The sequence below is a fragment of the Peromyscus eremicus genome, chromosome 15 (assembly GCF_949786415.1).
Source record: "Peromyscus eremicus chromosome 15, PerEre_H2_v1, whole genome shotgun sequence".
Lineage (NCBI taxonomy): Eukaryota > Metazoa > Chordata > Mammalia > Rodentia > Cricetidae > Peromyscus > Peromyscus eremicus.
This window is the reverse complement of record NC_081431.1, coordinates 21,102,921-21,175,009: the sequence shown is the minus strand read 5'-3', so window position 1 is coordinate 21,175,009 and position 72,089 is coordinate 21,102,921. Positions and strand designations below refer to the sequence as shown.

The 72,089-nt window shown below is 38.2% G+C and overlaps 5 protein-coding genes across 5 annotated transcripts; 3 read left to right on the top strand and 2 right to left on the bottom strand.

Annotated features, from left to right (window-relative positions):
• Positions 1–6,158: 6,158 nt before the first annotated feature.
• Positions 6,159–12,212, bottom strand: LOC131925765 (interferon-activable protein 202-like). The gene is made up of 4 exons (XM_059281117.1): positions 12,041–12,212; positions 9,076–9,492; positions 7,597–7,762; positions 6,159–6,414 (listed from the first exon to the last, which is right to left on the bottom strand). The coding sequence occupies exons 2-4, from the start codon at positions 9,481–9,483 to the stop codon at positions 6,407–6,409; spliced, it is 582 nt and encodes a 193-aa protein (XP_059137100.1). The 5' UTR covers positions 9,484–9,492; positions 12,041–12,212; the 3' UTR covers positions 6,159–6,406.
• Positions 12,213–20,294: 8,082 nt separating this feature from the next.
• On the bottom strand, positions 20,295–30,068 carry LOC131925768 (interferon-activable protein 204-like). The gene is made up of 6 exons (XM_059281121.1): positions 29,788–30,068; positions 28,783–28,895; positions 28,126–28,284; positions 24,728–25,135; positions 23,619–23,810; positions 20,295–20,599 (listed from the first exon to the last, which is right to left on the bottom strand). The coding sequence occupies exons 1-6, from the start codon at positions 30,050–30,052 to the stop codon at positions 20,543–20,545; spliced, it is 1,194 nt and encodes a 397-aa protein (XP_059137104.1). The 5' UTR covers positions 30,053–30,068; the 3' UTR covers positions 20,295–20,542.
• Positions 30,069–45,158: 15,090 nt separating this feature from the next.
• LOC131925696 (olfactory receptor 6N2-like) lies at positions 45,159–46,103 on the top strand. The gene has a single exon (XM_059281052.1). The coding sequence runs from the start codon at positions 45,159–45,161 to the stop codon at positions 46,101–46,103; it is 945 nt and encodes a 314-aa protein (XP_059137035.1).
• Positions 46,104–55,094: 8,991 nt separating this feature from the next.
• LOC131924859 (olfactory receptor 6N1-like) lies at positions 55,095–56,033 on the top strand. Its single transcript, XM_059280079.1, has one exon. The coding sequence runs from the start codon at positions 55,095–55,097 to the stop codon at positions 56,031–56,033; it is 939 nt and encodes a 312-aa protein (XP_059136062.1).
• Positions 56,034–63,514: 7,481 nt separating this feature from the next.
• Positions 63,515–64,468, top strand: LOC131925856 (olfactory receptor 6N2). Its single transcript, XM_059281238.1, has one exon. The coding sequence runs from the start codon at positions 63,515–63,517 to the stop codon at positions 64,466–64,468; it is 954 nt and encodes a 317-aa protein (XP_059137221.1).
• Positions 64,469–72,089: the final 7,621 nt, after the last annotated feature.

Here is a 72,089-nt window from a genome sequence, read left to right as displayed (position 1 = left end):
GCTTTGCACCTTTTCTGGAACTCACTCTGTAGACCAGACTGGCCTTGAACTCACAGAGAGCTGCCTGGCTCTGCCTCTCAACTACTGGGATTGAAGGAGTGCACCACCACCACCCAGCGGTTTTTTTTTTTTTTATTCATTTCCTCTTTAAGGACATCTAACATAATCATAAAGGCTATTTTGAAGTCCTTGTCTTGTGTTTCAGCTATATTGCATTTCCTGGGTCTACTAAAATAAGGTTGCTGAGCTTTAAAGAGACACACTGTTGTGGCTGTAATTGATTGTGTTTTTATGCTGGTGACTAGGCATCTGGGTTTAGGAGGATTGTAATTCTACCTGTTGATATGTATTCTTGTCTTTGTTTGGTGGTACTCCATTCTTTGGTTTCTGTTGTCCTCTCTTGTTCTTAGGAGAGTGTGGTAGCTTAGTGTTTCCTGGTAGAGGAAATGTTTCTGAGATCCTGCTAGGTGTGGACACTAGAAATTCCAGTTAGAACGTATTTCTTGGAATTTGGAGCTGACACTTAGTGTTGGAGATGGACTAGCAGTCATCTGAGGGGTTCAATGGGAGGGGAGAAACAAGGTGTTCAGGTGAGAGTTTCACCAGAATCTTAGTCCCCTGACGATGGAGGCAGAACGGGAGGAGAGGACATAGCTAGCAGTCTGTTGTGGAGCTGGGGATGAGACTGAGGGACTGATTCTGGAGGAAAGGAGGGGCAGTGAAGATCTGAAGATTACCTTTCTGCTTTCTTAGTCTATCTGCTTTCTTGGCTGGTGTGGCTAGATGGTTCCCATGGAATGTCTGCAGGACTTTGAAGCTGATGAAGGGATGGTAACATACATAAGGTTACTCTTGCTGAGATAAAATCCCATGAGCAAAGAAACATGGGGAGGAAGGAGTTTATTTGGCTTACATTTTCTTACCATTGTTCTTGACTGAAGGAAGTCAGGACAAGGACTCAGGCAGGATAGGGAGCTGGAGGAAGAAGTTGATGTAAAGGTCATGGAGGGTTGCTAATGACTGGCTTTCTTATCATGAGTTGCTCGGCCTGCTATCTTATTGAAGTTTGGGACCACCAGCCCAGGGATGGTACCACCCATAATGGGTTAAGCCCTCCCCCATTGATGACTAATAAAAAAAATTGCCCTACCTCTGGATCTTATGGAGGTATTTTCTCAATTGAGGTTCTCCTCTTTCAGATGACACTAGTTTGTGTTAAAGTGACATAAAATTAGCCAGGACAGATGGGTTGTGTTAGGAAGGCTGTTATAATTATGGATCTCCTCTTTAAAATATTTATGAATGAATTTTGTCAATGTTGACCTTTTGCCTATGTTCAGAAGACAGTGTTGAATGATTAACTTTTTTCCTTTCTGAATCAAATATAAACTATACAATTCCCATCTCCTCCAGGGCAAAGACTCCCCTTCTTGAGTCCCCCATTTTGAATGTGTGTTTGAATCTGTTTCCTGCTAGTTACCTCAACTTGTTAGATTGTAGGCCAGTTAAGTGGGCCTTAGGGGACTCTTTTGGGACAATTCAGGCATTCGTCATTCTCTACTTTCTCTGTACAACTGGCTCAGTGATCATAAATTTGTTAAATACTTTTATCATGAAAAACATTCATTTTGTCATCAGTTATACCTGATAGATTTGCTGGACATAGTTATCTTGGATGATATTTGTAGCAGGAATCTTAAAGAGTCTTTATTAATAAAATCAAACCTGAGCCAGGTATTGAGGTGAACTGGAAGATCAGAGAACCAGAACAAGCTACAGTTACCTCACCTCACCAGATCCTCAGCTGGTCTTGTTTCCTCAGACTGGAGGCCTCTGAGTCCTCATCCAGAATAGGTCTCAGCTGAACTGCTGCTCAAAAGCCTGAACACTTAACCAGGCCAAATGCTTAACCAGGCCAAATGCTTAACCAAGCCAAATGCTTAACCAGGCCAAATGCTTAACCAGGCCAAATGCTTCTAGATCCTGGTCCTCAGGCCTTATATATCTTTCTGCCTTCTACCATCACTCCCTGGGATTAAAGGCTCACTTTCTGGGATTAAAGGCGTGAGTCACCATGCTTGGCTGTATCCTTGAACACATGGATTTCTGCCTAGCTCTGCCTCCCAAGTGCTGGGATGAAAGGCATGTGCTACCACTGCCTATCCTCTATGTTTAATATTGTGGCTGTTGTGTCTCTGACCCCAGATAAGTTTTTTAGGGTGCACAATATTTCAGGGAACACAATACCACCACATTTCCCCCTTTTTGTCTAAAATTAAAAAAAGATTATAACTAATACAAGAAAAAATATATCCAATAAGTATATACAATATACACAGTCAAGATTATATTAACGAAGTTTAGTCCATTAACATTTGACAGATTCAGACAAAAAATTCCATTAGTATATAACAATGTCCAGTCCAGTAACATTTGACAGATTCAGACAAAAAATTCCATTAGTATATAACAATGTCCAGTCCAGTAACATTTGACAAATTCAGACAAAAAATTTTCATTACTTATCTTATTTAAAACAAGTAGTTACTTTTTAAAAGTATTTTTTCTTTTCATAATAGATTCAGTAATCTACCTTTTGTCATTTTTATACCTTCCCCTTTTTCTTTTTAGTGTAGATTCAGTGATCTACCCATTTATCCTATTATATCTTTATCTTTTTTCTCAGAATAGACTCAATGATCTATGTCATTTCTTTTTTTTTTTAAACAAAAACTCTGAATCTAATCTCCTTGTTCAGCTTTTTTCCTGACCATTAGCAATTAACAACTTGTAACCAACCATCATAAACAATGACAATATCCATAACTCATTAAATGACCGAAAACCTCCCATTCTACCTCTTGGGAATATGGGCATCATTTTCTTAAAATTACTTCCTGCTTTCTGGGAGTGAAGACATCTTTAGGGGATCCTGAAAAGAAAATTTGGGGGTTAATTGTCAAGTCCTGTATCATTTGTCCAGTTGCTGCATAATGAGAAAGTGCAGGGCTTGTTTCAAGACCTTGTTCAAGTAGTCTGTCAGGCTGGATCATCTCAGCTAGCCATCTCAAAATTGTCCTGAGCAGTTTATAGTCCAGAGTCAATCTTTCCATGGTGTTAATCAGCTTAATGGCTTTACCATAGTCCATATGGAATCATCGTTGTGGGATCCTGTCATCTTTTTGAAGATTTCAACGTCACTGTTAGGCGTGTTCATGGTTCACTGCAGACTTTTTTTTTTTTTTTTTTTTTGTGGTTTGGAGCAATCACAGTCTAATAAATGTCTGTCTCTCGGAACCATGAGTATTCTTCCCTAGAAGAGAATATCTTCACAGCAGTTTCTCCCCACCATTTGTCTCGCCAAACTTTTCCAAACTGACCTTTGTTGATGTTTTCTTGCAACACGATGGTCCTGGTAATTTTTCTCTGAACAAGCAGCAGTAAACTCTTCGTCCCAGGTAGCAGCATCACCGCAGTCACCAACATGATGAGAAGGAGCCAGCAATTCGGAGCAGCAGCCACTGCCTCCATGGTCCCACCACTGTTTGTGTTCGGTCTGGGCCGAAGCTTCTCCCAAGCCTCCTAGGCCGGCCTCAAACTCGGGATCCTCCTGCCTCTCCCTCCTTCAGTAAAACCTATCAGCATGTGCCACCACAACTGGCTGAGTTTAGCTCGGGCCTGAGCTGGGGCCCACAAGGCCACAGACAAGCAGCTTTTTCATGAATTCATACCACGAACGTTGGGTGCCAGATGTAGCAGGAATCTTAAAATGTGGTGGTATTGTGTTCCCCAAAATATTGTGCACCCTAATAAACTTATCTGGGGTCAGAGACACAACAGCCACAATATTAAACATAGAGGATAGGCAGTGGTAGCACACGCCTTTTATCCCAGCACTTGGGAGGCAGAGCTAGGCAGAAATCCATGTGTTCAAGGATACAGCCAAGCATGGTGACTCACGCCTTTAATCCCAGAAAGTGAGCCTTTAATCCCAGGGAGTGATGGTAGAAGGCAGAAAGATATATAAGGCCTGAGGACCAGGATCTAGAAGCATTTGGCCTGGTTAAGCATTTGGACTAGTTAAGCGTTCAGGCTTTTGAGCAGCAGTTCAGCTGAGACCTATTCTGGATGAGGACTCAGAGGCCTCCAGTCTGAGGAAACAAGACCAGCTGAGGATCTGGTGAGGTGAGGTAGCTGTGGCTTGTTCTGGTTCTCTGATCTTCCAGTTCACCCCAATACCTGGCCCGGGTTTGATTTTATTAATAAAGACTCTTTAAGATTCCTGCTACAGATATTTGTGAAATTTTGTTCCTTTAGCACATCTGCTCAAGCTCAGTTAGTTTTTCTGATGGGTCTTCCTTTGTATGTGAGCTGACCTTTCTCTCTTGCCTTTTTCTTGTTGGTCTAAACATTTAGTGTTTTGAATATTATGTTGGAAGTTCCTTTTTTTGACCCTACCTATTTGGTGTTTTGCATGCCTCTTGGACCTTAGTAGATATCACTTACCTTAGATTTTGGAAGTCTTCCTCTATGATTTTGTTGGAAGCACTGCTTTACATACAGAGTTTATTTTTTATGCAATGAAAATTTTGCCTAATATTGGAGATGACATTCCTCATACTTGCAGATAGGAGATTACAGTCTTATGGAGTTCTTATTTCAAATGACAAAACTATGTAATGTTCTGAAATATACAAAGGGAAAATAATAGACAGGATTGTATCCTTCAGCTACATTCTAGGCCACATTTCAGTCCCTACCTATCTTTTATTAAGTTTGATTTTTCTGAAGAGGACACAGCCTGTTTCTTCCTACAGAAGGTCTTTCCAGTAAGTATCACACTCAAAATATAAGTTTGAATATTTGTTGACTTGAATCTTACTCCACTCTGATCTGCAGCAGACCACCAAATATTTGTTTTAAAGCAACTTACATATCTAGGAAAGAAATTACTGGAAACACTGATTTACATACAGAGTTTATTTTTCATTTTGTGAGACTTATGCATACAAGCTACGCAAAGGAGAAGATACAGCAATCTATAAAGAATAAGGTAAAGAAAGTATTATTTCTTATAATTAAGAGCTGGCTTCTGTATATATTGTATTTTAACATGTGTATATTTTTTTCTGTACTTGGATCTTATCTCCCATTTTCAGTGGCATCCATGTTCTCAGAAGAAAGACTCTGGAGATGATTGAATTAGGGTTGCCTCACTGTTTCTTATTCTCAGATTTGATGACCTTGATGAGAAAATCATGACGTCAGATCAGTTACTATGCAGCTGGTCCCACAGTTCTCCCTTCCTCACACTATCTTGTCCCTATGAGCCACCTGTCTTTCCTCCTTCTTGCCTGCCTTCTCTGATGGACTTTTCCCCCTATGATTCAGCTTTCCTCCGTTGCTCAAGACCATGACGTGTGCTATTCATGCCTACTAATCATGAACAGCGTAGAAGAGTAGGAGGTACCACGATGTAATGGGAGAAGAGAGCTGGAGCACCTAAAGTAAGATGTGTAGAAAGTCTCTCTGGGTAAAATGGGAAGAGACCACTAAAGACACACCTAGTACATCTGCTGTGGGACAAAGTCTGGAAACTTTGTCAGGATCCTTAGAACAATTGTGATCTGATAACATTTCTATGAGACTGGAGCAGTCAGCCCTTGGATGTTTTCAAGTTGAAGTTTCTATTAGTTTATTTTAGTGTACTGAACATTCTACAGAGATGTGTATGTCAGTTTGACAAAGAAAGTGGATTCTAGTGCCTTTGTGGCCTGATTTTGTTCTGGGTATCCTTTCAAACTTAGGTGTGCTGTGAGTTCTGTTGATGTTCCTCTGTGAGGGACATTATTTTCATGTTGCAGGTAAAAATCCTGAGTTTCTTTGAATATATATAGTTAATGCGGAAAACCAATGAGCCAGAATTTGAAAGAAATTAACCTAAGTTTCTCCTAAATAATATGTCTTTCTAAATAAATATAACTGCTTTATTATTTATCTTGGGGGATTACAGTTTGGGAGTTTTTCCAAATTTCTTCTCTTTACTATGGTCAAAAAAATAAACTTATTTATAAATGGTAAGAAAAAAATTACCCACATTAATGGGACAAAACTGAATTTTCCTGTCACCCATTGAATTTTCTACATAAAGCCAGCAACCAAGTTTTGGTAGAGTATTAAATAAAAGTATTGTTAGGAAGAATACTGTTGCCCTAGAGTACATACCTCCATGTTACTGTACCTCACAGCTCTCAGAAACCAATCACCCACATCTGAGGTCAATTCAAAGCCAACAAGTCTAACTATGTCACCAATCTTGCAGTTGACACTGGTCAGGTGTCCAGATACCACCATTTTCATTTCACCTGTGTTATCCTGAATTACATAGCGTATACAATTATTTCCGTTACCTTTCTGCAAAAGAAAATAACATTCATCTTCTGAGAATGTGTCAAAATTTAACACATCAATAAGAAATAATGGGGGGGGGGGGGAGCGGGAGATCCCAGCTGGATCAACAACAGAGAGGGAGAACAAGAAATAGGAGACCATGGTAAAGGAAGACCACATGAGAATAGGAAGAAGCAAAGTGCTAGAGAGGCCCACAGAAATCCACAAAGATACCCCCACAACAGACTGCTGGCAATGGTCGAGAGACAGCCCGAACTGACCTACTCTGGTGATGGGATGGCCAAACACCCTAATTGTCATGCTAGAAACCTCATCCAACTACTGAGGGATCTGGATGCAGAGATCCATGACTAGGCCCCGGGTGGATCTCTGGGAGTCCAATTAGCGAGAATGAGGAGGGTTTATATGAGCGAGAATTGTTGAGACCAAGGTTGGATAAAGCACAGGGACAAATAGCCAAACGAACAGAAACACATGAAATATGAACCAATGGCTGAGGGGTCACCAACTGGATCAGGCCCTCTGAGTGGGTGAGACAATTGATTGGCCTGATCTGTTTGGGAGGCATCCAGGCAGTGGGACTGGGTCCTGTGCTCATTGCATGAGTCGGCTGTTTGAAACCTGGGGCCTATGCAGGGTCGCTTGGCTCGGCCTGGGAGGAGGGGACTGGACCTACCTGGACTGAGTCTACCAGGTTGATCTCAGTCTGCGAGGAAGGCTTTGCCCTGGAGAAGATGGGAATGGGGGGCGGGCTGGGGGGAAGGTGAGGGGGGCGGGAGGGGGGAGAACAAGGGAATCCGTGGCTGATATGTAGAACTGAATTGTATTGCAAAATAAAATTAAAAAAAAAAAAGAAATAATGTGGGTTAACAGAAGGTTGTCTATGTCAAAGCAAATATGTATATTAGTATTAATATACTAAATTAGAATTGTAGGTACAAAGGACATTGAGGTGTCTTAGTAGGTAAGGCTGCTTATTGTCAAGCCTGAGAACCTGAGTTCAATCCCAGGATTCGTGATTTAGAAAACAACTCATTCTCAGAATTGTTCTCTGATCTCCACAGGAGCACTGTGGCATGAGTGCTTCTCCTCAAACCCAGCAGTCGAAATAAAAAATAAATAAATAGATAAATAAAACTTCTTTCTTAAATACTTGGTAAAATTTATCAGTAAAACTTCCTGTACCTGCCATCTTCTTTAAGATAGTTAATAATTGTTGATTCAGTTCTTTAATAAGATTATTTAGTAAATCTGTTTCTCTTTCTGTGAGTTTTAGTAGTTTCTGTTTTTCAAGGAGTTGGCCCATTTTATCTATGTTATCAAATATGTGGCCAATGATTTGTTTAGTGTTCTTTAAAAAAAGAAAAGAAAAAAGTAAGTACACATTTTAAACAATAGAATGACAAGAACCAAACAGGCTAAGATATTTGTGTTGGCAAATTCTTCCTTTGAAATATTCTCTAGAAAAATTGAGTGGCTTCCTAAGTACTGGTGCTAACTTATCAGAAGAGCCAAGATCTTCATTAGCTAAAAGAGGGCAACAAAAACAAAAGCCACAACAAAAGCATATAAGTAAGCAACAACAGCAACAAACAGAACTGGAAACCTTTGCAGGGTTTCTATGAACATTCAGGAGACTTGAGAAGACTGAGAAGAAAAGCTGTAGTTCATTGTGAGCCTAAGAATGACTATGGCAGTTCTCATTGAAATGGATCATATTTAACTAATTGTGCATTCATTCACTCTACTCTATGTCTCTCAAAGGTTAAAACCACATCTTCTAGTTCTGCTCTTTTGTTTGTATTCAATTTACTTATTAGTTGTATAGACTCATGTATGTTCATAGTCATTTAAACAGACTGTAATCATTTAATCAGTACAGATAAAATTGATTAAAAATCCACTGCTGAACACATGTATAAAAGAATACAAAAGGTTATTATAAACACGTGGTGAGGTCAGCCAAGCATGCTCTATTGTGTGGGGTATTGAGACTTAAAGACACTCACTGAGTCCAGAATTACTCAAAGCTCTGGCTTTCATCATCTTCAGTTATAAACTAAGAAATTAAACTGTATTTCTCCAGTCATTTAAACTTCTCTTTGTCTTGATATTTAAAGCAGAAGTCACTTCCTCAAGAAGATTTTGATGTAAAGTAAAGAACAAGGATGAGAACACTTTAAAGACATGGGAGTCAGAATCCCAGTTTTTTGGACATGGCTGCCTTCTAGGGCAGAATTGTCTATTTGGTTTCTTACTCTCAGTGTCTCAACCTGTACCCAGGCTAGCAGTTAGACTCTTCATTTACAATTTAGTTTCCAATAATATGGGTAAGGAAGCTATCAAAGAAATAAAATCTAAAAGGAAAGTGTGCTATAAACTGAACAGCATCTGGGACTAGGATTACTATAGATGGATTGTCATAGCATGGAAAATGAAAAAGGCTATTGATGAATCGCTTTTTAAAGAATTGTCATGATGTTGCCTTGAGAAAAAAACAAATTAAAAGAGATGGTATCACACACCAGAGTTGGAAACTCAGCCTATCTCTCTCTTATACAGAAGGCCTATGTTTCCTGTGTTCAATTGCTTGACAATGTTGCAGTTGCCAAGTTAAGATTTAACATGAGTTTTCAGAAGAAATTTTTCAAAATTTTGGCTTACCCTACATATTTTAAAATCTCCATACACAAGTACTTCTCTTGTTTGCAAGTGAAGATCATGAATTTTAGGATTTGCTTTGGTGTTTTTCTTCAATGTGTCTGAGATACTCATTTTTGAGGTATCAGTCGCTACAGACACACTGGAGGCTTTGTGTATCATCAGAGTTCCATTGCTGCAGAAATAATCTGTGAGAACAATGGGATTCTTCTTGGCGAACATCTCTTGAAGTGTTACATCGAACACCATCACTCTGAAGAATTCGGTCTCAGTAGCCACTGTGGCATGGAACATCATTTTCTCTTCTGTCTGATCATAAATAAATGATTTTGTTGTGCTCAACACCTTCACTCTTTTGGGACCTTTGTGGAAACCATCTTCCTCAGAAGCTTCTTTTGGTTCCATCTTCATTATTGGGCTCTATATAGAGTATACATAGGACAATCAACTACAGTTAAGACAGATGATAAAAAAAAAAACAAAAACGAAAAAAAACCTTTCATCCAATAGAATGGTGAAAATCTAAACAATGTCTGGTTATCTAGATAATGAAGAAATAGAGATTTAGGCAGTAATTCCAGTTTGTTTGATACTAGTTTTACACGGCAGAAAAGTAGAAAAGGGGATTGTATTGGTGGGTTGTTTTTTTGTTTTGTTTTGTTTTGTTTTTTTGTTTTTTTGTTTTGTTTTGTTTTGTTTTGTTTTTCAGTATTTGGGAATGAACCCAAGGCAGCATTCTGTAATCAGAAACTCTTCCTGTGAGCTACTTCATGAACCCATTGCAGCATTTTAAAGATTGGAATTAAAAAACCTTATCCAAAATATCAGCATTGCTTTGCAAAAGGCCATGGGAAGCACCCCAAGGACTTTGCCAATCTGAATGGTTTGGATTAGAAGCTCTTCACATGCAGAGTAATAGGTATGAAGGAGATTCTTGGAGCTGGAAAAGAGGCACAAAGGGACAGCTGATTGATGAACTGTCTCTACAGTGCCCTTCACTTTTCTTTTCCCTCTATCTCTTCCTTCTTTCCTTCTCTTCCTTCCTTCCTTCCTTCCTTCCTTCCTTCCTTCTTTCCTTCCTCCCTCCTTCCTTCCCTCCCTCCCTCCCTCTCTCTCTCTGTCTCTCTGTCTCTGTCTCTCTCTCTCTCTCTTTGTCTCTCCTTTCTCTCTTTCTTTTTTTTGAACCAGGGTCTCATTATTTGTTTTGCAACTTGCAATGTAGACTAGACTTTTCTAGAACCTGCAGAGATCCACCTATCTTTGCCTCCTTAGTGAAAGGATTATAGTATGTGCCTCCACAGCTGACTTTCTTGTACTATTTCTGAATTTCAAGAGAGCAATTTTATGTTATTTTATTTTTAAATTTTTATTATTAAGAAATTTTCTATTCATTTTATATACCAACCACAGATCCCTTCATTCTCCCTCTTCCTGCCCCCCAGCATTTCCCCCGAACCCATTCCCCATTCCCATCTCCTCCAAGGCAAGGTCTTCCATGGGGAGTCAGCAGAGCCTGGTACATTCAGTTGAGGCAGGTCCAAGCTCCTCCCCGCTGCACCAAGGTTGTGCAAGGTGTCATGCCTTAGGCACTGGGCTCCAAAAAGCCAGCTCATGCACCAGGGACAGATCCTGATTCTCCCTGTCTGTGGATCCCCCAAACAGTTCAAGCTAAACAACTGTTTTGAATGTCCAGAGGGCCTAGTCCAGTGCCCTGGGGGATCCACAGCTATTGGTCCACAGTTCATGGATTTCCACTAGTTTGGCTGGTTGTCTCTGTAGGTTTTCCCATCATGATCTCAGTGTCCCTTGCTTATAGAATCCCTCCTCTCTCTCACTGATTGGACTCTTGGAGCTCAGCCTGGCACCCAGCTGTGAATCTCTGTATCTGCTTCCATCAGTCACTGGATGAAGGCTCTATGATGACAGTAGGGTATTCACTAATCTGGTAACCAGAGTAGACCAGTTCAGGCACCCTCTCAACTATTGCTAGTAGTCTAAGGTGGAGTCATCTTTGTGGATTTCTGGGAACTTCTCTAGCATCCTGTTTCTCCCTATTCCCATAATGTCATTTATCACGGTATCTCTTTCCTTGCTCTTCCATTCTGTCTATTTTAAATAGGGGAGGCCTCACAGAGCTGAAAAAGAAATTACAACAGCAATCACAAAAAACCAAGGTATTAGTCAGTATTGGGAGGTACCTGTGAACTTGTATCTTGCTGGGCTATCATGCACAAAACCCAGTTCAGTATCTATTTAGGTTAAAAAATTTTTATAGGGATCATAACTCAGCTTAAATAAATAAAATTTCTTCATGTACAAGAAACATTTCTACATTGAGAAATACTTATTTCTATTGTCTTCAACATACTTTTTATAAATTTATAAGAAGCATGAAACTTTAAATATTCTAAATTTTATCTTAAAAATAAAGGTAAGTTCCCATGGAATCATTTCAATATAACTGTGATATTTACTACTGCTAGTTGCTTTTTGTGTTTATGATCAATCAGGGTACCAGTCTTCTAAATTCAAAGCCTCTTAGAAAATTGCTTTACAAAGCTGGTGTCACTCAAAGCAAAATAATTATTAAATCAAATTGTGTTTTCTCCAGACTTACGCATGTTTCTAATTACATTTAACATTATTATCTATGAGAACAAATAGTGAGATGTGCCAAAGGACATCATGCCCCAAATTATATGTGACTGCTCTGAAATGTCACATATAACACAATGCAATAGAAAGAGTAGACTTATGTAAATTGCAGTCAATGTCTCAAAATACGCACCCAGTGAATGAATGAACACATTAAATAAATTAGTGGGAGGTTTAAGAAGTTCTTTAAAGGTTATGACCATTGTAATTATGTTACAAAGATATCATAAAGGAAACAGTAAATCATAAAATTTGATGAGGAATGGCTGGGAGAGTTTGGTGAATTCCCATAAAGGATCTGAAGTTGACTCACAGCAAGGCCAGGAGCAGTAGCAGGTTGACTCTCAGCCAGGCCTGAGGAATGGCTGGGAGGGGTCTGATGTTGAGCCTCAGCAAGATCTATCCTGATAGGTGAAGTTATGCTAAGTTGGAATTTCGTCTGGGACTGTGTGTCACTTTGTGTAGAAACAGATTTTTTGCTTGAGTTCTTCTGTTTACAAAAGGGGGAAAAAAAAGATTGTTCAACTTTATACCTGAGTAGTTATTTTCTAAATCACAGAGAACACAGGAACATTTTCACTTTCGTTCTTTTCATGGGAGATCTTTGCTCTCGAATTTTTCCTGAAATGACAGCACCTCCACAGAATCCTTTACCATCTATCTTCCAGCTACCCTAACAAAGATTATGAACCCCAGTCAGGAAATGTGTTTTCCATACATTGTTCTCATCATTCTCCACTCTGAAGTTTTCTTTGTGCCCTCCCACCCATTCTTGCCTGTTTCTTCTTATCTCTAGAAGACTGTCCCCAGATCTGCTTTCTTATCACATGGATTCCCCCACCATTACCATTTCTCCCCTCTCTTAAGACTTACTCCTTCCTGCTCATGTTCTCTTTTCTAGCTTTGTTACAATATTCTGGTACATATCTTAAATAATATTTGACAGTTATCTCTTGACTGGCTGGATCATTCATGAACAAGCTGACGGTGGACATTTTTCTTGATTCGGTTGTTCTCACTTCACTTTATACTGTATCTATCTTACATTTTAAAACAAAAAAATTACTCATCTTTATGTCCTCTTTCATTTTTCCCTCAACTATGTTGCAGTATTTTCTTTTTCTTCTCTCTGTGATCAGGGCTTTAACTTTTTTGGTAAATAAATATTTTAATTAATTCATTAAAAATTTAATACAATATATTTTATAGTTTTTGACAATTTTATCCATTATTTCTGTCCCCTAACTGTTCTTGTGTTTTCCACACTCCCTCTCAAATTTATGACTTCTTTAATTATTAATGTTTTATATATAATAGTATATACTTATGTATATGAATGCATATGTGTGTTGTTTATATGTGTTATGACTAGGGCTGACTTGGATCTGATAACCTGTTAGAGGGCTTGTCTCTCAACTCTAGAGAAGACTGATTCTACTTTTCTTTTTTTGTTTTGTTTGCTTCATTTATTTTGTTTTTGAGACAGGGTTTCTCTGTGTAACAATCCTGATTGTTCTGAAACTCGCTGTCTAGAGCAGATTGGCCTCAAACTCACAAAGATTTGCTTATCTCTGCCTCCCAAGTATGGAATTAAAGGTGTGCCTCATCACTGTCCAGGTTGATTCTGTCTTTATTAATAACATTTAATGCCTGTAGCTCTTCATCTGGGGGTAAGGTATGTGAGGTTTCCTCCAGCGAGATTGGAGTGTGAACTGGTATTGCCATTAAGAATGTCTTATTTCAGCAGTCATGTTATTAAATTTTTATGATATGTAGCTGTGCAATATATAGAAGACATTATCTTGCAGTAAACAAATGTAATCATCTGGCTCTTACATTCTTTCTTCTACTGTGTTCCCTGAGCCTGGGTGCACAGTTTGTATTAGAGATGCATCAATTAGGGATGAACACTCCATAGTGTTGGCCTCTTGATTTTTATCAGTTATGGATATAAGTAATACTCTCATATGCTACAAAAGTAGCTTCTTTGAAGAAGGATGAAAGCTATGCTTGCCTGTAGGTGTAAGGATGGTTATTTAGAATGGAGTGCAGTTGGCAATCATACTGGTCTAGGAAAAAACAGTGATTGTTTCCCTTCATCTAGGGACCATGACCTCATCAGCCAGGAGCTTGCTAGGTTTTCAGTACTAGGTGTGATTTCCTTCCTTTTGAGAGGGCCATAAGTCCAATTGGCAATTGTTGGTTACCTCCAAACAAAAAGTGCCATGTTGTCCCATTGGGGATATCTTTCTGTGCCAGTCATTGTTGTTGTCCATAGGCTTTATAGCTGGGAAGGAGTATTAATTACTTTTCTCCTTTGGCAGATTGCATACTACCCTCATAGAGTTAGAGAGCTAGTCCACAAACTCTTCAAATGTTGTAACTCCAGATATCTAGATTCCATCACAAATACACAAATATGAACAACCAGGAGAGTATGACTCTTCCTGAACACAGCAATCCCATTCTAACAGGCCCTGAGAAAAGCCATTTAGATGATGTATGAGGCAACGACTTTAAAATAGCAATTTTAAATGTTTGAAGATATGAAAATTATCCTTTATAAAGACTGTGAAAATAGAAACAGTTGAATGAAATAATGAAAACAATTTAAGACCTGAAAGTAGAATTTAACAAAGATATAAAATCACTAAGAAAACCCTAACCTAAATAAAAATGGGAATAAAAGAAACTCAGGAAGTCAAACAAAATCTCAGATATAAGTCTCACCAATAGATTAAAAGATGTGGAAGAGAGGATTTCAGATCTTGAAGACAGGGAAGAAAAAAGTGGATAGCTTATCTAGTCAAAGAAAATGTTAAATAAAAAACCAAAGACAATTAAGAGCTGTACTTGATGAAGTCATCTGAAGTCAGTGTTCAATACACCTAGAACCTATGCCCCATCCCCAGATGGGTATGTGTCCTCTGAACCTATGCTGGTTACAGAGCAGTGTGGTGTGTGTGTGTGTGTGTGTGTGTGTGTGTGTGTGTGTGTGTAGATTTAATTAACTTAAGATTAAAAACTACTCTTAAATAACACAAAGTAATATGTTTTCCCTTCTTAGAGAGCCATAGCAGCTTTAATAATGAATTTATCCAATAATAATGCTGCATCATATTTTCTTATACCTCTTATTCCTCAAGACTCTATAGTTAGTATCATGGAATAAGTTTTGCTCCATATGCACATGCATTTATGTACAAACAGCATACATTCTGTGTGTGTGAGAGTACACATATCTGTGAATTTAAAAAAAGAGAGCAACCCCACCCTAATTTTATGGTAGATTTAGCAGTATTTTGCACTTACTACATGAGCAATGTGAAAGCATCCAAAAATATTTAGAAATTTTGTCAACTGGTAAACTTAGAAGATTGGTCTAATATAAGTATAGTTCTCAAATCAACATTTAAAATATTAAGTTCAAGTATAGTGAAGTCCTACACCATGGTTTACTAAGTCTTTAAAATACTTTAAAAATAGTTAACAGAAATGAATTTCTATTTAAATCTCCCATTTGTCTCCTACATTTTAACACTAGGAAAAAAATGAACAAAAGCAAGCAGAGAAACCAAAATAATAAATTTTTTCAAGATGAAGGAAAATCTAATAGTACGGGAAACACAGCTTTTTCAACTGGTGTAGAAGCGAGTAAAGGATGATAGTAAATGTGGGCTAGATAAGAAATGTGTTTGTGAATCTGAGAAATTTTCTACTGCATATGTTCATCAGCTCTCACGTGTAGCATGAATCTTAAAAGTTCTTATTAATAAAATCAAACCTGAGCCAGGTATTGGGGTGAACGCCGGAAGATCAGAGAGACAGAACAAGCCACAGCTGCCTTACCTCAACAGTTCCTCAGCTGACCCTGTTTCCTCAGACTGGAAGCCTCCGAGTCCTCATCCAGAATGAATCTCAGCTGAACTGCTGCTTGAATGCCTAAATGCTTAACCAGCCAAATGCTGCTAGTATCTGGTCTTCACGCCTTATATATCTTTCTGCCTTCTGCCATCACTCCCTGGGATTAAAGGCTCACTTCTTGGGATTAAAGGTGTATGTCACCATGCCTGGCTGTTTCCAATGTGGCCTTGAACTCACAGAGATCCAGAAGGATTTCTACCTCTGGAACACTAGGATTAAAGGTATGAGTGCCACCATTTTCTAGCCTTTGTATCTAGTGGCTGTTCTGTCTCTGACCCCAGATAAGTTTATTAGGGTGCACAATATTTTGGGAACACAATACCACCACACTCACAGGGTTAAACATGGTAATAATACTAGACAACGCCATTTAAAATCCACCATGCTTGTTCACTTAATGTCATTCCCTGGATGTTTGTTCATGTCACTTTTTTTTTCTTTCAGCCAGTCACTGTCATGTCCTTTTCTTTCAGCCAGTCACTCACCACAACCACCAGGTGTCCTATACACTCTTCAAACAGAATAATCAGGCTTCTTTCTACTTTTCTACATGTTTAGACTTATACAAATTTTATTTTACAATCTGCAAGAGTCAAACTGAATTTTCCTTTGCTCAGGTATCAACGATAAACTAATGAAAATGCCCATCATCTTCTTGAGTGAAGACTTTACTGCTCCCTCTACCCTAAATGGAAAAACCAACACTGAACCTTGAGTTCTTGTGGGTTTCATAGAGCTCCCTGCTCTCTACAGAACAAGGAAAGAACTCACCATGCTGGGATTTCTTCAGAGATGTCCAGCTCCTAGATCCTCAGCAAGGCAGAAACAGGGCTTGTCTGTTTTGAGGAGAAAGATGAGTAAATCTCCCAGAAACTAGATTGAAGGATGGTGTTAATGTCAGATGCCCAGAAGATTAAGAATTGATAAAAAAAAAATAGGAAAAATGAGCCTGGTTAAATACTCCTCTCTGTATGAGCTGTTCTGGGTGTCTCTGAGTGATCCCTGAGTTAGCAGTGACTAATCAGTGAGGACTATCCTATTCACAGATTTTGACTTGTTAAGTAGGAAATTCCTGCAGTCACAGGGAAATTCAGCTACACTCGTAGTTGTCCTGAGGAATCTTAACAAGTACAAGTTCAGACATGGACATTTTCCTATCTAGAAGACTTATAGGTAGATTACTAAGAGTCTACATTCAATTAAAGTTTCACAACATCTCATTGAAGAAAGATCACCCATCCATGCCTCCCTTTCCTGTTGAGTCCTAAGAGATGGTAGAAACAGAACTCATCAGCTGCCTATTACCACCAGTACTCGAATGTATTTACTGAAAAGAGGATAATCTTAATTGGAATCACTTTTCTTCGAAGTATTTTCTGATGTATTTATTCACTGATTCATTGTTGCAAGCTGTGGATTTTCAGAGAATGATGTCACTATAATATGCAAACCGAATTAAATAAACATACAACAGTCAGTCAGTGGCTGTCTTCTGGACTACAGAAGTAAAAATATTACCTTAGCATTTCCTCATTATTTGTGGACAGAATTTCTTCATTATTTGTGGACAGGTAGATAGGTCATAGACCAGAGGGGAGATCTGACTGTTAATACTCTGCCCAAGTGACATAATATTTAAGTGACTACTGATGACTTAACATTATTATGGTAATTAACACAAAGATCCACAACTGGTCAAGGTATAGAGACTAAGAGACTGTGCAGTGCTCAGCCCTAAATGGAACATTGATAGAGGAAACCCTCCTCCCAGGTGTCAGAGATCATTTCAGAAGAGTAGGCTGGTATGGGCGATCTCTGCAAACAACATGGCCAGCTGAGTATTGATCAAGGAGAGGCAAGAAGGAGATTTGGTTCAACAAAACTCAGTGGCCTGGCTTGTTTCAACTTAGTCTGACATCAAGTAGTTTATTTCAGGTATTTTAAGCACACCACAATTTGGAAAAAAAAAATTTCTGGTGATAGTTAACTTAATGCCATATGTACAACAAAGCTTAAGACATGATTATATTGAATCTCTGGTAAAGTACAAGTGACATATTCCATAACAATAAGTACTATAGATTAACTAAGGAAGCAGACTCAAGATAAACAATGCTCATCATAAAGGTTTCAGGGAAGGTTGTGCTATAGATTGACTGAGATAATTGTTGGAGTCTGGGTGAGCCTATGTCATCTGACCATATAGACAGTGCAGAGGTCACCAGGCTAGTAACCACATCCATTCCTAGCCTTCTGGGCAGAAAACAGTTTATACATCTCTTCCTTTACAGAGACTATCATGTGTCTTTAACATCCCTGATTTCCCTAGTGCTTGTCTGTGAGCACAAGTACTTCCATGCTTCCTTCAGGCTCAAAGAGCGTATGAGTGAAAGTGGATAGATGAGTATAGGAAAGAGAATTTTACAGATATAACAGGGAAGTTGCACAAATGAACATTCAGTGGTTGTGAGAGCATTCACCAGACCTGTGTAACATAATTCAGAGAAAAGCTCAGTATGAAGAAAAGAGATTGACATAAAATATTACCCCTTGCTGAGAGAGAGTTATTTTGATTAGGGTGTGACTACTGGTACATTGAATATGCTCCAGAGTATGACAATAACCAAGAGTATATAGACACACTAATTAGACAGAAATTACTCCTTAAAGTAGGCTGGGTATGGGATAGGTATGCATCTCAGAGGAACTGAGGAAGTAGGAAGAGGTAAAATTGATCAAAATTTAAAACTCTATTGCTAGATATGTGGTAATTCATTGTACCTGATAATGTTGGAAAATAATTTTTGAAAACTGCATGTTTGAAAGGTAAGGGAATGTCAGTTTTTTATATGTTTATTTCTATATCTTAAAATGTTGAAAATTATACTATTTTGCCTATTATTTTGGGTTCTTTGTAAAGACAAATAATTTTTTGTTTAATTTTGCATTTAAAATGCAGATGAACTGCTGATTAAATACAGTAAAGAATCCAGGAAGCTGCTTTTGGACAACAGCAAATAAGTGTAGAAAGGAGAGTTTATTCAATTCTAGCATATTTATCAAGAAAAATTGCTTTAATGGGACAAATTCCATATTCATATTAAAGTAAATCTCATTTCATATCTAAAAATAAGAAAAACCAGATAATAGACTAAAGGAAAAACACTAAACTACAAACTTTCTAGAGAGAGCAAAAGATACAATCTTATGGTTTTGAGCTTGAAAAATCTTCTGAAAAAAAAAATTTGAATTACATTGAAAGTCTTCAAATGAGACTGGAAAAAGCTGTACAAGTTTGCATTCCACCAGCAATGGATGACTATTCCTCTTACTCCACATCCTTACCAGCATGGGCTGTCACTTGTTCTAGTGATCTTTGCCATTCAGAGGGGTGTAGCAGAAATTGCTAAATGGTCTTATTAATCAAAAAATTCAGAATCAGATATTGGGGTGAAAGCTGGAAGAACAGAGGATTAGAATACGCCACAGCCACAAGTTCATACTGCGAGCAAATCCTCAGCTCAAGAGAGAGCTACTTCCTGTATACTCATGCCTATATACATTTGTGTGCCCTGCCATCTTTCTTCCTCATTCCACCCAGCTACATCACTTTCCTCTTTCCACCTAACTCGATTACTTCCTGTCTGTATGAACAGACCTCCAGACCTCTATGGTTAAGTAGTGCTGGGATTAAAATTGTGTGCCACCACATCTGGCTCTGTTCCCAGTGTGGCCTTGAACTCACAGAGATTCAGATGAAACTCTGCCTCCCGAATGCTAGGATTAAAGGCCTGTGCTACCACTGCCTGACCTCTAAGTTTAATACAATGGCTGGCTTTTCCCTTTGATCCCCAGGCAAGCTTTATTTGTTAGAACACAAATAAAATATCACCACAGAGGGGTTTAAGATGAAATTTCAAAATAGATTTGATTTGCAATTCCCTGATAGCTAACGATGTTGAACACTTCTTTAAGTGTTTCTCAGCCATTTGATTTTCCTCTTTTGAGAATTCTCTGTTTAGATATCTCTTTGTAGACCAGGATGGCCTCGAACCCACAGAGATCTTCCCGGCTTTGGCTCTTGAGTGCTAGGATTAAAGGTCCGTCCCAACATGCCAGTTTGTACCTCATTTTTATTTGAGTTGTTTGTTTTATTGTTTATCTAGTTTTTTGAGTACCTTAATATTTTGGATATTATGCTTCTATCATATGTGCAACTGGTAAAAATATTTTCCCATTCTGTACACTGCTTCCTTGTCTCAAGGATGGAATCCTTTGCCATGTAGAAGCTTTCCAGTTTCATAAGTTCTCATTTATTAATTGTTGATCTTAGGGCCTGTACTAACAATGTTCTGTTCAGAAGGACTTTCTTACTTGGACTTCATACATTCAGGAATTAAGATCAACAATTGACTAATGGGACCTCATGAAGCTTCAAGTTTGTGTACAAAAAAGAAAAATCAGTAGAAAGAAGGCACAGCCCACAGAGTGGGAGAGAATCTTGATAGGTCCTAAACTCAGGAACTCAACAATGATGAAATTCTGTGTACTCCATCCTATGTGTTCCACAGAGCACAAATATACCATTGTCAAACAGTTCACCCATGAGTTAAATAAATTACATACAGCATTTTATAATGATGTTCTTTTAAAAAGAAATTTTATTATTTTTACACTAGAGAAATTAAATTCAAGTGTTATTTTCACAGAAAAAGAGAACAATAAGAAATTTTGAAAATGAAAATACATAATCACAAATCAGAAAATAAAACTTTTAATGCTTGGATGTACTACTAAAGCCGTTGTTTATTCCCAAATGCTTGGTGTCTCTACTTTAAAAGCTCCACTGTTAAAAGCAGTGGATTGACCTTGTGGGTCGCCATCTTTTTCTTCATCTTTTGGCCTTGAATGCACAATGGGTGTTCTTTATTTTCCCAACTCTGGTGACCTTGAAAGAGACAGTGAGAAGTACTATAAGACTGTAGCAATTAGAAATCTCATCCAATGACTGAGGGAAGCAGGTGCAGAAATCCATGGCCAGGCCCCAGGTAGAGCTCCAGGAGTCCAATTGGCGAGAAAGAGGAGGGATTATGTGAGCGAGAATTGTTGAGACTAAGACTGGAAAAAGCACAGGGACAAATAGACAAACTAGTGGAAACACATGAACTATGAACCAATAGCTGAGGAGCCCCCAACTGGATCAGGCTCTCTGGATAAGTGAGACAGTTGATTAGCTTGAACTGTTTGGGAGGCATCCAGGCAGTGGGACCAGGACCTGTCCTCAGTGCATGAGCTGGCTGTTTGGAACCTGGGGCTTATGCAGGGATACTTTGCTCAGCCCGGGAGGAGAGGACTGGACCTGCCTGGACTGAATCTACCAGGTTGAGCTGAATCCCCAGGGGAGTCTTTGCCCTGGAGGAGATGTGAATGGGGGGTGAGTAGGAGGGAAAGCGGGGGGGGGGGGGGCAGGGGAATCCGTGGCTGATATGTAAAATTAAATTAAATTATAAAATAAAAAAAAAGTAATCCAAACCTCTGGGGGAAAAAAAAGACTCTAGCAATTGAGTGAAAACACTGTTTATATTTCTCCAGTCACCCATCTTTGCCTATTGCCCTCAAGGGCCTTATATGACCTTCTGCCCTCTCAAAGACTGTTGATCTTCTCTGCTTCATCATCTTCATTGTATTGCCTTATTTTGAGCTACCCCTTTCTAACTATGTGTTCTGTGAAGAAATGGCTTTTCACACTCAACATGACTTTATTTTGGGGCAGAGAATTATAACAAAAAAGAAAAAGTAAAAAATATTGATTTATCCGATCTAAAGCTTGGTTTGGAGTAGAAAAACAAAATTACGTGAAATTCTGATTTTCCTCAGTACTACTGCTCTGGGTTTTAGATATAGTTGAAACTCATGGATTCTTTAAATAGAACAACTAATGTGTATATCCCTGTTTGAAAATGTAGCAGCAATTACGTTTTGACTGTTGTATCTGGAGCATACCTTCTGTTTAAACCATCTCTAAGGTTTTAATAGAGTTATTACAAGAGAGTCCCATGATCGTTTGTGTCTGGCATAAACTATGTTGATCCTTTCCTCTTTAAATTTTCTATATCTATGTTTCATCTATCTTTCATTTTATCTTGACTTCTCCATTTGTTTGTCTTAATTTTTTAGTACTGTTTACCACTGGCTGTCCATTCATTGTCCTGTGATCCATTACTGCCATCACTGATCTGCATACTCATCTTGCCTAAGAATCTGCATTCAGTGCCAGGTAGCATAGGTAGAATTCAGTTCCACCACTTACTATCTTTGTCAGTGACTATTTCTGATCATCTACAAAATGTAAATTATTATTAACTCTCTTTTGCTGTTTAAAGTCCCAGCTCATAGTAAGTATTTGGCAGGTGTTCTCTATTAGTATAAATGTGAATTTACTAAAGGGAGTTCAACATCAACATCAATCTGAACATCCGTCCACCCCTTAGGTGGTGTTCTTTGTTCTCAGTGTTAGTAGCAGCACCATTTATCCTGTTTCTTCATGATAATCACTGAATCACATTTGGATGTGCTTTGAACCCATTTTCTCTCTTACCACCATTACCATGCTGGTTGTAAAATAATGAGGGTCTTTCTTCTTAAACATTACTCATCTCCACTACTCAAAACCCCATTTACCTTTTCCCTGCTTAGTACAATTATGAAATAGCTTCTGTTTTGTCTTGATAAAATAGCTGCCTAGTTTTTAAAAATAATGCTCCATAGCCTTTGCATGTTTTAGTGGCACAAGTCTATGGTGATATTCAAACTGCCAAAGATTTCATAAGCAACTTACAAAGTTCCTCAATATTTAATGCAAATACTTAATATGAAAGTATATAGTAGCACATAGTTGTGTCTAACTAATATTTCTGCCTCCAAGTCAAGTTTCTGTCCAACACAAATTTTCAAGACAAAACACTTTTTACTACTGTGTCAAAGTGATCAAGCATTCATCCTCATAAACCTTTCAGTATTTAGCTTATCCACCATGAATGGTCCTTATTTCCTTATTTCTGACAATGCTATATTTATCTGACCATTTAAACAGCCATTTAGTCTCCTGTTCTCAGAGTTGTCATCTTGCATATATAGTAGAATTAATACTGTTGATCCCCACTTCGGTGTGTTTTCATGTCATTTCTATTTCTTAGATCTCTCTCTCTCTCTCTCTCTCTCTCTCTCTCTCTCTCTCTCTCTCTCTCTCTCTCTCTCTCGTGTCTTCACCCAGGTAAGAAAATAATACCAATTCATTTTTATGATGTGCTAAACACTGTGATAACTCATAAATATATAGGCATTTCTTCCTTAAAATCCAGATTAAGAGTTCAACCTTCTCCAGAATTAGCCAACTCTTAATGGTTGAGGCTGGCATTCAAATCATATCTGACTTATTAACAACCCTTGCTCTTGATAAATATTAAATGTATATCCATGTCATTCTGACTTCTGCATCCATCTTGTTATTTAGCATATGTACAATATTCTTTGGATTATTTCTTCAATATCCATCTTTATTTTCATTTATTTATTTATTTTTATTTATTTATTTATTTATTTATTTATTTATTTATTTATTTATTTATTTATTTATTTATTTTTTGTTTTTTCGAGACAGGGTTTCTCTGTGTAGCTTTGCGCCTTTCCTGGATCTCGCTCTGTAGATCAGATTGGCCTTGAACTCACAAAGATCTGCCTGCCTCTGCCTCCCGAGTACTGGGATTAAAGACGTGTGCCACCACCGCCCGGCCTTCAATATCCATCTTTAAAAGTCTTCCCTATAGTAATGAGTATAAGGGCACCATCTCCATTCTCTCCTCCAGAGATAGAATTATCTATGCAATACACTGAAAAGTTCAAGTTCAGAATCCTAAAGAAAGCATCAATTTCCACTTTGACAATTCCATTCCCAGTCTACTTCCTACCTTAATGAAACTGTGATCACCACACACCAACTTCAGTTGCTTGCCAATTGTTTTCAGTTGGAAGCAGAAGAGTCGAAATTTATCTCCTTCCTTACAGATGATGTTGTACCATTTTCCATGCCCTACAACTTCTATGCTATTTGCATAATCATCCTGTATTTCATAGATTGTGGTCTTTGGGTTCACTTTTTTCTGCAAAAGTAAAATTAACATTCATTTTCATTTCAATTCATACTGTATTGAGTTTCTCTCAAGCTATTGCTCTTCAACTTTTCAGTTGTGTTCATAAGCATAGTCTCTAAGGAGTGTACTATAAAGTATGGGTTTAAACTAAAGGGTCTTTTTAAAAGAGGATGGACTAAACACACTTAAAGTTGCCAACTTTGTAAAACATTTGTTGAGTTTCCCAAGGTTGTCTGTTTAAAATACTGAATCCTAATACTCTGATTTGGGCCATTGATGCATAAATGAGATGTTTGTGTATATTTTCTTCTGTAAATGAGAAAACTAAGTTCACTTGCCTCCCAAATATCACTTGATACAATAGTTCTCAATTTCTATGGTCTTCAGAAATAGTTAATTAAGATACAAGAGTCAACATTGAATGATAAAACCTACTATCTATAAAGATAGAAGATTTATTTTATTGAATAGAAGGATGCCAGCCAATCATGTATGACTCCAAATACCTGTCCCAATCAATAATCACCCTGATTCAGTCAATCTGTAGAAACAAAGTATATAGAAAGAAAAGAATGAATATTGTATAGTTGAAGTGGAGCTTAAAATAACTGAGACTGTTGGCATGGCACTGAAGTATGTCCTTCACCATTCCTGCTCACTGTGGCTGAGGGTAGGTATTTTGTAACTAGTAAAATAAAGATCCTTGGTAATTCATTTTCAGGGAACTCTTTAAGAGATATCTTAGGAAGTAGGTTGTTAATAGGTCAACCACTCTTATTCCTTGTATGTGAAGTGATTTCACATGCTATCCTCAACCATGGTAAAGACGTCTGTTACAATATTGTTATTATAGTGACTGGAAAGTTATCGTATTTGAGTTCAGGTATTGGTGGAGAAAAAGACAAAAACAAATTTTCAGGCATTACCTTATGTAATGTAAACAACCCATAAACCACTGCTCCAGGGCCATACTTGTGAAAATCAGAAAACCTGGGAGGTTTATTTGCTTCTCTGATAAGACTGTTGGAGACTTCAATCTTCTGGTCAGGACCAGCTTCAAACACAGAGGAAGCCTCATTTATCTCTAGGATTCCTTTGAACTTGAAGTAATCGGAGATTATGATGACATTCTCCTTTTTGAACTTCTCTTTCAGGTTGATGTTGAAAACTTTCACATGGAAATACTCATTCACAGTGGCCACTGTGGCATGAAACATTTTTTTTACTTCTTGTTCTGATGACTCATATTCAAATGGGTCTATTGCATTGAGTACCATCACTGTCATGGCATCCTTTTGGAGAAGAGCACCTCTGGTAATGCTCTGAGTTTGGGTCTGTGTTTTTTTGGTTGAACAAGCACAAGGATATAAATATATAAGTTTATCATTAAATACAAATTAAACTTTGCATAAGATAAATCACAATCTCTCCATTAGTCTTAACAATTTTTATGTATTTGTAGAAGTGTGGATAAACAAAAGAATAATTCTTTCATTGGCCAAAAGGCTAATTAATGAAAGCAATGGGCTTCAGCCACAGAAATCTGAACACTCACTGAAATTCAGAGAAATATTTCTAACATGAAGCAAGAAGTTCAGCATGAACACAGTACAAGATTTGAGAGCAATTTTATGAAGTACTTAAGTGAAATTATAATTAATTCTAATATATCCTTTAGTCTTATGGCTGAATATTATAAAATGGGAAAGTTAAATATTGTTGAAAATACAGAATGGTAAATATAAATCATAAAGATGACATAGGACTTTAGTTACCATAGAACTATCTGGGGTTATTCTGAAAGTACACATTGCAGTATATCTCCTAAGGAGAAACCACTCTTCTATGATTAAATGATCAAAACCAACATGAGCTGGCCCACAGCCACCTCTTTTTAATAGGCTAACGTAGTGGTACTTTGGTTGGACCTATGTCCTTAAACATGGATAGTTTTCCTCAAGAGCAAGGATTTGTAAATCCAGAGAAATATTATCAGGCATCTAATCTGTTTACTGCATAGTGTTCTGAGTTTAGTGGCTTTTAACAAAGTATCTCACTGAAGAAAAAATTGTCTTCACTGAAGAAAAAATTGTCTTACTATAAGACAGAGTATGCAAAACAATGAAAATCTATAAACTTCATAGGAGAATAGGAGATAGTTTTATTGTTTCACAAGCCCAAGGGAATGAAAATAATCCAAGCTATCATGTCATGAGCAATCATTACCTATGACTGATTAGATTTCACTTGGATCTGTTTTTTTTTCACCAGTATAACCAATTTTCATTCATAACATGAAAATGCAAAAGGAAATAAATAGTGGTAGTGATGGGTATATAAGTAAACAAGTAGCAATGACTAGATTTAAATTATCAATAAAGTTATAGGATGTGAATAAAATAAATTAGTGGGTTTTAGAAAGCCACCAAATGATCCTTAATGCACACATTTCAAGGATAATCACTGAAAGTGATACTGAGCTTGTAGTAGTAGATAAGCAATCTAAAGTGAATTATTTAAAAAAGGAACAGAAACACTGATGTAACCATTGAATATTATATGAATTTTAACTTAGAGATTTGGAAAGATAGCCCTGATATGTTAAATTTGAAAAGCAAATAATAAATAACTATTTTGAGATGTTACACTAGAAAAATTTTCCACATAATTATAAAAGTATCTGAGAAGTACAAAGAAAACCCTTTAAATTATCTGAATGGGAAGATTTGAGGTGAATAAACTTTCTTCTGTTATTACTTAACTGTCTGATTATATTTCCTCGAGTGAGAAAAAGAAGGGGGGAGAGGTAAAAAAGGAGGGATAAAGAGAGGAAAGGGAGAGTCCAGAGAATGAATGCTGATAATGTTTTAGACTTCTCTCCATGACAAATCATTTGTTTCCTTCACTGAGAACTCAGAAAAACTTAGAGGCATCAATCATCCCATTTTTCATGTGTTATTACATTAGTATTGATACTTGATACTGAAGGAATATTTGACAAGACCAAATAAAAGTATCCTGACCTGAAAAACTTAAACATGGCATAATAGATTGTAGCTCACTTCTTTTCACTCCCAGTTTCTGGTGAATGTCATATTTTCCTATATTTCCAAAAATTCTTTAATTTCCTTCATTACATTTTTCTTCTCTCCAAGAATTGGTATTTTTCTATTACTTTTATTTAATTTTTATACATTATATATTGATTATGATTCTTCTCCCCCAACTCTCTCAGACCTTCTCCTCTCCATGTAACTTCATATTCTTCCTCTCACTCTCAAAAAATAAAATAAAAACATAAAAAGTAAAATCAGAAAAAAAATTCCCAAGTAAAACAAAATACCTCCCTCACAAAAAAACTCATGGAGCTCTTTTTATATTGGCTGACTACTCCTAGCCATAGGGCCTGCTCTAGAATGTGGTTGATAGTCTCCATTGGAGAAGCCCTTTGTTAGTGAGTATCAACTGAAAATAGCTTCTTGGTTAGGGGTAGGATTTTATGTTACTTCCTCCTCTCAGTTTTGGGACCCCAGGTGGTGAACCTGTGCTTTTTAAATGTGTGCCACCGGTCTCTGTCTTCAAATGTGCATCCGTCCTATTTGAAAGACACTGTTTCCTTGGAGTCATGTACCATCTCGGGCTCTTACAATCTTTCATCCTCTTCTTCCACATAAATCCCTGAGCCGTGAGAAGAGGGAGTTGATGAAGAAAACTCATTGAGGAATGGATACTGTAAGTCTCTCACTGTCTGCATGTCAGCCAGTTGTGGGTCTCTGTGTTAATTACCAACTATGACAAGAAGAAGCTTCTGTGATGAGAGGTGAATGAGGCACTGCTCTATAGATATAACAGTATGTTATGTGCTATTGCTATGTTCCTTTAGCAGAATAATAGTAGTAGGTTTCTCCCAGGCCCATGACCTCCCTAGTCTCAGGCTCTTAGCTGCTTTAGCAGTGACTGATATGGATTCCAACTTATGGATACAGCACTCGTTGCTAATGACACTTGTATATGCTGGACTTGTCACCTCTCCCTTCCTGCCTGGGATCAATATAAGCCAGTAAACTCCTCATTGTCAAAGGAAATGCCAAGTTCATTAAGTGTCTTCATAGCAACAAAAGCTTATGGTGCAGCAAATTCTATATTTGTATCACCTATCTTTATTGTTTCTGCCTCTATTTGTGATCTACTTCTAACATATCCAGCCTCTGTGTTTGTCTAATTAATTAAATCTCAGTGGCAAGTGTGTGACATGGTCAGAACGTCAAGATCTGATTCTGATGTTTTGAATTGAAGAAATGAAAGCAAGACAGAAAATCTGTACCTTAGCCAAAGAAGTGTTAGATGGAGCCAAAGATGAGGTCTGCAGCTCTGGGGACTGGCATCTGGCTGTGGCTTCCTCAGGACAGGGAGGGTGATCTGGTTCCACAGACTGCTTGGTCTTTTTCACTCCAGTTTTTTCTCTATTAATACTTTTTCTTTTCTGAAAGTATATCCATTGGCCTGTTAATGAGTCTCAGTATCAAGCGAACAGAATGCATCTTCATTATTAGGTAGTAGATTTATTATGCCTGAATATGTTGGGAATTTAAGGAAATAACACTCACCTTCTGCCCAGGCCCAAAATATGATCATAAATAGTCATAAACTGTGTGTGCATAAGTTGTTTCATTAAATAAAGAAGTAGGAAAGAGTTACACACACAGTTTTTCTAATACTACCTCTATGGTAGGACATAATTGAATTTGAATTTTCAAACTTGGTGTGTAAACATGGACTCCATTGTTCTACCTGATTTTCAAGGACACAACTCTCAAGTAGGAATGTACACTTATTAATACTGCATGATCACTTATCATGAGTTTCAATAAAACTTGACGATAAACTAATAAAGCAATGAGTCCTTGGTGGACAGAGTAGGGGAAGAGCCACTGCTGACCCCTCTGTGGACTGCCAGCCCGCTGCTGTTCCTCAGGCTCACCTGAGCTGTGGAAGTCTCCCCTCCATCAGATGCTAAGGTGTTGCTGGTAGTCGATGTGGGTGTATCAGAGCCTGCTTCTTGCTTCCTTTTTCTCAGTGGAGATTTTCCTTTTACTAGAATGGGTATAATTTTTATCACAACAAATGCATGAAGAAAAAGCCCAATAAACCAAAACAGAGGACTAGGAACCATCTAGTTTTCCTGCCATTTTCTCTCCATTGCATTCATATCTATGTTTATTCTATTAGTTTACTGTGGGGGCACACCACTAAAGGCACAGCCTTGGACACAGTCTCCACTACTTGATGTTTTCATTATTTGTCCCCTCTAAAATGAGAAAATCTTTCCTGTCCCTGAACCCATGTACATCAGCCAAGCTTTTCTTATTCCCATTTTCCTATCATTCTCTTAAAAATAAAAATTTTCATTATACTTACTGATTGGTTGTGTTTTGTCAATAATATACTCAAATCATAGAAATCATTGAAAGGAAATCTGATATAAATTTGTGGAAAAAGATAGGAAATTTTTGGATTTTAATTTTCTGAAATCTTTTTACTTAACTGAATAATTCTATAAAAGGCAGGAATGATTTGTGCCTTCTTAATGACATAGTTAATTAAACTACTGCCTTATTTCTGTCAATAGAGGGGATAATTATGTTACTACTTTTAATGGAATAGGTAAGACAATTGGCTAATGGATTTACTTAAAATTTGAACCATAATTTTTTATAATTCTAACATCTATGTTGTACCTGAAACTTCAGTCTTCGGCTAACTTTTATTTTCACTATAGTCTACACATCAAATAGACTCTTTAAGTTACAAGCATCCTCCACTGGAAAGGGAACATCTTTAGTGGTGAACCCAAAGCACCAATATGGCTATGGCCACTGAGGTATAAATTGGGCATATGAAAACTATGTGAGGACTTCAGGGTTATGAAGGGAGCAGAGATAGTCACATCTCTGTCAGGGACAGGGGGTTCTTTGTTCCACATTACCTTTTGATTTCTCTTCTTTAAGGGTTTCAGCAAGTCTTTTAAGAGTGTGTACCTCTTCACAAAACTCAATCAGTTTGCCCAATCCAGCATCAGTTGGGAATTCATATTCCATCATGTCAGCAATCTTAACCCTGTTATATTTCCCTCTCATGTTTTTCTCCAGTCTTAAATCACTGGCCATTACTGACTTAAATAAGTCAAAATAATGATCACTGATGTGCTCTAATCCTTTCAGCAAAACAATTCGCTTGTATTCATGTGCCATCTTTCAAGTTGTTAGTGAGCCTGTAAGAGAAAATTGGCATACACTGCTATACATGTGTTCAGAAATTTCCTAAGAAAGACATGCCTATGAGAATGAATGCACTACGTGGAAATACTACATACAGGTGTGTTCATGACAAAGAGCAGCACAACAGCCATTATGTCACATGGAATATTGGGTAAGAATTGCTGTATTAGGAAAAACTTCAAACCAATCTTCCCTATTGATTATAGTTTAGTTGGGTCAAGGGTAGTTATGATGAAAAGATGTCTAGAGACATGCCACTGTGGCAAAACTTAGGAGTATTGGTTTATGGCTTCTGTTCTCTTCCTTTTAGGTACCTGAACCTTTCCCTTGTTGTCTGCTGTCAGATCCTGACTCCTCAGACATACTATGACTATATTGGTTACTTTTCTAGTAACTGTGACAAGAATACCCAACAGAAACAACACATGGGAAGAGTGTTTATTTTGCTTTACGGTCTCACAGTGAGGAAATCTTGGTGCCTGGGACCCAGTCTGCAACCACATAGCCTGTTAAATTTCTACAAATCAGGTTGACTAGGAGTCTTTAAGCTAGAATCCATGTGTCTATAACCTTCTAGCCCTGGGCCTATGTTCCTACATTTTCCTGCTAGGCTTTATGCATTAAAGGCTGCACAGCCTTCCAAAATAGTACAGGCAGATGGTGCCCAAGTATGGAAGCACATGTGCCATGAAGAGTATCTCACATTCAAACCATAATAATGACTAATGTGACAAGTGAGTGGAATGTACTGCAGTCTCTCACACTATACATGAGTAACTTTGGCCACAAAATTACAGCTCTGTGTTGGGTACTCTTCAATAACACCTATAAGTAATATGATACTTTCCCTGGTATAGGTCACAAATTTTCTAGTTCTCAGTGCCCATATTACTATCCCTTTATAGAACTTCTCCCATCTCTCTCCTGAAGAATCAAAATGTTTATTGACTTGGAGCTTTTCAACAATTATTCCATCTTCTTCCTTCAGCACTCCACATCTTTAAACTGGTAAGTTTATAGAGCCATGGATTCGTGGCCAGTCTAGGATACATAATAAGGCCCAGAAGCAGGGGGATCTTTACAGTATGGAAGAAAATATTTGTAAAGGATACATTTAACAATGAATTGACATTGTAAATACACAAAACTCAAAAGAAAAACTAAAAAGACAAAGGTGACTACTCAAAACCCTACACGTAATGCAATTCAAAAATGGACTAAAGAACTAAACAATCAAATGGGAGGAATCTTCAGCAACAGGGTCTTAGTGTGCAGTTATGGCGGGTAACTGAGGGAAAGGGCAATGGCAATAGCCTGCACTATTTTAGAAACTTCTGGGGCCTCTTTGGCCAGTATCTTGTGGGGAGGTAATCCACACCTTGTATTATGGTGTTCATCTTAACTATCCATGACTTACTTCTGGGAGTGCCATTTCCCACCCACACAGAGCAATTCTTTTCAAACTATTTTTATGTTGTATTTTGAAAGTATCTTACTAACTATTGGATTTCCATACTCCTTCTCATATATCCTTAGTTTTGGTTAGCCTATCCATTACCCACTCCTCTCCTCTGTCCCATCCTTATTTAAGCCCTCTTTCACTTCACTTATATTCCTATCATCTCTCTAATTATTTTCTTAGTTGGATTGTGAAACAGTATATTTCCACATAGCTCTGCATGTACCTTTCCATGACAAAGTCAAGTCTTTCATAATCCCAGCACAGACTGAGGTAGAGATCTTCTGGCCCTACCCCTTACTGTGGAGCTATTAACAGATGGTAATTGCTGAGGGAAGGAAAGTCATTATTTCTTAAAGTTGTGTCCACAGGTTAGAATCCCAAGCTCCTGTGGATGGCCCCATACCCATTCACACATGGGCAGCAGTAATTGAATTGAACTTAGTGGATTATTGTACACACACAAAGACAGACAAAAGAAGAAATGAAGTTGGGAGGGGGATGTGTTAGGGGAAAATATAGGAGAGTTGTAGTGAGTCAGGAAGTGGTTTTGATGCTATTTCATTGAAATGCTTAATAATAAATAAAAAAATTAAAAAGTAACTAAAAACACACCCCTGAAAGAAAAAAAAGTTCAATTTTTCTAATCATTGGAGCAAGTTAAATAAAAGCTATAGTGACATATAATTTCACCCCAGTTAGAATGTTTATCATTACACGGATAAGAAATAAGTCCTGGTTAGGATTCAGAGAAACAGGAACTGCAATACTTTGTTTAAAGAGACATAATTTAGTGTAACCATGACACAAAATAATATAGAAATCCCCTAAACACAAAAAGCCCAACCACTGTATTACATTTCTTCCAGTAACTGGATATATAACCAAAGGAGATGAAATTATTATACACAAAAGATAATTGGACTTTTATATTTATTGCATTAATATTTATAACAGCTGAACTATAGAATAAAAATAAATGCTTTTTGGTGGATGAGTGAATTAAGAAAATGAATAGCTGGGCACCATGATATATACGTATAACCCCAGTACTGGAGAAGTGGAGACAGGATCAGAACTTTAAGGCTATATTCAAATATGAGACTGTCTCAAAAATGAAAACAAAAACAAACACAAGAACACATGGTAAATATACATTAATGGGCCGGGGAGATGGCTTAGCTGGTAAAAGTCCCTACTGTGCAAGCCTTGTGGCCTGAGTTTAGATTCCTGGAACCTGTAGAAAGCCAGATGCAGCAGTGTACATCTGCAATCACAGCCCCCATATGGTGAGAGAGAAGATGGAAATAGAAGAATTGCCTGGAAACTTGTGGGCCAGCTATTCTGGAAAACAAAGCATAGCAACAGATCAATAAGAAAGACTGCCTCAAAGCAAGGGAGAAGGCAAGAAGCAACTCCCCGAGGTTGTCTTGTGGTCTCCACATGTGTGCTGTGATATATATATACCTACACTTGCATATATGCCCCCACACACACACATACCAAGTCTTCATTAGCCACTAAAAGCAATGAACTCCTGTCATTTAAGGCAACACGAATAGAACAGGAGATAAACTTGTTAAGTGAAACATGTCAGATACGGAAGGACAAATATCACGTTTCAGTTATTCACAGAAATAAACTTTATAGAAGAATGAAGAGGAATAATGATCGTTAGAGGTGGGAAGAGCAGGGGCAGGAGAAACAGAAAGAAATTTAATAAGGGACACCCAAACAAAGAGTATAAGCCTTACCCCTCTTTCTTATTTAGCACAATAGGGTAACTATGGGACAGAATAGTGGATGACATAGTTCAACACAAATAGAAAATAAAATATGAAATTCCTAACACATGCAATAATTGATTGTTGAAGGCATGGAAATACTTGTTTCCCAGACTACACTACTACATGTTATATATGTTCATTGATTTTTATCATGGGCCATATAAAGTTGCATAAGTTAGAAAAATTAATAAATCATTTTAAAACAAAAAATGTAAAAGATCCAGCACTTAAGAGGCAGGAACAGGTAGAAATCTCTGAGTTTGAAGACAACTTGGTTTACATAGTGAGATCTAGGCCAACCAAGGCCACATAGTGAAACCTTGTCTAAAACCAAAACAAAACAAAAACATAAAATTTTTTAATGTGGCTTAGAAAAATCAATACCTTTGTATTGCTGATAGAACACCATTTTATGGTTTGAAAACTATTGGAAAAATTGGATGCTGAAAGAGTAATTCAAAGAAATCAAAATTCTCTGTTAATAAGGTGATAGACCTGCCAAGAAGTTATCATAAAACTGAAAGCTTACTACTTAACAAAGTAAGATTTCAACTCAACAAAAATGAAACCATTCTAATTATATAATTACCAAACAAAAAATTCATTTTATAACTACATTGTTCCCATGACATTAAATAGTAATATGTAGTAAAGTACAAAGGTAATCATAGACATGTAAGTAGGGCATGGTGGTGAAGGCCTAAGATTCAAGCCCTCCAGAGCACAGGAGAAGGACTATACATTTGAGGTCGGCCTCAGCATTGTGCCATGTTTCAGGCAAACCTGGCTTGGATAGTGACATTATTTTTCAAAAAATAAAAATAAAAACAAATAATATTATAAATTTAAACAACTATGAAATTGGCTAATGATGACTATAGTTTGAAATTTATGTGTATATCAATTACTGAAAAGTAAGTAAAAACAATATAAAAAGTAAAAACATCGTAAAAAAAAACTTTAGGAAAAAAAAGAATGTCAATGAATAAGTTCAAATAAAAATTTTCAAGTAACATTTAAGAAATTTTCAAGCCGACATTAAAATCTCTACATTCCCCTCAACAGAAGAAATATTTCTGTACAGATTCTATAATGAGCTAATGCATCCCAAATGGTAAATACAGATGTGATTCATTTTAACATCTTTTTCCTAAGACTTTGTCCCATTACAGTTCCCCTCCAACATGGAATGAAGACGAGGGAGTATGACAAATATTGTCTCTAATATCTGATATAGAAGAGAGCTAAAAGGAGATCTAAACATATAAAAATGCTAAGATATTCTGTATTTGACTAACTGTATTCACAAAACGGGGACATTTTCTCCTAGAGGCTAGTTAGGGTTCTCAAGTTTTGTAAAAAGTGGATACTATATAGTACAATTTTATGTTGAATTGTTGCTTTCTTTTAATATTACTCCACTTATCTTTTTTTCATGTTGCTATGTCTTTTACCCAGTCATTCCCCACAGTCACCATGTTCTCATGCCTTCTCCAGTGATGACAACAGAGTTCAATTTTAAATAACTCAGGAAAAGTCATATTTAGAAATTTATTTCACCTTCAATAGTCAAAATGTTTTTGTTTAAGCTCATTTCGCTGTGGTGGAGGAATAAAGATGCCATGTAACACAAATTTTAAAAGGCCTCGTTAATGAAAAAAAAGGAGCCAGATAATGGGGTGAAAGCTGAAAGATCAGAGAAATAGAACAAGCCACAGCCAACCTCACCTCGCCGACTCCTCAGCCAATACTATGTCCAAGAATCCTCAGACTGAAAGCCTCTCAGTCCTCACTCCTGAGGGTCTCAGTTGAACTGATGCTTAGTTCCTGTCTCCTCACAACTTACATACCATTCTCCACCCAGCTATGTCACTTCCTGGCATTAAAGGCTCATGTGCTTTCCAAGCAAAGGCATGAGATCTCAAGTGCTGGAACTAAAGGTGTGTGCCACCACTGCCTGGCTCTGTTTCCAGTGTGGCCTTGAACTCGCCAAGATCCAGGATCTCTACCTCCTGGGTGATAAGATTAAGGGTGTGTGCCACCACTGCCTGACCTCTATGTCTAATCTAGTGGCTGGCTCTGTCCTCTGGTCCCCAGATAAGTTTATTAGGGCATGCAATATATCACCACAATGCCATCTTTACTCCATCATCTGTCATGTTCCTGAGTGAAGCATCCCAAACCATCTCTAGCAGGTTCACCTCTGTGAGTGCAGCTGGCACCAGCCAGCCCTGGTCCCTCCACCCTCCAACACTGATTTTTTTTTCTATTTTTTTTTTTAATATTTTGCTGAGGTATCTGATCCTATATTTAGGAAAGAGACAGGACTCACCTCCCTGGAAATGTCTGCAGAAATGTTCAGATCCGGAGATCTCTAACAAGGCAAGAAGTGGGCTTGTTTGATTTGCGTAGGCAGATAAATGAGTAAATCAGAAACTGAACAGAAGGATGTAAGTAAGGATACCAGGGACTATGACACTGTGAGTGTCGCTTCATATCTTGAGCAACACTGGACGTTTCTCACTGTGCTGTCTCACTGGGGAGAAGAGTGCTGAGACCACCAGGCCTCCTCCCAGTGCTGTTCATAGCTTTCAATTTCCCTGGCTAGGGAAACCTCTCTACTTCCCTTAAACACTGCAGTTACTATGAAAAAAAAAAATCAAAGCTTAGTTAATCTCACATTCTTTTCTTATGAATTTCACTAATCAAAAGGGTCCTAACCATATGACTTTTGTAGCAAACAGATGTATACTAGCCACTAAGACACTAGACACAAAACTCACACGCGTGGTGTACCAACATCAGGATGTTGAAACTAGCTGGCCAATATTCTTTGGCTCTACCTGGATAGGAATCATGGACAGCTGAGATGGAGCTTTCATTGTAGCAGAGTACTCAAGGCCTAGGACATAGTCTAATATACTCAGACTCCAAATCCTTCAGAAGCCAAAGACTTGTGGTCCTGAGGTTTCAGATTGGAGGTTTGCCATTCTGGGCTTTAACCACCAAATGACAGCCATGTACTTGGAAGTTTTTGTAGTCGACAGCTTCTGGAAGCAGCAGGTGAAAGATAGCAGCAAGCATGTGGTGCCTTTGTGATGCTGGGACCTTGAGAGTGGCTAGTGTCACAGCTCTTTGGCTAGGGTGCTGGAATTCTTAGCACTTAAGGATTGACCGCTATCTGGAATGCACCCAGTTATCCGAGCCGGCAGTGTCTCATCTTCAGCTCTTCCTAGCCCTCATCGTCTTTATCTCTGACTTTCTTATTTCAGCCCCAGATGCTCTCTGGATTTCTCCAGCTGCTCTTTTATTACAACCACCACTGTCACTAATACTGTCACCTCCACCACTCTGTCTTCATCACTGTCTTCCTACGTTTCTTGGTGTTGCTGGCTCAGCTCACTCTACCAGTGAAAAACAAAAGGCGAGAAAAGGCCATATGAGAGAAGCCTTTGACTGAGCCGAATGTTGCAACAGTGTGGATTAAACAGGGTGTGGGGAGGCTTTTCCACATACTTCCAAATGGAACTGATTTCCGGCTTATACAGACAGAAGATAATTTGCAGCGACCAAGACACATCATCAAGCAACTGAAAGACTGTCTTTGCACCAATCAAGGCACAGTACTTTAATGCAAATGAGAAACTGTGCTTCCTCCAATCACAGCTGTTTATCCACGCAAATAAAAGGTTGTGTTTGGTGGTAGACTTGAGGCTTTTGCTGGGCCATGAGGAGAGATGCTCTCACTAGGTCTAGTGCCAACTGTCATTGTAGAAAGATAAATGTGTAGATGCAGGACAAAAACATCAAGGGTTATATGGACTTGGAAGAAGTAGAGGAACAGATAAAGAACAGGTCGTCTTCAGGGCAATAAAAGTGTTCCATAAGACACTGTAATGGTAGACATGTGTATTACACATTTCTCCAAAATGACAGTACAACATGAAGAGAAAACTTTAACGGGAATTATGTGTTTGGCTGATAAAGACTTATCAGCATTAAACCCAAGTTCATTGGGGATAGCAAATTTCTCACTGTGGTGGGAAACGGCGACAGTGAGGGAGATGGTACATGTGTTGGGGCAAAGGATATACAGGGACTTTAATTTGGACACCATTCATTCATTTTAAATTATCTGTCTATCTATCTATCTATCTATCTATCTATCTATCTATCATCTATCTAATCTATCATCTATCATCTCTCTTGTGTGTGTGCTACTTACCTATCTATCCATCTACCTATCTACCTATTGTTCTATCATCTGTCTGTCTGTCTGTCTGTCTGTCTATCCTCTCTCTCTCTCTCTCTCTCTCTCTCTCTCTCTCTCTCTCTCTCTCTCTCTCTCGGTGTGTGTGTGTGTGTGTGTGTGTGTGTGTGTGTGTGTGTGTGTGTGTGTGTATGCAGGTACATGCATGCTCTGGCATTCATGTGGAGGTCAACTTTCCTGCTACTTTATTGAATCAGCATATTTAGCTCAGGTAATCAGGTCTGTGAGTAAATGTTTTCATTCACTGAGTCATCTGTCTAGCCCTGGCACCATTTTCTATGAACCTAAAAGTCTTACAAACAATAAAGATAAAGAAACAAAAAAATAACATCAAATTTAAAGGTAACTCATTTTTTGCGGTAAAACATATAAAAGACCTTTATTTTTTGTGTGACATGAGACCTGTATGATTGCCTATGTGTTAAGTATTTTAGTAGTGTGAGGAATGCCACAGTAAAGAAGACAGGACCCAAATAGTAATTGAGCTTATTTTCCATCCCAAACTTTAGGAAGTAATTTCCCAGCCATGATCCTTCCTTACAACTCATCCAGACAGGATTGCATTAGCTGAAACATCATAGCCTCTAGCAAGGTTTTCCTTCCAGGAGGGGCACAGCATTAGCACATCTTAGTCTGTTGGCCCTGACCAAACTGCAGTTCATATAGCTGGAGAGATATGGATCTCTGAATAGACATGAGTCTAGATCATGTCACAAATCATGAGTATTTTTGATGTGTCAGAGATCTTGCCTCTTTCATAGTTTAATGACTTCTAAGGACTATTCTGAGTATACAGAACTGAAGACCTCTAGGCTTTTAGTCATTCATTGAACTCATCTTTAACATGATAATTTTAAGATTTAGAAATCATCTCTTGTGTTTGGGATTAGATTCATTTACGCTACTAAAAATAATAGATGTCAGCAAAATTAGGTTTCATTTCCGCAGAAGTTTATTGTATGTTCACTGAAACTATTTTACAAAATCTTCCCATTGGTCTTCCATGTGACTGCTGCTTTAAGCTTGCAAATGAGGCCATAAGGAATTAAGTGAATTGTGTGAATGTTTTTAAATTGATAAAGTAAGGGATTGGAATTAAAGTGTAGGGGTTTTGAGTGAATATTCTATAGTATTATTCACTTGTGAATTTTACTTTTCAGGAGCACCCGAGAGTCATAATAAACGTCATAATAAACAGGTACATGTAAAGATAAGTAAGAGTGTAAAGATAGGCAATGATTGGAACTTTTTTTGTTATAAAAAAAAAGTGAACTTTGTTTTCATAAAAGAGGCAGTGTATAGCATGTTCTAAAGGAGTGAAAAGAACACAAAAATAGTTTAATGTGCTTGATTCACATGGCACACCTCCTCCTCCCCCTTGTGTGTAATCAAGGGTCAACCTATTGATTCGATTTGCCTCTTCTGTTGCTAGTGCCTAGATATTAGGATGAGATTATTTTCACCATCCATACTTACTTTGTATTCTATATCATTTATCATAGTTTAGAATTACAGTTCAAAACACCATAAAAGTCATGGAGTTAAATCACTTTCATGTACTGAAAGACTGAGGTGAGGGAAGGTCTGTGGCACTTTATACTGGAGTTAGCTAGTGGTAAAGTTTGAATTCAAACCTAGGCCTGGATGTCAGTCTAAGCCAACATATTACCTACTATAGATACAAGAAACAAATTGGGATTTAGGAAAAGTCTCTGCGGAAGGGACTCTGACAAAATCTTAACCTAAAGTAGTGTCTTTGACATCTTGGCCTCTGTTCCCATGATCCTAATTAAGACTAATTGAAGGAATCAAAAGGAGACAACAAGGGCCTCCCCAAAGCTTCCTACTATGACACTCCTGCACTGGTGGTCTCTGAAGAGAAAAAAAACTGATAATTACTGAAGTTGAGGCTCTGGGTCATTAATTAGACATAGGCTTCCTCCTGGGAATCATTTCTCCTACTCTGTCTTCTCCCTTCCCCAGCTCAATTAGGCAACTTGTTTGTTTTCTCATTAGGAAACTTGTTAGTGTTGCGCTCTGTTCCCTTGAGTTGCTCTGTAGAAAAGTTTTGTGGGAGGATTTCTGAAGCCGTTTAAGGTCTGCGTCTCCTGCTTCCTGTGAGACATATGCTCCAACAAGGATGTGTTACATCAATTGCCAGCAGTGGGGTCAAAGTTCCTTGTCTTGAAAACAGGACATGGAAACAAATGGTTGGTGTGGCCAGAGATAGGGAGGGTCAAGGCAGCTGCCTGAGATCTGCTGAAAAAGAGGGAATATTGAACAGTTGCTTTAAACACTTAGCTTAAACATTTCCAGGACCAATACCGGCTATTGAGGCTTTGAACAGAGAGGCTGGTGCATTCTGGTCTCTCCTCTCCATGTCTAGAATTTCTGTAGTCCTTGAACATTGGTGCAGCGTTTTGTTGTCTACCAAACATTTATTTTAGTGACAGTTCACTGAGGAATGAGAGGTCATGATACACACACAGCTTTATTTGTCATTTATCAAATAGACACCTGGAGCTCCAGTTACTTACCCATACTAGACACTGAGTATGCTAGAAGGACTTTCAACTAAGGTTAGATGAAAGGCTATTTATAACTGTCTATTCTTTAAGCCCATTTAGACCAGCCATCAGGAATTTAACCAGAATATTTATAACCATCAACTCTCCAATAATAGGAGCAATATCATCTATACAGTGTGCACTAAAGTGGCTGTATTCACAAGGACACAGAGCCTTAGGAAGACCCCAGAATTATTATAAGATTAGAGAGAAAATAATGTCTCTTGTGTTAATGCCCTGGTTCTGAGAGTGGAAAAAGGATATCCTGGACAAAATAATATAGAGAAGACAGGAGATGAGCTCAGTAATTAGAAATATGTCATAGTGAATAGCATATATGAGGGTTAAACATGGTAATTTAAAGATACTAGATTTGGAAGATGTCAGAATCCATCAATTTCTTCATCCTCTGGCCATCACCACTATCTGAGGTTTCAGTCAACGCCATTGTCTAGGCCTGAGTCCGTATTCCTGAGGTCTTAGTCTTGCTAACTAACAATAGATTGAATTCTTTTCAAAATATATCCAGGCCTATTATCTATCCCAAGTAAGCATGTGTCCCACTTTCCATGAGATTGGTTCAGCCCACTGCTGCACAGCCTTAGCAAGATGTGAACCCATCTGTCTTACATAAAGATGAAATAAAACACCCCCAGAAAACATTTTCTCTGTTTTCAAATAGACAGGTGAATAGATCACATATGAAAGAACACATATAGAATTATAAATACAAGGTGAAAACATAGAGAAATAGGAAGCAGAGGCTGGAGCTTAACAACTCTGCCCACCTGGTTTCCTCACCACTTTTTTTTTCTCTGACATGACTCACTTCAGCTCTCTCACTTTTCTGATGACAGAAGTGAAGACCAAGGAGGACATATGAACTTCTAAAAGATGCACAGCTCCTTAGACAGACAGAACTTGGCAGAGACAGACCACCCTATGAGTCTTGAATACTCTCTATAAAATTAATTTTATATTTGGCCTATAATGGTTTTAATTTCTGTATCATACCAGCATATGTCCATTTTTTTACAAGTTTATTTATTCATTTACTTACTTAATTATTTGTGGCGTGTGTATGTGTGTGTGTGTGTGTGTGTGTGTGTGTGTGTGTGTGTGTACACGTGGAAGTATATGCTGCTTGTGCATGTGCTTCTGAGCACATGTGAAAATCAAAGAACTACTTGCAGGAGTTGGTTCTCTCCTTCTACCATGTGGGTCTTGGAGATGGGACTGAAGTTTTCAGGCTCAGCAGCAGATGCTATTACCCACTGACCCACCTCTTTAGCCCACTCTCCAGTGTTACATTCCTTCACACATTCTTTCTAAAAGACAGTGCCAATTATTTAAAGTAAATAAAGAAGGAGTTCTGACCTTCACACAACGGCACACATGTTCATCCTTGCATGAATCTGGCAACCTCTGCTGTTCTATTGCAACATTCTTGGCCTCCTTCTCTCTCTCTGCAAAATACACGATGGGTGTGGATGACATTTCAGATTCTTTTCACTTTAAGAAAATTTGGTTCTGTGATTGCAACACTGTTTTGAATGTATGGCCTTAAGTGTGCTAGGCAAGCACTCTACCTCTGAGATCTCTTCCCAGCCCAACTTTCCTTTAAAATGGAAGGACTCGATGTAGACCTAGCCAAATGGGCAATTTCTGAATATGCCAAAGGGAGGGAAATATGTCCATACATATCCAGGTTTTCCTCCTTTTAGTTACAAAATTCTGGACAAAAACATGAACCTCTTCTGAAATATGTTTCCTTACCCTTAAAACATGATAATGAACTCAAACTCCCATTAAGATGAAAAGAAATGAAATATGCAAAGTGGCTAACCATGGTCTAAGCACTTAAGAGGGTTTCTAGGTGTAATAGATCCCCTTTCCTCCAGATGCAGAGCATATAGTGTTTAGAGATGGGATTTTAACATCATTTTCCATGGTTCAATCATTATCTTTAATAGTTTTCCCCCCTAATGTCTGAATTTTTCACTTGTCTTTCTCACTTGTGAAATGTAGACAATAGGTAAGTTGAGAGAATTCTTGTGTTAAAGTATTTTGCACATGTAAAGCACATGGAAAAGTATATATCCATATGAGAAAGACACTACTTGAAATTTTTTACATATAAATTCCATAAAATGGATTCTTACCTAGTTTACATATATCTCACATTTATAATGTAAAGGGCAATCAAGGTAGTAATAATTCAAGTTGATCATTTCCTTGGGACCAATGCATTTAGTGAAACCCTGGGCATCCTTGTCATTCTTTTTACCTTTATGAAATAGGGACCATAACTTTCTTTTCTCCTTACTTTTTTTCTTTCTAATTGTAGTTATCTCAACCTGTCTTTATTGAGAAGTAGTTGTGAAGAAAACAAACTAGCACCCAAGCATCACACTCCTTGGTGATACTCAGAAGAGGTACTGACCATCTCTTACATCAAAATAATTCATCACCAGGATCTGTGCTCAGTGAAGAGCATGAGGAACTTGCAGTCTTAGTATGGAGTATTCAGCAGTCACCCCGCAACTCAAGGAAATATACACTCATCATTGATTACTAGAGCAGGACACAATGTCATCACACTAATGTGAATTTTTAAAGTGAGCACAATCATAGCAGTAGATAATATGCCTATATTATTTTTAGTAATCAAAGTAATACACAGAAGGTAATATGAACGAGTGTTTTTCTTACTCTCAAACCTAGTTTCTCCTTCTCTGTGCTTTGACACACACTATACTCATAGAAAAAAATTAATAGTGTTTCTTACAACTCTCCAATGTTTTCTTTAGTGAAAGCAAACTAATGTAAGTATTTCTATACATCCTGGAAGATTTATACATATCATTTCAAGAAGGGCATTCTCATTTTGATAAAAAGCTCCTTAGTGTCTCCTGGTTTGTTCTATTTAACCAGTAAATATTGTAGAGCTCTTGAATTGTTTCTGGTCTTTTCCAATTATAAATAAGACTAAAAGGAAATACATTTATATGTGTGTATACTATTCACACACATATTGAAGATGAGTTCCTAGAATTAGGATAACCTGGTTTAATGAAAATGAGTATGTAGTTTACATAAGTATTGCTAACGTTTCATTCAAAGTACGTTATTTTATATTCCTATACACAATGCATGAAAAATACCTATTTGATTTCCATCTTCCAAATCAAGTATTTTTGTAAATTTCTAGGTCTTAGTCAAATTTTTAAAAAATGAGAGAAATATCACAATATAGCTCTAGATTGAACATACCTTATTTTGAGTTGGGTTGCTATCTTTTCACATTTACATATTCTTTGTTCTTGTTGTTTTAAGTCACTATTTAAAGTTTATGTCTTACACTACAAATTAAACTTCTTGAGGAAACAAATACTGTTCTCTGTACCATCTTTATCCTAGTACAAAGTATGGATAACAGAAAGTGATCCATATACATTTGATGAATGAGTACTTCTTGTAACAATGGTTTAGCTGCATATTATAACATTTTGAATTTTGGTTCACATTTTTTCTTAGGAAATAATATTATGAACAAATATGCTGATAAAAATGATATTTAGATTAAAAAATTAAATTCACTAAAATATTATTTTACACTATTATTCATCTCTTCCTTTGAAATCATTTCCTACAGCATTAGTACTGATGTCTCTTACTGGAGCATGAATTTATTGATGAAGGCATCAACCCTGGGTGCAAAATGAAGAAAAATTCTCTGAGAAATAGAGTTGAATAGAACTGGTGTGTTTTACTTCTCTCTGCCCAACTCCTTTCTCCATAGGGACTTTTACTGAGAGCTCATCACACTCACAGCTCCAGGGAGCACCCAACAAGGAACCTCTGGGAAGGTGGCATTTCTAGGAGCATTAGATATAAGTAGACAGAGAAAGAAACTGCTCTGAGAAGAATGCTACAGGTTCTAATGCCATCAAGGGGCCAGGTAATGGGTGAAGATGGTAAAGAGGATGTGAGATTATCAGAAGAGAATTAGGCAAGAACTTTGACCTTTCCTAGGGAGTCCTCTTGGGTGTGGGAAGAAAACTCAAGTAAAATTAGACTTGATGCCCACAAAACTCACAATCATTTCCCAATAACCAAGGGAGATCAGAACATCTAAGAGTTTTAGGAACCAACTACCAAGTCTTTCTATTCTTTCTTTTAGGGAAGAGGAAGTTGGTTAAGTGAAAAATCCCCCAGTTCAGAGTGTACAACTGGGGTGTGTCAGAGCAATGGCATGCAGCCAGTCTCTGGCTGCTGCAGTCTCTTTCCTGCCTGGGGATTCTGACTCACGCTTTTCTTCTTTGATAATTCCTGTTATCTATCTCTCATGATGACCCAGTTTTAGAAGGTATAGTATGAGTGGTGAGTGAATAATCATTGGATACCGTGGGCCTGATATTTTAGGGGATATTCTTGGAGTGTCTGCACTGTTATCTTGCCTAGATCACCTAATTCTTACCTACCAGAATAGTTGATAAAGACTTCCTGGGAGAGGTCACAATAACCACCTTTATGTGGCAATCCTTCCTTTACAACAGCACAGTACTTCTGGTTATTTTAATATTGTAAACCAGATGCACAGAGTCCTCAGAAAAGATAGAGGTCATAAGCGAGGTTACAGTAAAAAAGATCTCTCTCTCCTTTTATTGATAGTGGGACAGGGGAGAATTGAGTTGCTGGACTCTCTCAAGAGTCCAGTACTAGAACATACACAAGGACTAAACAAGGTCAGGAGTCTTCATTTCTAGTTCCAGCCCAGCTGATGTTGTGGCGTACAGCCAATCATTTCACCTTGGGTGGGGGAAGGGAGATACTGCAGTTCTGCTATGGAAATATAAGGGATTTAATTAGATAATGTCCAAGCTCAGCCATGTGCTCACAGTTGTTATTCTTGGCTCTAGGAATGTTTCATGAATAGATGGAGGACCCCGAAGTAGTTCATCTTGCACCTTAACTCCCCCTCCTCCTGGGAATCATGGATCATGTTAACCACACCTGGACCCAGAATTTCATCCTTGCTGGTTTCACTCCCACTGGCACTCTGCGACCTCTTGCCTTCCTTGGGACCCTGTGCATCTATCTCCTGACACTTGCAGGGAACTTGTTCATCATTATCCTTGTCCAAGCGGATTCAGGCCTGTCCACTCCCATGTACTTCTTTATCAGCGTCCTCTCCTTCCTGGAACTCTGGTATGTCAGCACCACAGTGCCCACCTTGCTACATACCCTGCTCCGTGGACGTTCACCCATCCCATCAGCTGCATGCTTTGTCCAGCTGTATGTCTTCCACTCCTTGGGCATGACTGAGTGCTACCTGTTAGGTGTCATGGCTCTGGACCGCTACCTGGCCATCTGTCGCCCACTCCACTACCATGCTCTCATGAGCAGGCAGGTACAGCTGTGGCTAGCGGGTGCCACTTGGGTGGCTGGCTTCTCGGCTGCCCTGGTGCCTGCCAGTCTTACTGCCACTTTACCCTATTGCTTGAAAGAGGTAGCCCATTACTTTTGTGACCTGGCACCACTAATGAGGTTGGCATGTATGGACACAAGCTGGCATGCTCAGGTTCATGGGGCAGTGATTGGTGTGGCCACTGGATGCAATTTTGTCCTCATCTTGGGACTCTATGGGGGTATTCTGACAGCTGTTCTGAAGCTGCCTTCAGCTGCCAGTCGTGCCAAAGCCTTCTCCACTTGTTCTTCCCACATGACCGTAGTAGCCCTGTTCTATGCTTCTGCTTTTACAGTATATGTGGGCTCACCTCAGAGCAGACCTGAGGGCACTGACAAGCTTATTGCTTTAGTGTATGCCCTTCTGACTCCGTTCCTCAACCCCATCATCTATTCCCTTCGCAACAAAGAAGTGAAAGAGGCTGTGAAAAGGGTCAGTGACAAGATCAGGACTTTGCTGAGGGAAGCCTGATTATCTCTTTTGGTGTTACCCACATTCTGGGCAAACGCAAGAATCAACTGGTTTGTTAATTGTTTTGCAGAATCAAAATAAATGCCAATAAGATTACCACTCAGTTTAGCACTCACTATGCTGCACAGACCCACTCTCTTGGACCAATCAGAGGTGGAGCAGGTAGAGGGAAATCCTTCCCAATCTGATGATGAAGAAATGCCACAGCAGATTAAAAACTTGCATGGAGAAAATATTTTAATTGAATTTATGACTTTGATTTTTGTAGTGGGACATATATAAGAATGAGAAAAGTGAAACACATTCACCCAGTACGCAGTCCCTGCCAAGGCTTTCGTGCTGTCATTCTAATTAAAGAACCACCCCCAAGTGGGTGTCTGATGGCTCAGGAGTCACAGATCTCTTAAGTACAGTGGATGAAGTAAACAGATGTGAGGACAGTGAAATAAGGGCAACGGAACCCAGCAGCAGCCTCTGGACTCAACACATGATCCCAACAGTGTTTAAAGGTAGACAACCAGAGTGACAGAAACACTACATTGACAGCATGTGTCAAGTTCCACGTGGAGCAGACAGCTCCCAGCTGGTCGAGTCCAGTAATCTTGAGTCACAGTACCAGAGCCAGCTCAGGATGACATAACTTTCAGGGCAGGTGGTGGGAGACTAGAATTGCTCATCTCATCACTTATGGGACAAGGTAGTGGAGTTGAGTGTGTTGTCTGAGCTCTCTTTCAGTATCAAGGATTTTTTTTTCTTAGAATGAATTTAAAGCCATACTTTACAGGAAGAACAGATAAAGAAGATCACAGGTGTGTACACAAATCTGTGGTGTCAGGCCCCAGCTTCTGCTCAGAATTTCACAATACTGTTCCCTTTAGCCTCTACACTTTAGAGATTTGTGAATTCTGAACCCACCAGTTAGCCACTTAGGGATGGTGTGGTAATCAGAATGACAGAACTAAAGCCTTGGCAGAGACTAGGTACTGTGTGAATGTGTCTCATTTTTCTCATGCTTACATATGTCCCACTGCAATAATAAAAGCAATGAAATTTTTTAATACTCCTCACATCAGGATCGGTAATTATTGTTTCCCTGTACACACAGATGTGTGTGTGTGTTGTGTTGTGTTGTTGTGTATGTGTGAGTTGCGTTGAACCTGTATCCCAGCTTAGATTGAGATTCACTGCATACACTAGACAGGCCTTAAACTCACAATATAGTGCTTCAGCCTATCGGGGCTTAGTAACAGCTGTTCAGTCATGGCTAGCCTAAAACACACATTAAACCCTTCATCACATCCCACTGGCTGAGGAGTATTGTTTCACTATTGTCACAACACAATTAGAAGGATTTCTGGAATTGCCATCAAGAATCAGATTCAACCAGATGTTGTCCAGATGTCTAGCTGACCTTGGCAGGGTCACCTCACCCTCATCTCTGTGTAAGAAATCTGAGTGGCTGGCAAGGAATGGCTGCTCATGTTCTTTCCAGCTGAGGGAGTTTCGATTCTAGGATTGCAACACTTTCAAAAGCATTGTCTGATCCAGGCCGAGCAGAGCATATTCTGAATATCCTGAAGGAAGGAAAATTATTGGTCAAATTCCCCGGTTTTTTTTCCTATTTACTGGGGAAAAAATATCTGCTTACTGACTTCTCTTTGTCTTAAAATGTCTCTGCCTCAATTTTCTTAATCTGTAATGAGTGCAGTAATAGGATCTTAGGAACTACATAAATGTTGATCATTATCCAACATTTCCCACATCCATTTTTGCAACAAGGATTTACTTACTCGATAATGCTTAGCTGTGCACATATCTCACATCTGTGGGGTGTTGTGCAGCATGTCTGATGCATTCCAGTGACGTATCTCCTTCTGAGCTGTGCCCAAAGTCCTCTTTATATAACTGGAGGATTCTTACATGATCATTAACCCTATGCTCTTTCAGTGCTGGGTTGCAGTACTCCATTCTGCTGGCTATTGTTTAAGACCCCCATCCTTTCTCTCCTTATGCATCTAATTTCATATAGGATTGCGATTTCAAAGGAATTGTTTTCTGTGTTATCAGCACTAAAGAACTGCTGGGAGTTGTTCATCCTGGCAGTGGCTTGCATCACTTTAGTTATTAACTTGTTGGCCTCCATTCCTATGGGGTTCGTGCTCTATGGTAGGATACGGATGCTTACATATCTACTGTGGAGCTAGAAGTAGTCCTATCACAGCTGAGGAAAACAATGAATATCACACCATGGACTTTTATTCATTTATATTCGAAGAACGAATAAGTAAGTGAATAAATAAACAGACATTTAAGAACCAAATAAGTGTGGTAGACATTATATTACTATCCTTTAACTCTATCAGGAAAAAAATGCCTTTCATAAATCCATTAAGAACTCCAAACTACCTTTGCCTTTCATTAGGCAGCTGTTTTATCTCCGAACTTCCTTGAGTCTTTCCCTTTATAACATAGAGTTGAAGCTATTCTTACACAGTACTTTTCAAAGTATACAAACAACATTTACATACTTGTGTATAATGCTACTGGATCTTAATCCCTTCTGCACGCGCTATGAATGTCCAGATACTACCTCAGGGAATTGAAGTCTCTCGGGTTGTCTCTGGCAGGAAGTGGCTGTATATTTCATTTTGTATTACAAACAGCATTACATTTTATAAGTGCCTAATGTGAAGTACGGAGCTAAGCATCCATGCTTACTCTTGGCCACTTCTCCCATGATGAGTTCTGGATAATGACTCGAGTAGAACAGACAGTATGAAGAATTCTGGACTAAAAGTGAACTCTTCACTTGCACTACACTTGCAGTAAGCCCAGCATTCCATCATACAGGATATTTGTACTTGGTTCTAACTCTAGTACAGTAGGTAGCGAAGAAACATGCAATTAGTAAGAAAGCTGGACACTGAATGCAAACTTGCTCAGTTATTTTGCAGAATGACCTATGACCACAAGATATCATTTTCCTATTTATCAGGTATATTTTAACTGTACCTAATGCTATTTTTGTAACCTTTATGCTGTGAAATAATTCTTCTTACACTGTGAATATGTATTACTCCCATTGGTTAATAAAGAACTGACTGGCCTATAGCTGGGCAGGAAGAGATTGGGTAGGATTAATGCTGTGAAGGAGGAGGGTAGAGTTGGAAGAGTTGCCAGGAAACACAGAGGGAGCAAGACATGCTGGAAGACAGATAAAGCCACCAACCACGTGCCAGTACATAGATTGATAGAAATTAGTTAATTTAATTTGTAAGAGCTAGATAGTAATAAGCTTGGTCATTGGCTGAGCATTTGTAATTAATATAAGCCTCTGTGTGGTTACTTGGGACTGGCAGCCACGAAAGAAAACTCCACCTACAAATGGCACCCAATGTTCAGGGCCACATACATCCACATGAAACCTGAGAAGGCTTTAAGAAAGGACTCTAAACACATGAAAACAGAGTCAAGTGTGACTTCTTGGTAACTGCCTTTCCTAGGTAGAATCTGTTAGACTCCGTTTACACAGCTCCTTGAAGAGATGGCTTCCTTGCTCAGTGCTAATGGCAAAAAATGGGCATGGTTCTTTTAAGAGACCTTTAATGGGGTTTATGAGCAGCAAGATGTGCACTACTTGGTGGCATCATGGACCCAAAAACTTCCCAGAGTTGGGGCAGTAAACATGGCTCTCACTCCAGTACCTTAGCTGTGAAGCTAGGCTCTCAGGGAACCAATGGGCCAGGGCCAGCTTCTAAAGCAGAGGCTTTGGTCCTATCCATGCCACTTAACAGATTAAAGGCTCACATGGTCAGAAAAGGATTACAGATATGCAATAAAGAGAGATTCACAGGAAAAAAAATGTCTAAGTGGGTTACAGTGTGTTTAAAAATACACATAGGCTTGAGAGAAAAGAACATATAGACATATATATATATATATATATATATATATATATAACACACACACACACACATATATATATATATATTGAATAATAAAGTCCTTTAAAGTAATATAAAAGAAATCAGCCACATAAAGATGAAAAATACACAAAGAGTCTGGATCCTATATGTTATTGTGTTGTTTTTAAATTTTTTTGGCTGCTAAAAGACACTGGATTATGAAAGCTGATAGATTAAACCAACCTACATATTTTAAAAATGTCTTGACTTCAAAATTTAAGTCAAAAGGTGTGTTGCTTTGGGGGAGATGTTTTGCTTTTGTTTCCATAGGAAATGAGAAGCTGTGGATTCATTTTGGGTTAGAGAAAATCAGGTTTGATCCAGGAAGACCCCTGAAATCCTGACTACAGACATAAAGAAATAAACCTAAAAGAACTACAAAACACATGATGTATATTCCACCTACTCAAACACATAACAAAAAAAAATCATCTTTGGCTGACTTGTGTACAATACACAGTGTATATTTGTATTATTGCAGATATATATATTATCTTTAAAAGTTTATGTATTTTCAGAGCAAGGCAACCAAATACCAATGAAAATGGATGTCCCAGGTGATCCACCATCCAGAACCACTTCAAGGCTGCTGAATGAGATAGTCCAGCCTCACAAACTATTCCAGCCAAGACCTAACAATTATTCTGATTTTCTCAAGGCTCCTCCAAAGATTACCAGTGCCCCCAAACAACAGAAAGTAGTCTAGAGAACTATTTCCACATTCCCAAAAATGGATTATGGATGTTGTCATTTAAAAGGAGTTGGTTACAAGTTTTTATCGGTTATAGGAGAAAAAAAAGCTAAGCAAAAGAGTTAAATTCAAAGATCTCTTTCAACAGGAAAAAAGGGAAATAGGATATAGAAATGATAGGCTAAAAAGGAAGATTATTTTCCTCTGCAGTGTTGTGAACTTTGCAGTAATCATGTCTTTTTCATCTATTCTCAGATTCATCCCTATTTACTCAACCATTTAATGTGATTGGAAATCAAAAGCAATCTTCAGATTCAATGCTATCCCAATAAAAATTTCAGCACACTTCTGAACAGAGAGTTCCTAAAAGAATGAATACAAATGTCTAATAAACATTTTAAAAATGTTCAACATCATTAGCTATCCTGGAAATACAATTTAAAACTACTTTGAGATGTTGTGGCATAATCTTTTTTGTATACTGTGAAGATGTATCTCTGCTAAGACACCTTCTGATTGGTTGACCAACAGCCAGGCAGGAAAGGATAGGTGGGACTTCTGGAGAGAAAGAGGAACTCGGGGGATGTTGGAAGACATTGCTGGCTGGTCAGAGGTCACAGCTTGGTGGACTTATGAGGTGTCATACTCTTAAAGAAAACTGACTCTACTACTCTGCAAAGCTATCAGTTGCCAATAGCCTCAACTAAGAGGAAGACTTCATGCTCACCTCTCCTCTCCATGCTACAATTTGGTCTGACTTGTTCTTACACAAGTCTTACGCATGTTGTCATAACTGATGTGAGTTCATGTGTATCTGCCCTACTATATTCAGAAATCAGTTTGTTGTACTCATCCACCACCTTTGGCCCTTATGACTCTTCTCATAAAGCATTTGCTTATTCACTTCTAATTTCTCATAGGCATGTGCTATTTTTTTGAAAATGTACCAATGATCTGGTGAATTTTTGTACATATTCTACCCTGTCTCACTTAAAAAAAATTTATATAGATAATTTTAAAAGCCATCCTTTCCTCCAGATTACAACTTGATGGTATACACTACTCTTCTACTTGATGCTAGATAGTTCTACCACTTCTATGCTAGGTGTTTGTATCTCATTAATAATGACCTGGGAGACACAGGGTACGGAGTGTACAATCTGCTCAGTTAATATCATGCTTTCAGACGTGCAAAGGGAGATATCCCTTTAAATGTAGAAATTATGTGGCAATTCTTCTCAGAGCTTGGCTGACAGAAGAGGAATGAAGGAAGACAAGTATGACATGAAGGGAAGGAGAAACAGAGAGTGTTAACCTTGCTTCTCTGAGGTCAGCCCTGTTATTAATTTAGGGGTTTGGGTAAACTGTGGTCCCTTGTTTGAGACTGTAGAAGATACAGCATTGTATTGAAGGACTATCTATCCCAGTGAATAGTCGGGTGTTACTAAGAAAGTAAGATATAAAATCTGACCATCATGGAGTTCTATTAGCACTTAGAAACAATGTATGTTTTATGTTTTGGCCTCCAATGCTATGCTTTCCATAGGAGGCTTTTCCAGTCTCAGGGACTTAGTATTTTCTATCCACTTAATGTGATCTGTTTCTTTTTTTTTTTCTTTTTCCAGTGTAATATTTTTATTAATTGTTTGGGAGAGTCACATAACACACCCCAATCACAGTCATTTCACAGTCCTCCCAGGTCCACACTCCCACCCTTGTGCCCTCCTCCCAGCAAAAAAGAAGAAGAAAGAAAAAGAAATACCAACTCTATTTTGTGTTGCTCATATACTCAATGGATATGATCAAGCTCCCAGTGGCCAGTCCCTTAAAGAAAAGTGAGTCCTTCCCCATCCTTACCCCTACCTGAAGGCATCAACTGTGAAGAGATAAACTTCAGCATCCCTATCACAATTTTAAGAGTTCTCTTTAATGGCTTCATGTCTAGACTTTTTATTTGCAAGAAGGGATGGACCCTCACCAAAACTCTTCTTGAATATCCTGCTGTTGCGCCAAATCATAGAGATCCAGTGACTATGGTTCCACAGGACTCCTCCCTTCATGCACTATCTGTTTCTTAATATAATACATTATTTCTTTCTCTTAAGGTTAATTTAACAACTACTCTGAACAGTCTCTTGCTCTGAAATTTTTTTAAAAGTACTTTTAGATCAACAAATAAGTCAAACGCTTCACACTCAGTGGATAAATGCAATTATTCTGTTATTTATCTGGACTCTGAATCTATCCAAGTACACACTTGGAGATAATACTCAGCCTAGATCAAAGCTCAGATATGGATATAAGGAGTTTTGGAAAAAATGAGAGTGGAAATATTTTGTGAAAAACTAATTTTTTCTTATTAAGATGTCCAGGGTAAAATGGTGGACTGGATTGAGTACTGGTAGCAATCCTGCTCATGGGGATTTAAAATACAGCATTTAGAACAGTATTTTAGGAGAGCGGAGAGATTGCTCAGCAGTTAAGAATGCTTGCTGCTCTTACAGAGGACCTGAGTTTAAGCCCCAGCACCCATCTCTGCAGCTCACAACTGTCTGTAACTCCAGCTCCAGATGATCTAATGCCCTCCTCTGGCCTTTGTAGACAGCTGCATGCCTGCACACATAAACATAGGCACACACATTCACAATACACATAAATCAATCATTTTAAAAGTAAAATAAAACCTGGAATATTATTTTGAATAGTCAGTAAGCAGTGTTTGGAACAATGAACTTATTGTGGCCACTGTAGTGTCAGGTGATGGGAGGAGAAATGAAGGTGGAGATGTTCAGCATAAAAGGACCGATTCCTATGAGGATTAGGTTGTTAGTGGGTAAGGCAAATCATGGTGAACAATGACAAATCTCCTGGCAAATGGGCTTTTTAAGAGGCAATCCATTTCTGGGTTCCCCAAGTTGTTATTCTGCATGCATGAATGAAGATATGGGAGTTGGATTGTTTCTTTACTGACATGTTATATGGTCATTACAAAAAGGCAATATCCCTGGGATTAGACTTCAGAACTCCAAAGCAAAGGATACAGGACTAAGGTGTTTAAGAAACATGTCTCATCTGATTCACTACTCTGAGCCTAACTTCTTGGCCCAGGGGGATCTATCCTGAGAGGTAGTCATAGCAGCCCCAGGGAACATTTATTAAGGAGGTTGTTGGAGACCTGCAGTTCCAGGAGCATGGACTATAAGTAAGGAAGTGTCTTGGGATAGAAGTGATATCAAGAAGGATGAGACTAGTTCTACTGTAACCAAAGCAGTGAGGTAATGGTTGGCGGTGGCACACAAGAGGTAAGAGTGGCTGAAGAAGAGAAATAGGGAACGGCTTTGACCTTTCCTGAATAACTTCCCTTGGAGTGTGGGAGTGGCAATCTAGGGATATTAATGTAAACTTTCCATTTCCATACTAACCCAACAGACATCAATTAATGACTGGAGAATCACATAGTGGTAACTTACAATGAGCTTCATGAACCTCTAACTTAAACTTCTTCATTTAAAAAAGTTCAAACAAAGAGGAAGCAGTGATCTGAACCAATGTTTGCTTTGAGTTGGTGGTAAAACAAATTCAAAAATACAATTCCTGAAAGAAGGTGCTATGTGTACTACCTCAGTAACTCTTTACACACTTCAAAGAGTCTGGCTTCATACTGTTTCCCTTCTCCCTATCCCCTGAAGAATCCTGAAGTTTGTCTCCCGTTAGCATCCTTCTAGAAATAAACATCCTGCAGGCTCGTTGCTTATTCAGCTTGTCCCAAATCCTGAGCTTTGAGAAATGCTTTGAAGACAGATTTGTTTTTTAATCCATCTTTTCCTCTTTCAACCTTTGATGAGAATCTTGCATTCCAGGAGACTCCCCCAGTGAGACTTAACTGTTTAAAAAAATAAGTCTCCTTTTCCTACTCCATCCTGATTGTTGGATCCAGTATATAGTAAGGGCCATTATTTCAAAATATCAAGGGAACATTTCACTAGGAATGATAGGAGGATGAGAAAGATAGCTTTTCCTATCTTTATTTTTTTTTTTTGAAGCAGAAAGGAGAAAATCCCAGGGCCAAGGCTCTGCTGCCTTAGGCTACAAATGCTGGTCTGTGAATTGAGGAACAAGAACTCTATGTCATCCTTGTCAGCAACAGATATTGAGCAAATAACTTCTGACTTCTGGTACTTGATTCCTCTTTTGTAGACTAGAGGAAACAGAATGGATAGAATCTAAGTTATTTCCTAGCTTGTGTGTTCTAGTCTTTGGACTCAGGAAAAAATCTCAAGAGGAAAAAGCCTAAAAATGCTCATTTGGTGCCTTTATCTCTCATTCCCAGGAATTATGGATAATGTTAATTACACCTGGACCCAGACTTTCATCCTTGCTGGTTTCACTCCCACTGGTACCTTGCAACATCTTGCAATCTTTGGGACTCTGTGCATCTATCTCCTCACACTTGCAGGAAACTTGTTCATCATTATCCTTGTCCAAGCGGATTCAGGACTGTCCACTCCCATGTACTTCTTTATCAGCGTCCTCTCCTTCCTGGAAGTCTGGTATGTCAGCACCACAGTGCCCACCTTGTTACATACCCTGCTCCGTGGACATTCACCCATCCCATCAGCTGCATGCTTTGTCCAGCTGTATGTCTTCCACTCCTTGGGAATGACTGAGTGCTACCTGTTAGGTGTCATGGCTCTGGACCGCTACCTGGCCATCTGTCGCCCACTCCACTACCATGCTCTCATGAGCAGGCAGGTACAGCTACGGCTAGTTGGGGGGACATGGGTGGCTGGCTTCTCAGCTGCCCTGGTGCCCGCTGGTCTCACTGCCACTTTACCCTATTGCTTGAAAGAGGTAGCCCATTACTTTTGTGACCTGGCACCACTAATGCAGTTGGCATGTGTGGACACAAGCTGGCATGCTCAGGTTTATATTGTTGTGATTGGTATGATCAATACGTGCAACCTTGTCCTCATCTTGACCCTCTATGGAGGTATTGTGAAAGCTGTGCTGAAACTGCCTTCAGCTGCTAGCCGGGCCAAAGCCTTCTCCACCTGTTCGTCCCACATAACTGTAGTGACATTGTTCTTCGGCTCTGCCTTCATTGTCTATGTCGGGCCACCGGACATTCGAGCTGAGGGCAGAGGCAAGCTTATTGCCTTGGTATACACTTTTCTCACCCCTTTCCTCAACCCCATTATTTATACCCTTCACAATAAGGAAGTGAAAGAGGCCATTAAGAGGGTCTCACAGAGGGTTAAGGCTTTGCTGAATTGAATCTGAAGTCCGATAGGTTTATAATCCACACATTGGAAAATTGCAAGATTTAGCTGTTGACTTATGTCAACCATTAACTAATCATTTCAATAATATGTGGAATATTTAACCAACGTAGTCTTGGATAAGAACAAATTGAAAAAAAATGTTGGAGGAGAAATATAGTCCCTGAACCTATTAATATGGAAGTGGATGAGGACACATATTTGAAGGGAAAAAAAAACACAACAAAATAAATAAAGTTCAATTTTTTTAGGCAGACAGAACTTAAAAAGAAATTGAAATGTGTTAATTTCTAGAACCTAGGCTGGCTATGAGGTTGCAGTTCAGAATGAGTTTTTGGACAAAAATCTAGATAATATTGACATTAGTTACAGGAAGATTGGAAGGACACATTGGGCAAATGTTGAGATGGAGACCAGTGAGCTATGGAAACGTAAAACAAAGGTATATAGAGCACAATGTTCTTAAGCAACATTGTGATAAAACATGTTGGAAGATGGAGTAGAGACTTCCTCTAATGCAAAAGAGAATGAGGTGGCAAACGGAGGTGCCTAGGTGATTGGAGGTCTAAGCAAGTCTCCATTCTGAATTGGAAACAGTCAACCAGGAAACATTGTGGATGCATCCCCTTCATGAAAAACTAGCTCTGTGAACCATGCAAAGGTGTAAAGAGAGAAGAGCACTTTCAGCTCCCTGTTTTCAAGGCGCTTATAGGTTTGTTTTATTTTATTGTTTGATAATTTCATACATAGGTGTAATGTGTTTTAAAAATACCCATCCCCCATTCTGACCTATCTGATACCTCCCCATCTCCCACCACCACTTTTTCTTTCCATCTTTATGTGTTTTAAATGTATTTTAAATCTTTTTATTTGAAGTATTCATATAGTACATGTTGACTTTGTTCCCCTATTCCTTACTCCTTCCGTATCCTCCCCACCTCCCTACTGACTTAACTTCATATTCTCTCTTCTTCTCCTTCTTCTTCCTCCTCCTCCTCCTTCCCCTTTCTCCTCTACAGAACATATGTGGTCCTGAAAACCACAAAGAAATGCAGGCTTCTGTGAGCCATAGACTTCTAGGGGCCTGTCTTTCCCAGGAAGTGACCCTCCAATCAGTGGTGAATGTGGCCTACCATGGATTTTCCAGCTTGCCTGGCTTATTAACAACTCATGACACTTGTGTGAATCTTTACATTTTATAGGGATAATAAAATTACCAGTGTCCTGACTTTTGTCCATTACATAACAAAGGTACCTGAGTGCTATATTTAAGAAAGACTAACAAGCAGAGGAAATATTGATCTTTTATAATATATCTAACAGCTTTGTTTCAATTTGACTAGCTGTCTATTTTGACTACTATCTAGTCACAGGATCTCAGAAAAAATCCTGTTTTCTGTATTTTTATTGCTAATGAAGTGAATAAACATTTCTGAAAAGTAATGATACATTTTGCATTTTTTCAGTTAGTTTTTATTCCCTTTGAAAGAGATGACATGTTTTCATTTTTTCATTTCTTCTTCAGAAGGAGGCTTACATGACATTTGTTCCTTAATTTCTGCTCTGTTCAGGTTTTATGAAGTTATCTCTGCCAAATCCACTCATAGAAAGTATACTCTGTATATCTTTTTTGTATCAGGATGGGGCAAATTTGTAATTAAAAATAAACATTTTTATTTTTCAAAGTATTCCAAAGCCCAAATAATAGAAAAGTTGTGTGAGACTAAACCTTTATTTCTGTACAATGGGATGCTGTGGTTGAATGCTTGCTTTCTGGGAAAGGCAGAGATGTTTTCTCAGGGATAATTCCAAGGGATGACATTCTCAAAACACTAGGATGAGGGAAATGTTACTTAAAGTAAAATTATATGTATGCCTATGCGAGTGTGTGTTTGTGTATATGCTTATGTGTGTGGGGTGGTGGGGTGCATGTGTGCATGTGCATGAGCATAAATTCTGCACACATGTATAGACTGCCAAATTTTTGGTTCACATACAGTCTTTGGACCAAATGAGATGTGCAGTTTGTTTCTGCAGACATGTTTCTAACAGAGGAGAGCCACAGGCATCCTTTTTCATAATAGAAATGGCTACATTTGTGTTACAAAGACAAAGCTGAGTATTTGTTATAGAGCCTGGAGAACTGACAAGTCAAAAGTATTTACTATATGGCTCTCAAAGAAAAATAATCACCTGTCCCTTAGCAAAAGTATGTGCTATTGTACAAGCACATACTGGGAAACATTGTATGAATTAAATTATAATCTGAGAACAAATTGTATTTTAGGATCAAATCAATATGTTTTTGTATACTGAAGCATTGACATCAAGTGTGACATCTGCCCACGGGTGATTCTGAGTCCTGACGTGGAATCCCTCAATACTTTATACCAGGCCTTTTCCAGCTCTGCTTCATTATTTCTAGGATTTCTGACCTTTTATTTTCTCCTGCCCTTTTGATCCCAGTCCTAGGGACAGGTACTGTAAACACTTGAAAAAACCAGAAAGCTATTAAAGTGTAGTAAAGGATGGATAGTTTTCCATAACGAATGTTTAATCCTTGAAAGAAGGAACTAGGGCTCTGTTACAGTGGTCAGTACTTAATCAACAGGCACATCTACAGTTTTTGTAGCAAGATGAGTGAAAAGCCAAATAATGTACTTATTAAATTCGTAGTTAATATAACGTTAGTGAAATGCACAAGAGGGGAGATGAAAGAATATAAACCTCAAAGTAAGTTAAAGACCTTTCAAAAGTGACCAAAACTCACAAGGTGTGGAGGTAGGACATAGTTTCATGTTTTGTTATCAAATATAATACTGTTCGTACTAAGACCACCAGTAAATGAACCCTCCAAACAAGTGTGTATAGGACAGAAAGGCCCTATATGACATTTATTAAATATATTTTGTGTCTGTATGCCAGATAGAGTACTAGGCAATGTGGTTAGAGCATTCAATAGACACATGAGAAGCAGACACACCTTCACAATAAAGTTTGAAATGTAGTTATTAAATGAATTATTAGAGATGGGAAGAATCAAGAAATGCACAGTGCTCTAGAATTTACTACTGGAGAATCTGGCCTAACTTGGATTTACATTTGACTAAAGATTGTTGAATATCTGCCTTGTGTCAGTCAGACAAAGCACTAGATATTTCAGAATCTAAGGATTAAGAAAAGGACTGTTTGGCTCCTCTCACCCCTCTGTACACACATGTGTACACAATGGTTATATGTAGTGCTTTACAGATACAGCAAGGCAATTGTACATTCCAAACAAGAGCAGCTGTGACAGCATGCACAAGTCCTTCCCAAGCTCAAGCCAGACAAAAGTCTACCACAGAGTGGGGAGGGACCATGAATTCTCAACCCTAGCTCAGGAACTATAGGCAGCTGATAACTCCTGGAAATGGGATAGTCAGATTTCTTAAAGTGTGCAGTCCCTTGGCAGGTTGACCACACTCCAGTGGAAGCCCACAAATCCAAGCGTACATGCAGTACTTACTGCACTGGATTTTTTTAAAAGGACACAAAGTTGGGTGGTTTGGTGTTTAGATAGGGGGTATGAATCTGGGAGGAGTGGAGGGTATGTATATGATCAAAACATTATGGAAATCTTTCAAAGAACTAATATAAAATGAGAAAAAAAGACAAAACAAAAAAGCAGGCTAATATCTTCAGAGAAATACAGTTGCTCTTGATATTTTATCTTATATAATTTTTACAACACACACTTATACCAAATAAAATATAGAATTAAGTAATAACCACCTAAGGGCAGTTAGGTTGTGGATACTGGTCAAGAACACAGGACTTGAGACAATTATCATTCTGTGATTTTGTTACTTTGGTTATATTCTATTGACCACTGCCCACACTTAGGGAGGCAATAATACAGACATGGCTGTTGCAGGCCCTTTTGGTGCTTTGTTTATAATGCTGATGCAGGCATGTGTGTGAGCCAGGGACAGTGTAGATGCTCTGTTTTACTTTACTTAGGAATTAAAGGTTGCAATATTCACCAATCAATATTGCAGAGTGATTGTGAAGATTGTATTAGTTGATACATTACCTATGCTTAGAGAACTATTTGATAACCAGCAAAAGCTCAGAAAGCAGATATTTTACTGGAAAAAAATGAAGAATCCATATCCATTCTTTATTTCAAACATGGTAGTTGTTATCAGTGAGGCTTCTCAAAGAAAGAGAAATATTAGGCAATACTAGACTTCTTCTTTGTTAAGAAGTCACTAGAAACAGGGTAGCAAGGGAGGAAATGAGATAGATGGATTCTCTGAAACTACCTCTCAGGAGTGAATATTATTTCCATGAGTTCCCCCCAGGAGTCCAATAGAGCCTTATTCTCAGTTGTCTCTGGAAGTAGAGGTTTCTTGCTTCCTGTGCCCCAAATGACCTAAAACTTCGCCTCCTGGGACTGTGGCTGTGGGGATAAGACTCATGAAGGAGGAGAAAGTGTTGCTCAGTCCAGCCTTCATCTACTGCACATACGGAGCCAGGCAAGGCTGAAACAGACAATGTACAGTGGTTGGTCAGTTAACTGGGGCTTAACTACCTGTAAGGATCAGGGATCAAAGAGGTGGGTGGGGTAATGGATTTGAAAACAGATACTGTTTTAAGATCAGAGAGTAGGATCCAATGGAGAGATGACTTATATAACTGTTTTAGAAAATCCAGCTTTGCAAACCTTACCGAATCAGATCTACAAGAGACATTAAAAAAAAAAAAAAAAAAAAAAGAGACATTAAAGGTCAGCTTGATGCCCATCCTTACCAGTCCACACTGAAATTGAGAGATTTGCTACTGTTTACTCTGTGGAGTGGGTGATGATGCTGACAAGCTACAGGTTACTGCAGATGGTATAAGGTACAGGTTTCTGTAGGATCTGTAGCTAATATCTAAAGAAGTTTTATATCCCTCAAGGGCAGGTGTTTTTGGAATGTACCTAAAGAGAGCCTTACCGAGGATTTTTAATGAAGGTATTAAGCATCCTTGGTATAAGAATTTAGGGTCCGTAAGTCTTGAAAGTGGTTCTGAAAGCATCTCATGCTTACCAGACCTTCTTTGACATGAACTTAGAGTTAGCTTTAGACAAGGTAGTTTGTAGAAGGAAGGAACATTATTAACAAATAGTTCCTTGAACACAACAGATAATTAGACATATTCCTTTTATTTATCTTGGTTGGAGGTTGAAAAAGACAGGGCTTTTTTAACAGATCAGGGAAATTAATTTGAATATATTGAACTTGAGATGAAGAAAGGGTAGGGATTTTGTGTACAGGTGGAAAGATGTAATTTAAATTGGATGTAGGGGGAAAATAGCATCCAAGGAACCTGAACTCTGTACTTATCATTGCCATCATTCATTGGGGATATGCCTTAATTAGTGGAGTGTGTACTTGATCTCAAAGATCTCCCCAGTTTGTTGGGAAGAGAGACTTATTATAAGGTAGCAACTCTATGTTAATTAAGCACTCTAAATGTTATGATGGTATAGAAGGAATAAATAACTTTTTCGAGGAAAGTAAAAAAGGCTTCATTAATGAGCTAACATTTGACCTGATTGTGAATGATACAAGAGGTAGGTCATAGAAGGTGGAAACAGAATGAGAGTTAAACCAGAAACCAATGACCAAGAGGGGCAAAGGTACCCATAATGCCATGAAGCATGAGTTACTATTTTGACATCCATCTCTCGTAATTGGGGAGGCAAATGTATGGTTTCTTTATGAGAGAATGAAGAAAAATCCCTTAGGCAGAAATTGCTTTGCATGAATTTAACATTTTAAAACAGCAAATCTGTAAGTTTATCTCTACAGGAGGGCATTTGGGCTGGGGGGCACTTAGGTTAGAGTGAGTGGTATAAATCAAAGCAAAGGTGTCTGGTGTGCTAATTATTTAATTAGCTTGGTTAAATAATTTTTATTTAATACCCCTAATGTAACAACCATTATTCTAAAGGTTAAGCTGAAAAAGATAAAAAGAGATTGCAATTTTTTACTATGTTGGTTGGAATTAGATAGCCATTACCAAATGAGCATGATCTATGGGGGGCACAGTGACTGTTTGCTGGCTACCATTTTTATACAAATAAAGTAACATTATGATAGTTCCTCTCTTATCCCTCTTTCCTTTCTTCCCCCTTTCTATTTCCCTTCCTTTCTTTGCTCTCTTTTCCTTTCCTTTCTGTTTATCTATTGTTCACATTATGCTTGAGAACAATGAGAATGTCCAGTGTATTTTTAAATGGAATTTCACCAAGTTATCTGTCTATCCCTTACCTGTGTATTCTAGTCAGTTTTCTGAAAACACAAGGATTTTGTTTATTGCTACCTTATCATTCCTAATTTTGAATCTGCATCCCATCACTAAATGCCCTGCTCATCCATCTTATTTTCATGTCAGGGGTAATCAGGAGATACCTCTGCTCATCCATCTCGGAGGTTCATGTTATAAGAGCTACATTTTTGCTGTGTTGGCAGTCTGCCTATACCTGATTGTATCACTCTTTATAATCATTCTTTAGTGACACCTTGCATCTTTTGAAATAGGGTCCTAGGTTGCTGGGTGAGATTTCACAGTGCCTTTTCCAGGTTTCTTGCAACCCAGAAGAGATAGTATTTGTCTGTAGTGTTTCTTTCTATCTGCCATTGATTCTTACTCTGCATGGAGAAGTTGGCTCAATGCCTTCCTTTTCTGAGAATTACCTTACAGTAACCCTTGTCTGACAAATGAGCCTTCTTCCTGCTCCTCCATAGTGTTTTATGTCACAAGTTATATTGAGAAGACTGATGCACATACCCTACCTCTAGTGACGTCACGGTAAGTTCTGCTGTTAGAGATTGTACTTTGCTGCATTTTGTTTTTCCCTAGTCTTGAAATGTCCTTGCTCAACGAATATTGATAGATTTCAGTTGGACAACAAAAAAAAACCTGCTATACCAATATCATATACTAGCCCATCATTTTAGACTGGGCTGAGGGGAAGCCTATGTATGACCTAGGAAAAGGTATAGAATGCTTTCAGATGACTACATAGCTTAGAGACGAGCAACATAGAGTACAGAAATTAAAATTTTCTTCCTATGAAATAGTGTCAAATGAAATAGCAAGGTGCCACGACCTATACATTCTCTAATTTCCCTTGTGTAAAATAGATATGACAATGGTACCTTTCTTACTCAGTGTATTCAGAACCAGAGCTAGCTGTAATTTTTACTTAGTATCAACAGCATTATCATTAATTACAGTAATTAAAATATTGTTTATGCATGCAGGCAAGAAGCACTGCCTCTATCAGGCCAGCTAGCCCAAGGTCATGGGCAGAGCAAATACCCACTAGATATTGCCTTTCAATTTATGAGGGAGAAAGATAAATAAAAATAAGACTTCAATATAGATTGCCAATCCCTCTAATTCAGCTTTTCAACCTTTCCTTGCCTACTTCAGCCTCTCATGGATCAACACAACTTGTCAAGCCTGTCTGAATTTGTGCTCCTTGGCTTCCCCAATGTGGGGCATGTCAGGGGCTGGCTTTTTGTCTTGCTGCTGTTGGCATATTTGTTCACCATTGGTGGTAATATGCTCATCTTCCTAGTCATCCGACTGGATGCAGCCCTTCACAAACCCATGTACCACTTTGTCAGTGTTCTCTCTTTCTTGGAGTTGTGGTATACAGCCACCACCATCCCCAAGATGCTAGCTAACCTTCTCAGTGATAAGAAGACCATTTCTTTTGCAGGATGCCTCCTTCAGACCTATTTCTTCCACTCCCTAGGGGCCTCTGAATGCTACCTCCTTACAGCGATGGCCTATGACCGATACCTGGCCATCTGCCGGCCGCTCCACTACCCTTCAATTATGACCACAGCACTCTGTGCCAAGATGGCTGCTGGCTGCTGGACTTGTGGTTTCCTGTGTCCTATTTCTGAGGTCATCCTAGTCTCTCAGCTCCCCTTCTGTAACTACAATGAAATTCCTCACATCTTTTGTGATTTTCCACCTCTTCTGAGCCTGGCCTGCAAGGACACCTCCACTAACGTTCTAGTGGACTTTGCTGTCAATGCCTTCATCATCCTTATCACTTTCCTTTTTATCATGGCTTCTTATGGGAGAATCATTGGTGCTGTACTGAAGATAAAAACAGCATCAGGAAGAAGGAAGGCCTTCTCCACATGTGCCTCACATCTCATTGTGGTTCTCATATTCTTTGGGAGCATCATCTTTATGTATGTTCGGCTAAAGAAGAGCTATTCACTGACTCTTGACCGGACTCTAGCTGTAGTCTATTCTGTGTTAACACCTTTGGCCAATCCTATTATCTATAGTCTTCGAAACAAGGAACTAATTCAGGCCATCAAGAGGACCATCTTCAAGAAGGGGGAGAAAGTCAGTCCAATTCATCATTGACTTTCTACCAAGGTCCTTCCATTACCCCAATGTTCACCTCTAGAAAGTTTTATGTACACTTGAGCTGGTCTTAATCAATCTTCCTTCCTTGTTACACAGGCTCTGGATTTCATCTCCTTTCGTTTTCTTAAAGGCTTATTTATTTGTTTTTTGTTTGTTTGTTTGTTTTCTGTATCTGTACCCTTCCTATTTTTACTTGACCAGTGTTCTCAGCAATAAGAACATTCAGTATCTCAATTCATAGTTTTAAACATGTACATTCCCTTGCCACACATTTCTGACCATGTAGAGATCAATTTTTCTTCTCCGCTTTTCCAACTAAATGTCCCAACACCTATCTCCTCTTCCCTTTCATTCAGTTTCAAACCATTCCCCTGTGGTTTTGTTCCAGATCTTCTAAGCAATAGTTTGCCAAAGATGTTAATAAAATTGAATCCATTGGACCTATCTTATCCTCCCTTCTTTAAATCTTAACATACATCACCAGTTTTTACTCCTTAAAAATGTTTGCCTCAACTTTCATGATATCAATAGATTCTAGATTTCTCATTTCTGCATTAAGTCTTCCTTGGTATCCTTTATTTTATAGGACTGTGTCTCTAGATTCTTAATTATTCTTACAGCTTCAAATATGATTCTTACCAATGTTATGATAGTATAAATTTTCTGTGCCTAAGACCGGAATCTCTTTTGAGTTCTAAACTCTGTAAGAGACAACTCCCTACCCTATTTGGATGTCTTGTAGGAATTTACATTTTGACATTCAAAAAATGAAATGTCTACAGTCTTGACCTTGTGAACTTGATGCCTTTATATCTCTGTAAATTTAAATTATTATATTTGCTTCATTTTTCTCCACCCTATTTTCAATTCATAATTAATTCATGCCAATATTTCCTCAAAATACATTTTTAAATCTGTTTCTTATTATCTTTAGTGTTGCTGTCTTAGTGTGAATCACTACTTCTCACAAATGAGCTGTATTTTATGTTTCCATATAAAAGGGAATATTTTAAGGGTTTGAGAGATAGCTCAGCAATTAAAAGCATTGGCTATTTTTACAGAGGTTTTGGGTTTTACTCCTAGTATCCAGACTCATAACCTTTTGTAACTCCAGTTTCAGGAGACCCAATCCCCTCTTCTAGCCTCTGTTGGTATATATATATATATATATATATATATATATATATATATATATATATATATATATATATAAAGATCTAAAATTTTAAATCTAAACTAGAGAAGCCATTCCAAAACCTAGGAAAATCAGAGTTACTGATAGGATGAAATCTGAAGCCTTTCCACACCTTTTAAAGCTAAATAGAATTATTCTCTGCCATCTCCTCTAATATTAACTATCCCCATCTTTCACCTTTCCCTTAGTGAACTCAGGGATATTTCCTTAGAGATTATCACTTTCTTCTTATATAGTAAGATCTTTTTGGTTTTCAGAACCTTCACACTTCCCCCAATACTTCATGTAACCCATTCCTCTAAATCGTGTTGATTCAATATCACTTTCAAGGCCAGCGAGATTATTTAGTGAGAATAAGCACTTGTGGTGCAAACTGATGACCTGAGTTCAAGCCATAGAACCATAGGGGCAGGAGAGCACTGGTTCCCTAAAGTTGTCCTCTGACCTCCACAGGTACTCTATGGTGTGCATACATACCTACCCACATAAAAAATCAATCAATACATTCATATCACTTCAAATGACAGTATCTTGGAGAGCCTTTATGAACACTCATCATGTTCTTCACTTTTATCTTTTTTATTAGTTCTTTGAAAATTTTTTATAATATATTTTGATAATATTCACTCCTTCCTCCAACTCTTGTCAGATCCAGCATCCTTCCCTACCCACCCAACTTTGTGTCCTGTTTATTTATTTATTTAATATTCAGAGAGTCCAATTTCTGCTGACCACATATTCTTGAGTGAGTAGTCTTCCACTGGAGTATGGTTGACTTACCAGGAGCTACACTATTAAAGAAAACTGACTCTCCCTCTCTCAGTAGGTATCAATTGCTAATAGCTCTTTACTCCTACTGGACTTAATGCCCACCTCCCCTCTCCACGCTGGGATTTTTGTCTGACTTGAGCTTATGTGGTTTTTGTGCATGCTGTCACAGCTGCTGTGAGTTCATGTGTGTGGCTGATATACATTAAAATATATTTTCCTTTCCTTCAAAATGTGTGAAACTATTTCTATGTGTAGGTGTATTTGCTTATATGCAACTAGAGAGCTAACCACTTTTTCCTAAGACTAAGATTTATGGCCTTAAGTCTATTTCTGTATTACTTTCATGGATTTCCATAGGTTGAACCAACCTTACATCTTTGGAATGAAACCTACAAGGTGGTGATGCATGGTTTCCTTAATGTGTCTTGAATTTGTCTTAGAAGTGTATTTTAAATTTTGCATCTATGTGCACCAGGTGATCTTTTTCTTTCATTTTATTTTATTTTCCCTGATCTAATTTTGATATTAAAGTAATATGGACTTCAGAGAATGAGTTTGGCACAGTCCGGTTTCCTTTTACAAGTGTGGGGTCATTTGTGAAGTAGTGGTGTTACATCTTAAGAGCTTGGTGGAATTCAACAGTGTGTTCAGTCCTGGTCTTTTCTTCGTGGAGGGGATTTTTCTTACTGCTTCAATCATGCTGCTCAATACAGATCTGTATGGGTTGTTAATGATGTCTTGATTTAGCCTTGATGAGACATATGTGTAGGAATTTATCAGTTTCTTCTAAGTTTTACAGCTTTAGAATATATATAAATATATATAACATATATATATTAATCATTCTTTGGTCTGTGAAACAATTGTCTTTCCTTTGTTTTTGTTAATTTGTATTTTATCTTCCTTTTACCAGTTTTTCTAGTCAAATGTCACTCTTGTTTTTTATGTATTGTTCTTTACATCCCCATTTCATCAATTTCTGTCCTAATATTTATTATTTTTGCCATATACTGGATTTATATTTAGCCTATATTTTAGTAGAACCATGAGATATATCATAAGATTATTTATTTGAGATCTCTTAAATTTGTATTGTAGGAACTTGTAGCATTCAACTAGCTTTTAAAATTCCTGTAGCTATATCCCAGAGGTTCTAGAATGTGTGCTATTATTGTTATTTGATTCCAGGTAAACAAAATATTTTACTCACTGATATCTTCAGTGGACCATTATTCATTCAAAAGTTCTTTTCTCAGTCTCCAAATATTCATGTTATTTCTGTCTCTGTAGAATTCCAGTTTATTTCTTTACGATATGGGATCTGAGCATCCACAGAACAAGCTAGGGGAGGAGTCCCACAAATACCTGTAATGCCAGCTCCAAAGGAATCTGATATCCTCTTCCAGTCTCCTGGCATGGACACCTGAACACAGATGTGTTTACACACTCACACATACACACCATAAATAAATAAAGTAAATCTTAAGCAATGGTAGAGGTTAATTAGCTAATAATTGGCTTACAGAGAATTAGGAAATCTAAGTAAGTGAAGTTACTAATTAAAATCAATTCAAAATAATTAAAGCATAAACCAATACCTTGATTAAAAATCTTCACCCCACCCCCAGGAGCCAAAGGCCACCTAACAAATAAAGAAAAAAAAACCTATATCAGATATGAGAAGCACACTTTTGAGTTGTTGACCAGGGCTGTCCAAGAGATGCTCAAACATGCAGCCTATTTCCACTGTCCTCGGCTGACTCCTAGAGGTGTAAGTTAAGTCTCTATTGTGGAAGACATCATGCACTCCAAATTCAGGGCACAGAGGTTCCTGTGCTAGAGCTGATCTAAATGCCTAATCACTGAGGACTAGCTTCCATAGTACCTGAAGGCACAATCCTTCCAAAGGAAGAAAACAACCAAAAGTCTTACCCAGCTAGAGTACCTATGAACCGCATAAAAGACCAGCATTGCACAATAACCTTGGGGGTGTAGTAATGGCCCACATACCTTGGTGGTAACCAACAACTCTCTAATTGGATTCAAGACCTATTTTATAAAAGGGGAACAATGTTTGGTACTAGAAATCTAGCTAACTATTCAGTACTAGTAAAGTCATGGTTACTGGAGAAGAATTTACAACCATTACTTTACTAAACCAACATAATCGCTAACAACAATCTATAAACCTTTTTCTTTCTGTCCATGGATAAGTGTAGTCTTCACTCCTCATCAAGGAAAATCCTCTTAGAAATAGAAGGCTCTCACTACAGAAAAACCACAATCAATAAGATGCAGAGTTGTGGAGCTCAGTCCCAATGGATACATCTACAAAACACTTATACACCTAAGGCACAAGGAACATTGCAGAAAAGTTGGGGGGCGTGTAAGAGTTAGAAGATCAGGTACTTTGCTGTGAGATTGTGTTTCTTAGAAATGTCAGAAGATATAACCATAAGTATGACCAACATAATTGCCCAAGCATTAGCTGAACAAGGATGACACCAGTGGACATGCCAAAGCAGACAGAAAAACTCATGAGGCATCAACCCTACACAAAGAACTACAGGCAACTGAAGAAAGGTAGAAGTGAGAGACTTGATCTTCCCCAGGAAAAAGCACACCAACTGGTTGTTCAGTGCTAAGTAGTCAGACCTGAAAGCATATATATACAAGTAAGTTACATGGACTGAGCAGTTTATAATTTAGGAATATATATGTATATGTACATATGATATATACATATATATGCATACATATACATATAGTAACAATGAAAGAAGAGTCAATGAATTAGAAGGACAGTGGGGAGGGGTGTACAGAAGGGTTCAAAAGGAAGAAAGGGAAAGGAGGAGAAATGTTGTAATTATATAATTTCAAAAGTATAAATTAAAGTACACCAACAAAATCACAACACCGGTTTAACATCTACCTAGGACAAGCAAAACACAAGAAACCTTTGTAAGTGAATATGAGAATGCAGACTTCAAGAAAGATGTTAGGAGATAGAAAGAGAAAGTTTATATTAAGAACTTTAAAAATGTGATGGTGATTGGAAAGTGGAAAACCTATATAAGTCTTCCCATACAGCTCAGAGTTTATAATTGTTCATACTTCATCATTATCACACTTGGATATTACTTTAGCATGAGGAAATGACATCTCTCCTTTACAGATATATTCAGTTGACAAACAACAACTGAATACATTTACAAGGAAATGTGATTTTTTTGATACCTGTGTATACAATTGGATACTAAATACTTCTAATACTTAATTTTTATGGAATAAATATGTAAACTCTATTCTTTGAGAAAGCTTGAAATTAAACAATTAATGAAGTAGCTAGTAGTCTCTCATGAATAGTTGGTTATGGCTAGAATTAAATCCAGAATCCTGATGTAGAGGTATTTTCAGGGCAAGATAACAATGGAGTGTACTCATGGACGAAAGGGTGTAAAACTACTGTAGTTTTTCCCAATACTCAGGATTAGGGCCTGCTTTGATAGTTTCTATGTTCTCAGACTGTGCCTCGCTTCATCATCTCAGGGACCAAGAAACTCAGTAACATTTTTAAAATGTCCTATTTTAATGAGGAATTGTGCGATTTCTTTCTCTAAAGTCATACAGTGCAAGGACCCAGTTGGTTTTGGAGTTTTATGGTGGCAATTGTTTTCACTAATGCAAAACACTGCAGTAAGAGAGGCTTGTTGCAACTCGGACTGATAGTAATTGTTGCAATAAGATGAGCTGGTAGGAGGTGAAGGACTCCTGGGTAATGAACTTCATGGATGCCAGTTCCCTTCCCAAAGGAACACCTTAGCAACCTCAAGAGGTCTGCTCTGAAGGCCCGAGACCTCTGCCCAATCAAGAATATAGATCATGAAAGGGGAATGTTTTATAGTTTGATTTACTTCCACAGGTTTTCTCAAAGTGACAAAGCTCAACTCATGTATCACCTACGAGTGGCTGCTACACATTATTCTACAAAGAAATGAAATATGAAGTGATTGGGGAGTTCTCTTCCAGCTCTAGACTCAGCAGTGGCCCCAGGGCCAAGTCCTAAAGGAGCCTCACTATCAAACTGTGGGTAAGAATATGTGAGGAAGACATGTTAATCATGTTTCTTTCTAGGCTGGTCATTAGGAAAAGACCATGAACATTCAGAAATACTAAGTGTCCTGAATAATTAGGGTTCGTGGGATGTTCATATTGTGTACTTCTGAAAAAGTAGCTATTTATGCTGTTACACACACATCCTTTCTTGAGATAGGTTCTCACACTATAGTCCTGAATGTACCAGGATTATAAGTGTGGGCCACCATGCTAGGCATATTTTCTCTTTTGTAAATGTTACTGTAAAGAGCCTAGTCTCAGAATTAGCAATTTGGATATGCTTTTAAACAAGCATGTGATTTTTGCCAAGAGATCTCCCCTTTCTTGACTCCCATTTCCTCTTTTGTAAAATGGAGGAACTGAAGGGGTTGATCTCGTAAGTTGAAACTATTTCGACTTATGTCTCAATACATATAGGCCAGGGTGGAGTGGAGAATAAAATGCAAGTCACTAATACTAAAAGCTTCATGAAATATGAGAGGTAAGATATGGCCTAAGATAAGTGATAATTTGTAAATATGCTAGATTTTCTAAGAGCCCGCACTCTAGCCCTGACACCAAAGGAGGAGACGAGCTTCACAAAAGACCCAGACAATCATCTTGATTGATGTCATATTTTTCATCAGCCATCACATCTGTGACACATCAGACGCTGCACTAAAAATTCTAGGTGGTAACTAAAGTATGGAGTCTATTAATTTCAAAAAGCTTACAGAGGGCTAAAGAGACAGCTTAGTAGTTAAGAAACCTTGCTGCTCTTCCAGAGGACCTCAGTTACCTTCCCAGCACCCACATTAGGTGACTCACTATTGTCTGTTCTCCTGCCTCTTAGGATCTGATACCTCTGACCTCTGTGGACACCTGCATTCATGTGCTTATACCTATATGCAGAGACACACGCCTATATATAACCAAAAGTAATACAAATAAACATTTTATTTATTTATTTATTTATTTATTTATTTATTTATTCAAATAAACATTTTTAAAAAGCTCACAGAGAGCTGCTTCTGTATGGTAAAATCTAATGTTAAGATTTTACCTGAAATTATTACCTTGTATATAATAAAAGGACAGTGAGGAAGTACTACTGGACATCTCTCTGTCTCTGTAATTCTCTCATCTCTCTGTCTTTGCCTGTCAATGTCTCTGTCTCTGTCTCTGACTCTCTCTCTCTCTCTCTCTCTCTCTCTCTCTCTCTCTCTCTCTCTCTCTCTCTGTGTGTGTGTGTGTGTGTGTGTGTGTGTGTGTGTGTGTGTGTGTGTATACAGATGAGCATGAGGCAGGATTCTGGGATGTTGGGTGTTTTCTTCTCTCACACTCTGCCTTAATGCTTTAAATCAAGGTCATTAAACTGAAACTAGGGTGGCTAGCCAGTGCACTCTTGGGAACCACCTGTCTTTGCCTGCCAATGATGATGTAACAGATGCAAGCAGTCAACCCTGGCTTTTCATGCAGGTTCTAGACATCCCAACTCAAGTTCTCAAGCTTGCAAAGAAAGAGTTCTTACCCACTGAGACGTTTCCACCACCCATG

What these genes read in the sequence shown, in the direction of transcription:
- LOC131925765 (XM_059281117.1), bottom strand. Translation starts at nt 9,483, where the DNA reads ATGAAGATGGAACCAAAAGAAGCTTCTGAGGAAGATGGTTTCCACAAA. An exon ending in GAGATTTTAAAATATGTAGG is followed by an intron (nt 7,763 to 9,075) that starts GTAAGCCAAAAT and finishes CTTTTTTTAAAG; the next exon opens with AACACTAAACAAATCATTGG.
- LOC131925856 (XM_059281238.1), top strand. Translation starts at nt 63,515, where the DNA reads ATGGATCAACACAACTTGTCAAGCCTGTCTGAATTTGTGCTCCTTGGC.
- LOC131924859 (XM_059280079.1), top strand. Translation starts at nt 55,095, where the DNA reads ATGGATAATGTTAATTACACCTGGACCCAGACTTTCATCCTTGCTGGT.
- LOC131925768 (XM_059281121.1), bottom strand. Translation starts at nt 30,052, where the DNA reads ATGGCACATGAATACAAGCGAATTGTTTTGCTGAAAGGATTAGAGCAC. An exon ending in CTAACACTTCTTTGGCTAAG is followed by an intron (nt 25,136 to 28,125) that starts GTACAGATTTTC and finishes AAAAAAACACAG; the next exon opens with ACCCAAACTCAGAGCATTAC. An exon ending in GTGATCACAGTTTCATTAAG is followed by an intron (nt 20,600 to 23,618) that starts GTAGGAAGTAGA and finishes GTCTCTTTCAAG; the next exon opens with GTCACCAGAGTTGGGAAAAT.
- LOC131925696 (XM_059281052.1), top strand. Translation starts at nt 45,159, where the DNA reads ATGGATCATGTTAACCACACCTGGACCCAGAATTTCATCCTTGCTGGT.